At 40.0% G+C, this 62,255-nt stretch overlaps 1 protein-coding gene across 1 annotated transcript; it reads right to left on the bottom strand.

Moving 5' to 3' along the window:
- Positions 1 to 2,395: 2,395 nt before the first annotated feature.
- Positions 2,396 to 44,997, bottom strand: LOC124795192 (protein lin-37 homolog). Its single transcript, XM_047259100.1, has 6 exons — positions 44,842 to 44,997; positions 43,934 to 44,087; positions 19,941 to 20,141; positions 14,797 to 14,986; positions 6,849 to 6,997; positions 2,396 to 3,104 (listed from the first exon to the last, which is right to left on the bottom strand). The coding sequence occupies exons 1-6, from the start codon at positions 44,861 to 44,863 to the stop codon at positions 3,089 to 3,091; spliced, it is 732 nt and encodes a 243-aa protein (XP_047115056.1). The 5' UTR covers positions 44,864 to 44,997; the 3' UTR covers positions 2,396 to 3,088.
- Positions 44,998 to 62,255: the final 17,258 nt, after the last annotated feature.

Here is a 62,255-nt window from a genome sequence, read left to right as displayed (position 1 = left end):
AATTGGTTTTTCAGCGATGAAGCCCATTTTCACTTGACTGGATGTGTCAACAAACAAAACATGAGCTACTGGACCGACAGCAACCCTTGAGAATTGCATTAAAATGTGGTGTGCAATTTCCTTAGCTGGGATTGTTGGTCCTTGGTTTTTTGAAGAAAATGACGCCCAGCAACAGTTTACAACTTGATGAATTGGACTTGCAACATCCAGGCAGAAATTGTCATCATATACACTGCTATGCTCATAAGGGTAATGAGAAACATCAGAAATTTGCTTATTGACGGTATGGATAATGTGGGGGACCACTTGTCTGATAGTTTTCAAAACTATGTCAAACAAAATGTAAGATATGTAACTATATTATCAAAACTATAATAAATCCTTATTCATAAAATGGATTTTATTGTGTTTTGAAACTAGGAAGTTAATGTTGCTGCACCCTGTAGTTTGACTACATAATAAACAACAATTTTTTGTAGTCCTAACAACACACTTATAGAAATGTCTTTAGTGGTCATAATTCCTTACAGAATTACTGCTTTAAAACCGAATATTACACCAAAGGCAGGGTATACTCATTAGTGTCATATTAATAAATGAAGCATACATGAGGGACAAAGTATATCTTTATAATGTAAATGGACAGATACAAAATCTGCTCACCAAGCAGCATCAGGGGAACATATACATGAAAGGATTTAAGTTTTACAAGCTTTTGGAGCCAGTGGCTCCTTCATCTGGCAGAAGAGTTGGAGGGGAAGGAAGAGGGGTGAAGGTAAAGGAGTGGAGAGTTTGAGGGAAAGGCGTACACTTCAGAAAAGTCACCCAGAATCCTGGGTCAGGGGACTCTCTCCTTCACATCCCGTCCGCTAAGTCTCCCCTGACCCGGGATTCTGGGTGACCTTTCTGAACTGTACCCCTTTCCGTAAACTTCTCCAGTCCTTTTCCTTCACCCGTCTTCCTTCCTCTTCAACTCTTCTCCCAGAAGAAGGAGCCACTGACTCCAAAAGTTAGTAAAAGTTGAATTCTTTTGTGTGTTGTGTGTTTCCTTGCCACTGCTTGGTGAGTAGATTTTTTCATCTATCCATTTACATTATATTAACAAAATTATATCTTTAGGAAGATATAGAACTGAAAGAATTCCACATGGTTGGTTCAGTCTTCAGCAGGTATCAGTGGTGGTCTCCAAAAAGTAAATAGACAGCTATAAGGTAAATAGCTCACCAAACAGTGCCATCCAGCCTTCACACTTTCTGTGGCATTTCCATTTGAGTAAAGCAAACTTGCGATTCCTATTTCAATAGCCATCCAGCTGTGAGGATGAAGACCTAACATTTCTGGAGCACTGAGCTGTTTTACATGGTGTTAGTGTTGCCATTGGTTTGTGTGTAAGTAATCTGCAGCTACGTCACAGCACAAGGTCACAATGGCTCACTGGCTGTTTTCAGCGTGCTTCTCAGAACTGTGCTTGCAATTTTATTTCCTCACAATGAGCACTTCTGCAGTTGAACACTGAATTTAAGAATGATATCTTTGACCAAAACCACTTCCCCTACCAGCCCTGTTCAGTTCTTTCTGGCACAAAGTATGCAAGAAAAGAAGGAGGCACTACGAGTATCTCTGCACTACCATAAAGAAGTAGATGAAATGACATGTCCACGCAGCCCAGGAATTTGTCACTTCCAATTTAAGACATCTGTGCAATTGTCTAATTTTAGGTACCAGAAGATTTGTTCTCACCACAGTGCATATTCTCCCATTTTAACCCAAAGACAAAATTTTAAAATTATAATCTACACCAAGGTATGTACAATCACTGTTGTACATCAGTTTATGATAAACCAACAGTGCATCAAACTATAAAATAATGGTCTCTTGTTCAAATTGCATGATGACTGTAACTTCGCTGGAGCAATACAGGGTGACTTGTAAAAATGATACATTGACCTGTGTATAGATTCTATGTTCACTGTCATGAAAGGTCAAGTGAGCCAGCTATTAGGCCAGAGGAAGACTAGACATAAAACCACCTAAGTCTGTGCCTGGTAAAGCACTGTAATGTTCAAACCATTTGTTTCATTCTGAGAACTGCTCTATTATTTTACACTGACAATTACTTTAATATCAGCTGTTTGTGCAATGTATTCCTACGTTCATAATTTGCGATGGAGTTACTTGAGTGAGGTTATATTTCTGGTTAAAAATAAAGAGTCAAACATGCACCAATCTTCTGAGCTTCCTTAATTTCTAATCATTTTACTGAATCGACCATAACAGAACGTTACCGAAATTACTTGTTACTAGTGTTGTCTTCTTATTTTAGCTGCAATTTTCTTGGCCCAATCACCAAAACAACTGTAAATTGTAAGGCATAAAAGAAAAAAAATGATGTAAAAACTTTTAAAATTTCAAATATATTTATACCATCTGAACAAAATTTTGAGTTCTATCTGAACACAATTAACATCTTAGCTGTTACTGTCTGGCAGTCACTCAAATTTTTGACAGTATTCTACATTCTAGTTTCATCACACACAGTAAGGTACACACATATACAACAATTACTATTAAATTGCATATTTTACACAGTCCACTGATGATATAAATTCTACAAAAATTTAATCTTCTGAGGGAAATAATTTAGAGGTGTGTCAGTTTTAGCTGTATTAAATATTTGGAGATCAAAGAATTGGTATTTCACCAGTGGAGAAAGAACAATCCTCAAAGAAATATGTTCATAAGTTGTTGAAAAAAGTAGAATGGAATATAGTATTGATATGAGTAATGATCACTATTCAGTGAGTACAAGAGATGCTAAACATCACAAAGGCACAAAAAATGATGAGTTCTGAAAATGGACTGCCTGAAGTTTACTTAGCAACTATGGATGCTTACTGTGTGTGTATTCCTTAACCACAGTTTTTTTATATATATGCAAAGCATACACAACGATAGGGTAACAGTTCTATGTGCACCATGTTGCTTTAAATGCATCCTTTGTTCCTTCATACAAAAATCAGGATGACTGGTACTTAAGGTTGCACATCAACATATTTTTCTTTGTACAGTCCATGTCCTCCCTTTCATCTCAGAGATTCTGGGCCCTAAAATGAGAGGAAAAAAAAATTATTACTAATGAATCATTTTTGAACTGCAGTTCACAACTTAACAATAAAGTAAACCATAACTATACACAGCACTACTGGTGCTCAACATGAGTTGGGATCCATCCAGTTTCTATAACCGTAGAATATGATAATTAAAAATAGTGAATAATACCAAACATGAAAATCTAAAAAAAAAACATATAATAGGAAAACATGTAAAACGACTTGGAGAGGCATGTACTGCCATTTAAGGAACAATACAGCTTGGCAGACTGTCATTTGTTGTGTATATCAAAAAGCGCTCTATCACAGAACGTTGTTGTTTCTTGATACGCATCTCCACTATGTAGGATGGCAATTCTTCAGTTGATGGAAGCAGACAGCACCAATCATCAATCCTCTGCAGGTCTTCCTGCATTTTGTTACAGTCTTTTGGTATTGCAGCCTTCTTATAGATAACAGCATCATCTATGAACTGCCTGAGCCTCATAGAGCTACCAATGCTCTAGTTAGGGATTATTTCATTCTTTTGCAGTTATTCAGAATTTACACACTTTTTAACTTTGTCAAGTGATTTCCCAACTACATTTTCACTGTGAAGAATTGAAAACTTTTAATTCCAATGGTAACAGCTGGTGCATGGAGTCAAGTATGCCAACCAATCAAAATCTGGAAAATCTGGGGTGCTGTGGCAGCAGAATGACTCTATCTATATAGCCGAGAAAGAAAGTTCTACATAAATCTTCTGAAAAAATGCAGTTGTCTTTTCTTTCTACATTTTTGTTGCTGAAAGCAATAACTTCCTTTTGGATCTTGTTCACAATTTAGCTACTTTCACAAAGGTTCCATAACAGAGGAAGCTGTCGTGGAATAAGATTAGTGTGTACAATCTGTTCTGTAGAACTCATATTTTACAGTATTGTCAGGAGTATGAAGTTCCGGTTACCATTGCTGGCTGGCACGCTGGGGATCACCAGTTCAAAACTAATCATGTGCATGTATTTGTTACTCAGTATTTGTCAGTTTTAGAAAGCTCCAGACTTCTTATGTTTATAATTTTTACATACTCTAGAGCATTTGATGTTTCTGTAAATAGGAGCACCCTCCATCCAGAAGGCAGTTCTGTTCTGTCTGTATTTGGTGTCAGTAATTGTGGTATAGTCAATGCCCACATGGTGGCGCCTGCAGCTGCGTGGCCACGGTCTTTACGTCATACAGCCAACGGCCAGCACACCCCGCTTATGTGCAGCTCTACACAGCTGTACAGCGCAGGCACGGGCCTCACACACTGAGTGCCTCCGCACTGTCATGGCAACCTTGGCCGGCGTCCTACCGAGAGATAATTACGTGAGGCCGCGCCGCCAATCATAACAAGACACGACAAGCGGACTCGGGTACAGTGGGCATATTCCTCCGCCACTCGCCCTATATAGCCAGCCGCATACACCGCCATGCCCGGCAGTCTCGTGTTGGGCTACCTACGTGCTACGTCGACGTCGCACTCCGGAACGACGCTACACTACGACTGTTTACCATACCGCACTTGGACTCTGCAGCCCAGTCGCTGCTCTTGATCAAGCACCAAGTTGTGTTGTTATTGTGGAACTGTTGGCAATAAACAGAATTTGGAACTCATGCCAATCGTTATTTGTTGTTTCTCCAATTACAGATACAATAGTAATAAAAATGCTTTCAGTGTCCTAAGTGTTCTACTTCACTGCAGAACCTGCACTCAGAGATCAACTCTATCCTGGTTGTGACACGACATTTGGCAAGATGCTTGGTACTGATCCTGCTACCTCTCACACTGGTAACTGATTATGTTGAAAAGGTGCATCGATCTTCAGCACCAATCTACATCATCTTTCAAATGCACCTGAGACAGAACTTTACACCGACACTAGTAGTTCTAGTCCAAATTCAGGAAGGTGACAGTGCTTCCAGAGATCTCAAAACCCAAGACATACCACTTCAGAACAAAGAATGTGTGCCTTGCAGTTGATTGGGCCATCAATCTTATTTTGCAAATTACCATCACTGTGATGCACACTGTTCTCTACGCGGGTTGAATGGCCTGAAGGAAGCTTCAGGAGTATGACATCACAGTGGCATAAAAAGTGGACGCAAACATGAGCTGACAGCTTTTAAGGGAATCCTTTGACATAACTGAGCAGTGTGGGTGAAATCTCAGTCATCACTGCTGCACTGAATGACACTCTGCTGAACAGAGTGGAGCTCCAGCATTGCTGAGAGCCACAGACGCCTTGAAGTAGGAGAAGTCGATCAAAGGAGAATTCCAATTAGTAACACTAAGAGGAGCTATGATCAATTACGATGTAAATGGTTCTCATCATCCCAGCTCTTCTACAGCTAGCTATCCTGAAAGTGCTTCCATGCCACTCCAACATGTGGTCACCTGGGATTCATGAATACTCTAAACAAAATCAGATGCACATATTACTGGACAGGTCCCTTGCAGTTTGTTAAGACTCTATGTGAGCCATCAACTTAAGCACTTGCCTTGACTACCTCCGGGACACATGATACGAAATCCAGCTGCAAAACTGCCATTCAACCAGACTGGAATCGATGTCTTGAAGTTGACAAATGGGAATCTATGGATAATAGTCTGCACTGATGGTCTCACTTTCTATGCTGTCATCAAAGCTCTATCAAATGCTGAAGCTCCAGAAATAGCAAAGTTCATTGTAGAAGGCATCATTTTGAAAGTTTTCCAGTCGAGACTAATATCAGAGGTAATTTCACATTGTTACATCACCTACACGATGATAAGTGCCTATCCTCAGCTAATGAAAGGCCTAACAGAAGGCTATTAGACGTCTGCATACACCATAGTGAAGCAAAACACTATAGGTTTTACACTGTCCTTTCTGCTCTGAAGTTGTGAGGCTGAAACGACAATGGATACACGAAGTATAAAACTGGCTCAAATATGAACTCTGAACTCCTATAAGGACAAAGACAGCTAGAATGACAAACATCAACCAGTGGGATACAGCCCAAGAGGATTTTTATGCCTGTGGGGATAATGGGACTACTGGAAAAGTTACTAAAATGGTACTTTGGGCAGTACCATTTCCTTTGTTGCTAATCAATGTCACATATGAAGTCAGGATTATGATCCATTGCCAAGCAGACAAAAGTGTAGAGATTTCATCCAAGTTCTCCATACAAAGTCCCAGAACATTAAGGTGCAAGCTGATTCTGAGGGCTTTTCTTTCAAAGAAACAGAAGACAGACTCAAAGACTGTGAATCTTAGATCTGAGACGCTACCTTCAAACATGACCTGAATGCAAGAATCCTCAAGCAAGGCCATAAAGAGGCACACTGAAAATGTCTAGATCTGGGATAGAGTACTTGGCTCCAATAAAAAATAATAAAACCCAGGTCGCTGTTTCTGCAGGAGAGGGAGCAATGCCACAAGCTGAGCTGCATGCAGTTAGGAGCAACAGTTATCACCACTAGCTGGCATGCTGCACACCACTAGTTCAAATCTGATTGTGAGCAAATATTCTTAGTGTTTGTCATTTCCAGATGGTTCTCAAAATTTCTTATGTTTGTAATGTCAGTAATGCATGTGGTTTTGGTGCCAAGTGCTGTACTTTACTGATGACCCTGTATTCAAATTTGGACTTGATTCTGGTTACAGTGTGACAATATTTATTTTAACAGAAGTACTACAGCAATAGAATCAAAATTCTGTGAAAATCTCTCCATACCTTTTGAATATTGCTCTGAGAATATTGCCACTATCACCATATCGACTTTCATTATATTGAGCAGCTGCAATCCATTTTTTTCTTACAGCTGCCCAGCGAGTTAGATGTTCTTGCAATAGCATCTCCTTTGGCACAGCAGGCTGTATGTCCTATGTCAAAAGAAAGTCAAATGTTAGGTCTGTCATAACAATGGACTTAAAATCTATATTTGTAAAATATGTCGCATCTACAGTACATACAGATGTACTTCACACATGGATATTTATTACGATACTCAATTTACTGCACATTACTGGTTATTATCATAAGCTTAAGACAATAAGCAGCTGCTGAGTCCAATCATTTATTCTATGCATCACATGAAAGTGAAACTTTCTTAAGGTGAAATAGCTTAGAACAGGAAAAGTAAAATGAAGCCAGGTTCACACACAACTAATGTGATGCCATTACTTGGGGCATTTCGTAGCGGCACTGTGAACTACCGTTTACACAGGACATCACAAATTCTACGAGTTGCACAGCTTTCAATATGGCATCAACTGAAATCATAATATGTGAGGGTATTAACATTATAGTGCAGGTTACGGCATTACAGCTGTGGTAAGAGTTAAATACGAGGAAGACAAAACGCAAATGTTGGCTCCAAAAATACATTTTGCACAGGGATAAATAAGGGGCCATTCCATATGAAATCATGCAACATAATCTTATTTTCAAATGTTTTCCTAATCAAAAACAGCAATGACACTTAGATCAAATGTTGTCAACTCTGGTGCTGGAAAAGAACTGAAGTAAGTGATTTCCAATTTAAGTTCTGATAAATATGTGCACCCAGAAAGTTTGAACAAACTGTTTAAAGTATTTCCTTTCCCCATTCATACTGCTAAGGATATATCCCACCTTGTACAGAACTGAATGAATTGTATTTTTTGTAAGTTCAATGATAGACCATTTACTGAGAACCAATCAACAATACTTCTGAATATATCTTTTATTGTTCCTCATGCTTCCACAGCTCTGCTCAGCTTGGTTATGATGCTTGCATCAGCAGCTAAGAGCACAATGTGCACTCTATCAGAATAAGATGGTAGGTCATTTATATAGTGGAAGAGGAATACACAGAATTGAATCCTGTGACATGCCAGTAGTAGTTTGTCCCGTAATTTTGAGAGCTGCAAGCGCTCCCTAGCATGGTCCTTTGCTTCCTAACAGTTAAAAATGAAGTGAACCACTTAGTCATTGAACCTCTAAAGCCATTAACTTCAACTCTCTCCAAAAGTATGTTGTGATGTCTCAGAAAGATCTGAAAAAATTGTGGTATGTGAAACCTTATAATACATTTACACACATCAAAAACAGCTTTGCATCACTCCGGTTCCCAGAACTCGAGAAGACAGACGTTGACTGTGACTGTGGATATTGTATCATAGACACAGTCCCTTTGACTGTCAGAGATGTCACTAAACCAGCCCAAGATGTAAACAACCATGCACGAGGAGCGCCTATAAGACGGAGGGGGTCCAACAGCCAATCAGTTCTAGTCATTCCACCAGGAAGGAGGTATATGGCTTGTGTTGTCTGTAGTTCAACCATGCCTAGACAGTCAATACCGCAGTCCGCATTGTTACTTTGTGCCAGGAAGAGATCTCAACAAGGGAAGTGTCCAGGCATCTCAGACTGAACCAAAGCGATGTCGTCAGACATGGAGGAGATACAGAGAGACAGGAACCGCCCAAGACTACTACTGCAGTGGATAACTGCTACCTATGGATTATGGCTTGGAGGAACCCTGACAGCAAAGTCACCATGCTGAATAACGCTGTTCGTGCAGCCACAGACGTCATGTTATGACTCAAATTGTGCACAGGCTGCATGATGCGCAACTTCACTCCCAACGTCAATGGCGAGGACCATCTTTGCTATCACGACACCATGCAGCAAGGTACAGATGGGCCTAACAACATGCCGAATGGACCGTTCAGGATTGGCATCATGTTCTCTTCACCAATGAGTGTCACGTAGGCCTTCAACCAGAGGCAATCCGGTCAGGCTTACACACAGTCCAGCAAGGAGGAGGTTCCCTGCTGTTTTGGGGTGGCATTATGTGGGACCGACATATGCCGCTGGTGGTCATGGAAGGCGCTGTAATGGCTGTATGTTACGTGAATGCCATCCTCCAACCGACAGTGCAACAGTATCGGCAGCATATTGGCGGGGCATTCATCTTCATGGACGAAAATTCGAGCCCCATTGTACACATCTTGTGAATGACTTCCTTCACAATAGCGACACCACTTGACTAGAGTGAGCAGCATGTTCTCCAGACATGAACCCTATCAACCATGTCTGGGATAGATTGAAAAGGGCTGTTTATGGACGACATGACCCACCAATCACATGCCAAATTGCCGTTGAGGAGTGGGACAATCTTGACCAACAGTGCCTTGATGAACTAGTGGATTGTATGCCACAATGAATACAGGCAAGCATCAATGCAAGAGGACGTGCTACTGGGCATTAGAGGCACCAATATGTACAGCAATCTGGACCACCATGTCTGAAGGTCTCGCTGTATGGTGGTACAACATGCAATGTGTGGTTTTCATGAGCAATAAAAAGGGCACAAATGATGTTTATGTTGACCTCTATTCCAATTTTCTGTACAGGTTCCAAAACTCTCAGAACCGAGGTGACGCAAAACTTTTTTTGATGTGTGTATTTTAATACGTTGTCAGCGAAATAGCAGGTGGCATGTCAGTGTTTCTGGAAACCAAATTGCTACCGATTCAACTGCTGGGGCTGAAAACTTGATGCCCCAGGTATATGGCATTCTCCATACATCTACGTCTATGTCTATACTCGGCAAACCACTGTGAGGTGCATGGCAGAGTTTACGTCCCATTATACTAGTTACTAGGGTTTCTTTCTGTTCCATTCACGCATGGAATGTGGGAAGAATGATAATATGAATGCCTCTGAGTGTCCAGTACTTATTCTAATCTTATCCTCACTATCCCTATGAGAGTGATACATAGGGGGTTGTAGTATATTCCTAGAGTCATCATTTGAAGCCATTTCTTGAAACGTTCTTAATACACTTTCCCAGTATAGTCTATGCCTATCTTCAAGATTCTTACAGTTCAGTTGCTTCAGTGTCTCTGTGACACTCTTCCATGGATTAAACAAACATGTGACCATTCTTGCTGCCATTCTCTGTACACGTTCAATATCCCCCGTTAGTCCTATCTGGTATGGGTCCCACACAACTGAGCAATGTTCTAGAGCTGGTCACACAAGTGATTTGTAAGCAATATCCTTTGTAGACTGATTGCACTTCCCCAGTATACTACCAATTAAGTGAAGTCTACCACCTGCCTTACCCATGACTGAACCTATGTGATCATTCCATTTCATATCCCTACAAAGTATTAAACCAATATATTTGTATGGGTTGGCTGATTCCATCAGTGACTCACTGATACGAAAGTCAAAGGATACTACGTTTTTTTCGTTTTTTGATGTGCAAAATTTTACCTTTCTGAACATTTAGAGGAAGTTGCCAATCTCTGCACCACATTGAAATATTATCAAGATCTAACTGAATATTTATGAAGCTTCTTTCAGATAGTACTTCATTATATATAATTACATCATCTGCAAAAAGCCTGATTTTACTATTAATTTTGTCTGCAAGGTCAATAATACATAATATGAATAGCCAGGGTCCCAACACATTTCCCTGGGGCACACCCAATGTTATGTAGAATGTGAGAAGCTTCTGGAATATTCTGCATCTGCTGCCATTGTTTATTGGCAGTCTAACTTCCCTTTCTACATCCAGTACTTACCAACATGCTGTGCCTTGTAAATAACCATAATATCTGTTTTTTACGCTAAGTGAAATTTCAGTCTTCTTTGTCGTCACTAGAGCTGAAGGCTGCAGGTGACAGAAGGATAGTGGAGAGTGCAAAGGGGGTGGCAATGGGTACGCGTACCACTACAAGTGGAGGTCCATACCCGGAAAAATGTCGTCACCAACCCTGCCATCCGACTGGCCAGATGCCAGACGACCATGACAGTGATTTCATGATAGTGTGTGGATGTAACTGATTCGCATTGCGGGTCATATGCTCCCTATCCACATCCACCACAAACAACTGGCAACCTTTGTGGTCCACCATAACACATGGCAGCCAAAGGATCGGCCTTAACAGCAGCTCTGGGAGGAAATTGTGGTGGGCTGCAGCAGTCCATGGCATGCAACTAAGGGTGCAACAAATCCGGGAGACCTTGCGGCTGGTGTTCACGCGAACGTTCCACCAGGCTGCACCTGTGGACCACTGTCACCTAAACAATGCATCATTATGAGGAGAAGCAGACACTGACTTCTTCATTTGGTTCTTAAAGGTACAAACAAAACAGTTCACCTCCAAGTTAGAAGCATGGTAAAACAGGGCGGTAGTCAGATGCTGGATATCATTGTGAATGCAGAAGTCTTCAAACTCCCATGACACAAACTGCCTACCATTATCGGACATGAGGATCGAGCTTCTTCAATGGCTAAAATAACGGACAATGTGCAAACAGTGGCAGTCATCGATGTGGAGGAGATCTTGGTTAAGTACAGGAAATTGAACAGTATCTCGACCAGTAACAACCATGTGCTGACCAAAAAAGGACCTGTGCAATATATGAGCGCACTGTCCCAACGGTGCCCCAGGACTGCCCAAGGAATGAACTAGCACCGTAGTACAGACTGATTTTGTGCATAGGCCCCACAGGTCTCCACCAAAAGTACTGTGTCACAATCCATCATTGGCCAGTAGACACGATGTCGCACCAACGACATAATAGAGTCATATCCATTGCAATACATACAGTACCTGGAGTATGCAAGGGCACCACACCACTGGTATGACCTTTCAACAGCACAGCTCCTCCGTGGCAAGTAGGAGGACTCTCTGGACAACATTGAGCTGATCACATTAGAGGAGAAACATATGCCATGTCCAATCCGCTCCCAAAGAGAGGCACTACAGCTGACCCATCTGGGACGCCAAAATGATTTTCCATAGAAGCAGTCAGCACCCACGGCTGTTGTGACCTCTCGTGCTGTCAACAGAAACTCCAACAATGTGTGCTGCAAGGCACCATCCATCGTGAACATGAGAGTCTCCTGCTGATTGAACTGTAGCTGCGACAGCACATCAGCATTGGCATGCTAGGCGGTGGTGTGGTAATGAATGTCTTAACAATAGTTAATGAGAAAGAGGGTCCACCATTGCCATCAGTGGCCAGTCCTATCATGCAGTTTGGAACAAAGGTCAAATAAAGAAACCAGCAGCTTGAGGTCAGTGATGAGGAGGAACGATGCTCCATATAAGAAAATGTGAAACTTTTTAACACTGAAAATAATAGCTAGCAGCTCCTTTTACAACTGTGAATAATTACGCATGGCAGCAGAAAGCATCTTCGATGCGTAAGTGATGGGCTATTTGGTGCCATCCCAGTTCTGATGGGACACGACTGCACCAATGCCATACTGGGATGTGTTACAGGCCAGGATTAAAGGATTACCCAGTGTGAAAGAAACCACACAGGGCACGGAACACAAACACTGCTTGAGAGACTGAAAAGCCACCTGAAAATCTGTAGAAAAGTTAAAGTTTAACACCCTTCTGGCGAAAAAGGAAACAGGATGACAGATGTGCATGGTCAGGGAAAAGAACTGAGCATATCTCAAAATCTTACTCAAAATAGACCGGAGCTGCACTGGCAAGCTGATGATGGCAGTGATGTCGTTGTCCATGGGAACGAGGACATCTTTGGTAGGCACATGTCCAAAAAAATGCCTCTTTGGAGAGAAAAACTGCACTTTTCCAGCTTGCAATAAAGAACATTTTCCAGGAGGTGCTGGAAAACTGATTGCAGGTTTCGTAAATGCTCCTCTACGGTAGGGCCCTTCACCCAGATGTCATCAAGGTAATTGATGCAATGGGAAATGCCCTAAATCAACTGCCCCAAATAATGTTGATAAATTCCTGGTATACATGAGACTCTGAAAATCAAGTGATTAATTCCAAAAGGTAAGTGATTAAACTGGTAAAGCCCAAACAGGGTGTTGAGGACCAAGAAAGTCCAAGAGGCTGCGTTCAGCAGTAACCATAGGCTGCACGAGTTTATGTGTGAAAAATATTGGCCCTCCAACAACTTTGCCAACACCTTTACCTTGCACACTGACCACCTGTTTAAAATCACTGGACTAGCACACGGCACTGTTGAGTTTTTGAATTACTACCAAAAGGGTAGTCAACTATCTCAATGGAGTAAGAGAGATTGAGCACTGATCCTGCCAACACTGCAACTCAGCCTTTATCTTCTTGTCGTGCATGGCAAAGGGAATGGGGCCAGCAGCTTAACAGAAACAGCCCACAGTTTTCTCCAATAGTGGGCAGTATGACCACAGTAAGGAGTCCAAATCATGATAATGTACCTCGTTAACAATTTGGAAGCCAAAAACAGAAAAAGCACAAGCCCAAACATTTTGTGCCAATGATGAATTGACCACTAACGATATAAGTCGCTGTTCCCCATTCTCATAAAGTGCGGAGACAGAGAATTCCCCCCACAAAAGAATGCACTATTTACTATAAGACACATCCAAATGTAGCACCCATTGCAACTATGGGCACTCCAAGAGCCTGCACGTATCTTAATTAATGAGGCTGACCATCACTCCCATTTCACCTGGAAATTCAACCAGCCACCTCCCCACAAATGTTAACAAAATACACTGGGATGAACGTGTGAAGGCTGCCCCATGAGCCCAGTGAAATCACAGGGTCATGCAATATCTGACTTGCACTTGGTGACTGTCACAAACAGCTGCCAAATGGCCTATGTGACAGCATACCCCATACAAGGCTTCTACATACAGTCAGTCTCGCTGAACCTGCAACAAATGACAACAGGAAGAGGACTGCTAGCTCACCAAACAAGCAGAAGAAGAATGATGCTGAGGATCTGAAAACCGCCAATAGCAGGAAGCATGATGCTGTGACTGTCGCGCATTCGCCGAGTTTGGTGTGGGTGAAGGCAGGTAGTGAAGCAAGGCCACTGTGCTGAAGTTGACAGTGTCAACACAATGTAATTTGGCGGTGGTGGGGCCACCTGAGGTTACCACTTGGGGCCATTTTCCGTGCACAGGTAACTGAGCCACCTCCCAATTACAAGAAAGGATGTCCGCTGCCGTCGCCATCAGCTCATGAGTCTCAAATCTGGGCAACATTGGCTAAAAAAGGGTCAGACAGGGTCTTAACCTCAAGATGCTAAGCAGGCTAGTGAGTCTGCATAAGAGGTAGCACATTTAGAACACAAAATGACACTTGCAAGAGAGAGCCTGCAAATCAGTGATCCAGGCTGCAAACAACTGTCCAGATCACTTGTGGGGCAGGGTTAAGTGCAACCATTCTGTCACCACACGGGTTTCATGTCCAAAATACTGTATCAGCAAGTGACAAACCTCATCAAAGGGGAGTTTCTCGACCTCAGTGTCAGGCTCAATTTTGATTACTTCTTATAAACCCACTCTGATGGACTACAGCAAGGCTGCCTTATATACTGGATCATTGATATTCCTTGCCTGGCAGTGCACCAAGAATGGGCGCAAGTAATTCTCCCACCTTTCTGTAGACTCACTGAAACCAGCAAGCAATGTCAAGGCCAATGAGGATGGAGTTACATTCAAGTTAAGCATGTTCAAACACACAGACACAATGATTTTAGAGTTTTATTATTAATATAGATCTTATTTAAATTGTGTAAAGCTCAGTTTGTGCTTCATAGTTTGTACAAAGTAGTATGAAATATTACTTCTCTCAAGGTAAAATAAAATATTACACAACATGTCAATGCTACAATAGTAATATGTACTGCAATTAACACTCACATAATCAAGAATAATATCCTCTGTACATTCCCTGGGTAACGGTGACGGTATTCGAATGTTGACTTGATAGTTCTTTTGGTCTAACTGCAGGGGTTCTGGAGGAGGCATCTTGTACATGTTGCGTACAGGATCCTTTGCATTTTGTTCCATTACATCCTCCGAAGGTGGTTCTGGCGTAGGTGTTCGCATCCTACAATGTAAATCACATCATCACTACAGCTGTCAGGGATTCTAACTTCTATTAGCTAGAAAGTTACCTGCTAAGTAGAGAGAGAAAAATCATTGCCACTCCTGCATAAATATGTTTGAACACAAACCATAAATATCATGCAAAAATTTATGTGTACTCAGTGCTCGCCAGTTATCATGCGCTAATGTACTAGGACACACTGTAAATATTGCACTAAAATTATGTCATTTCTTTTGGGAAGCAAGCCAGTAATTTCACTAAAATTATGCTATTTCCCATTGAGTGCAAGAAAGAAATCACACTAAAATTAAGAATTTCTCTTTGAAGGCATGCTGGAACACAAATAAAATGGATGAAAACATGTTCTGTTCTGTAGTGCTCTCTCCATGATGATTTGAAATCAGTGTCTACTGCTGAAATGATGGTCACCCTTGGTACACAGTGATGGGACACAGCTGCCTGTTTTTGATTGCGCGTGCTCTGATGTTATGTCATCCCTTCTAGCACTATGAGTGCTATGTTGCTCACAGCACCAGGTCAGTATTTTTCTTTGAAAGTGTTTGTGTAACATATCGTGTAAGAACAGAGTATGAGGAATTTTTGGGGAGCAGTTAACCTAACAGTGCCGTGTCCGAGTGATCAAGTACTCTTACTGGCAATTTGTTGGGTCAGGTTCAATTCTCGTTTTTACCATGATTTTTTTCATTTTATTTTATTCTTTGCCATGTTAATGATTAATTACAAAATTCAAATATATTTAAACTTAAATTTATTTATGTAAAAATAATATATCCAATTTACTCTCAATTAATACCCTTATAAGTCAAAAGGTTATAGGGCACTAAATTGTAGCACATTGGTAAAATTTTGCACAAGCCACCACTGTGTGTACTATTATGATTTTTCTACACTAAGAATGTGTTAATAGTCTGACCATGTTTATATACAAGAGCCGTTTGAAAAGTTCGTGCCAAAATAAAAACTACTAACGTGTTTGGGGGTAAACCTTTTTTATTTTTCAACATAGTCTCCTCTTAGACTTATACACTTTGTCCAACACTGTTCTAATTTGTTGATCCCTTCCGAATAATAGGAATTGTCCAAGTCTGCAAAATAGCTATTAGTTGCTGCAATCACCTCCTCCTTTGAATAAAATCTTTGTCCCGCCAGCCATTTCTTCAAATTGGGGAACAAATAGTGGTCCGAGGGAGCCAAGTCTGGAGAATAGGGGGGGATGTGAAATGAGTCGGAATCCTATTTCCATTAATTTTGTGACCACAACTGCTCAGATGTGTGCTGGTGCACTGTCGTGATGGAAAAGGAAATTTTTGCGGTCTAACTGCCGGCGGTTTTCTTGTAGCTTGGTTTTCAAATGTTCCAACAACGATGAATAATATACACCTGTAATAGTTTTACCATTTTCCAGATAGTCGACGAGGATTATCCCTTGCGAATCTCAGAAGAAAGTCACCATAACCTTTCTGGCCGAAGGAATGGTCTTTGCCTTTTTTGGTGCAGATTCTCCCTTGGTAACCCATTGTTTAGATTGTTGTTTGGTCTCAGGAGTATAGTAATGTATCCATGTTTCATCCACAGTGACGAAACAATGCTTAAAGTCCTGCGGATTCTTCCTGAACAGCTGCAAACCATTCTTGCAACACTTCACACGATTCCATTTTTTGTCAAGTGTGAGTAATCGCGGAACCCATCTTGCAGATAGCTTTCTCATGTCCAAATGTTTATGAAAAATATTATGTAGCCGTTCATTCGATATGCCCACAGCACTAGCAATCTCACGCACCTTAACTCTTCTGTCATCCATCACCATATCATGGATTTTACCAATGATTTCTGGAGTCGTAACCGCCACAGGGTGTCCAGAACGTTCAGCATCACTTGTGCCCATATGGCCACTCCGAAAATTTTGAAACCACTTATAAACTGTTCTAATCGAAAGTGCAGATTCACCGTAATCTTTATCAAGCTTCTCTTTAGTCTCCTGAGCATTTTGCCTTTCATAAAGTAGTGTTTAATCACCACACAAAATTCTTTTTCGTCCGTTTTTTGACAATCACTCGACTTCTTTGATTCACACGAATGCCAAATCAAAGAAATAGACCACTATGGCTGAAACTTGGTGTGCATTCTTTCCAAAGATGCTACTAACTAAACATGACCTCGATACGCGCCGGAGGTGCCACCTCTCGGACTTTGCACATACTTTTCAAACGCCCTTAGTATTAGCAACATTAATTCGACATTAATGGAATAGTTACCTTCTACAGGTGACCTCATGAGCCAAAAACTGATTCATTAAATAAATTAATACTGGAGAACATCGAAAATTTGTGTTTTTCATTTATAAACAACTCAGTTATCTCTATCTATAGGATTAAGGTTATCTTGAATGAAGACAAAGTTCAGTTTTGCATTGCCAATGTTTTTCAGAACCCAAGCTGATTTGCAAATTGGGGCTGAGGTATTCTGTCCACTCCTTCTCTTGTGTGTTATCAAATATTATGCACTTAAATGGACTGTTCTTTCAGATACCTCAAGTGTGGCAACCAACAAATTTTTTGATTAGGCATAAGGCCAATGGCATCTTCAGTTTCATTTCTGGAAATGTAAAAACAAGACACACACAGAGAAAAAGTACACAGATTTCTTTTCAGTGTAAAATCTAGTACCAGTATTGTCTGCCCATTTCTCCAGCTTCTTAACGATCAGTTGTAAATTCTGAGAGATAACTGAGGTTTGAAGAAGAGAAGAAGATTGCAACATCAACCACAAATAAGGAACACTAATAGGAACTCCTTATTATTGATGTTACACTACCAATGGCTTTAAAAAAAAGTTTCATATTTTCTTTGCCACTGTCAAAGTGAGGCGGTTGTGGCAGAAGGTAAGTTATTGGAGGGGTTTGCAGATTCCCTTGGGTGGACTTCAAATGTAATATTTTCTTTTCATTATTGAGTTCTTTGGTACAACATTCTCCTTCAATGGTGATCATCATTGTTTAGTTGTAATGAAGACGGCTTAACTTTGCTCCATGTCTGCAGAGATGAATTTGTGGTTTCAGGGATATCCTGTGAGTATTGACGTTGGTTTGGGGAGCAGGGTGGGTGATGGGTGAGACCACTGCCTTTACAGCAACTTCAAAATGCTTTTGCACATGCAAGTTTTTGCAGCAATTTAAGTTGGTAAAGTATGTATTGAGGAATCCTTTTACAAATTTCTGTTTAGTTACTGAAGAACGATATTAGAAAGCTTAGTGCTTTCTGAGAATACAAAAAAAGGTAAAGTTTTACTTCCCAATGAGGCATTCTTCTTGTGACTTAATTCCTCAAATTTTTTTTCATTAATATATAATCGACAGTAAAGATTCCAAACAGCAGAATTGTTTTTGCAGTTCAAACAAAATGGAGAACCTGAGCAAGAGTGTCCATCATCACGTACTGTTTGACCACATTTTCCACGTCACACATCCATTGCTTGCTGTGGTGGTGTCTCATTTGAAATAGTGCATTGGGTTAGTGATACATGATGTTGCTACCAGGTGAATGAACTCAGGTAACTGAAATGTGTGAATAAATGTTTCACAGTGACCAATCTCAATATGTTTTGGACTTTCAATCACATCAACAACTTCCTCACTAAAACTGAGTGTGTTGTCTTATTCATTACAGTCCAGGCATTTTTCATGCACTTTTTCTGGGGACTATATCTCTTTAGACTGGAGTGATTTAACTATAGGACTATTCAAAAAGAAGGAACAGATTACAAACATTCATTGCTTCCAAACTACAAAAGATAGAAACACAATTCGAATGTTCATGGAAAGAGAAAAGTTCAAATCATTAAGCATTCAATACCAGCACCATGTATTTATTGACAAATATCATACTGGTGGCTCATTTCCTGCCACACACAAAGCAGGGATCTGTCATCATCAAATTTACAGCTTCAACTATGCAATGCTGCAGACATAGGGGAGATAAAAGTGCTGTCTTTTATGTAATCTCACAGATAAAAGTCACAAGATGTGAGGTCTGGAGACTTGGAAGGCCATCAGCAATGAAGTTCATCCTCTGCTTCTCCTCTTCCAATCCAACGTCCTGGAATGGTGTCATTTAGGTAACGTCAGATGAACTTACAGAATTTCTCTAAGCATGTTCACTGTGTCAGGCATAGAGGGGGATAAAAACACAGTCTTTCACATAACTTCACAGATAAAATGCACTAGGTGTGGGGTCTGGAGGCCACTGGTGATGAAGTTCATCTTCTGCTCCTCCTCTTTCAATCCAATGTCCTGAAATTGTATCATTCAGGTAATATCAGATGAGCTTACAGAATTTCTCCAAGCACGTCCGGCATTACCTGAGTTGATCCAAACAGAGCCCCACTTATCTGAACAAGACTTATTGAACAGGGTGTAGCAAGTGCCTCAGAAGTTGCCAACTAACAAATGTTTCATTTGAACTGCCTCCCTCCCATTCTCATAAAGCACGTAATTTTTAATAAAATTTTGTACAGTCCTCTCACAATAGAGGCACGTTAGTCAAGACACTAATCCCCGAGACTCATGAAATTGCACCACCATCCAGTACAGTAGCACCCAAGGCACACATGTGGCTTACTTAATAAAATAGAATATTTTAGAATAGAACCTAACAAGCATTACTCTCCCATTTCACTTCAAATCAATGGCTGATACTGGCTAAATATTATGCAAAATATGACAATGGATGGCACTCAACCACTTCTAATAATACCACATTATTTAAAGTTGCAATCATAAATTGGGTTAGATGTTATTATTACACAAATTTCTTTGAAAATGCACCAGACCCAAATTGTTATCAGAGCTTTATAACTATAACTGTAAAATAACCTGTGGAGATCTTTATCTTGCCTTATAGCGAGGTACCTGTTAGTAAACATACCAGGTACTCACTTTGGTACAAGGTTTGTGTTATGTGGCTGATTAGCCATCCAGGCACGGCACACTGGGTACAATGGAGCATCCTCCTTGAACTGGGCCAGGTCAACGCTTCTATCAAACAGCTTCATCACATAAGTGTGATGGAAATCCCCTTCTTTAATGGTTTCACGTCGACGTCGCTTGCGCTGTGTCCGAGATCTGTTAATGGTTTCCCTGTGTACAAGAGAAACATTTATCTGTGCAAATAAGCTTATGCAAGGAAAAAATACCTTGTTTAACATTTTCAGAGGCACTATCTGCAAAGCACACTTATAAGTATCAGTCCTACGAATTAGCATTACATAACACAAAGACAGCACACGTAGTTTCAGTCTGCAAGTCTAAAAGAGTCCTAAAACAGTGATCTACCTTGGTAACATTGTTAACTGGCTTTTTGTAATGGTTTATCTGTATTATCCAGACATAGATAACAAATATGCAATTAAAAAAGGAATAAAGGAAACAATTCACTGAAAGGCAGAAGCGCTGTGTCATCGACAGGTACACAAACGAAAGGTACAGAGCTTGGCTAGCTTTCGGAATGCACTTCCTTTTTCTAGCTGTAGGAAAAACATGCCTGTCTCCCTAAACTGTGTTTACACAACTGCCAGCTCTTTACTAGCCCACGGTGGGCCCACTGCAGTGTGTGTGTGTGTGTGTGTGTGTGTGTGTGTGTGTGTGTGTGTGTGTGTCTCTCTCTCTCTCTCTCTCTCTCTCTCTCTGTGTGTGTGTGTGTGTGTGTGTGTGTGTGTGTGTGTGGAATGGGGTGAATACAGCCTTGCCACCCGTGGTAGATGCATCTGCAGACAGGCAATACCCTCCACACTTGAATCACAAGCAGATTTCCAGTTTCATATCAACCCCCCCCCCCCCCCCCCCTCTCTCTCTCTCTCTCTCTCTCTCTCTCTCTCTCTCTCTCTCTCTCTCTCTCACACACACACACACACACACACACACACACACATCTGATCCTCATATCCATAACAAGAACCAACCACAAAAAAGCAACCCCCTTGTCACTCAATACCGCCCCGAACTGGAATGACTGGACAATGTCCTTCATCAGCGCTTTAATTATCTATCATCATGTCCTGAAAAGAGGGACATCCTACTCAAGATACTTCCAACCCCTCCAAAACTAGTGTTCCACCATCCACCCACCCTCCACAACATCCTAGTCCATCCATATGCCACTCCAACCCCTGATCCCCTGCCACGGAGGACCAATCTGTGAAAAAGCCAGATGCAAGACCTGCCCAATCCACCCACCCAGCACCATTTACCCCAGTCCTGTCATGGACTTATCCTACCCCATTACAGGCCGAGCCACCTGTGAAAGCAGCCATGTCATATACCAGCTCTACTGCAGCCACTGCACCTCCCCACAGTACACTCACCAAGGGCCAGTAAAGACCTGGCAGTCAAGTGAGCATAATGTAGGGAGACAGGCGCATGCATGAGAGTAAGTGTATGGGTGTTTGTGTGCACGTTTTTCCTACAGCTAGAAAAAGGAAATACATTCCAAAAGCTAGCAAAGCTCTGCCCCATTTGTTTGTGTGCCTATTGATGACACAGTGCTTCTGTCTTTTGGTGAGTCACCTCCTTTATTCCTAAATAATTCGTAATTTTCAACCAGAACTTTCTGTGCAATTAAGAAAGTGTTGTCATCAACAGAAAGGCTAGATGGAGTGTTCCCTTACTACTACCAATACTACTACTTCATTGGTGCATGCCCATATTTAATAGCAAAAAACTCTTTTGAGAGCTGAGTAGAGAGGTCTTAATTACTGCCTAATGAGGATTAAGGAAACCAGCCAGATGAGTCCCCAATGTCCAGTTCAGATGTTCACACCATACAACTAGTAAGTCAATTACATGGTCTGTAGACAATTAGAACAATTCTTTTATCAAAATGATGTGGGACAAGTCAGTTTACAGGATATGTGTAAGTAATTAGTGTTGACATGAGTGAAATTGTTTTAGCTCTAGTCATGAAACTACATTTAAAAATTATTTTTTCTGGCTACCAGTTTTAAATAAAAATTCATCCATGAAATTGAAGGGGTTGTCCATGAGAAACAGTTTTAGGCTGGATTTAAAACATGACTACTACTCATGCATCTTTTTTACTGGACACAAATACAACAGACTGCCCACCAATTCACACCATAGACAGCGTGATGAGAAAGATACTGTAACCTCAACAATAAATTATATCTTTTAGGTACGTTACTGTATGGTTATCTTTCTAGGGTTAATACAGAATGTTAGATGTTTATTCAAAACACGAAAATTAATTAAACTTATTAAAAACAACAAAAATAAATGTTTATAAAGAAATTAGACACACAGTTTTGTATATTTTCTTAAAATTTCTACAATACTGCAACCTTACTCATGAAATACCAAACAAGTTACACAGGACAATCTTTATTTAAAAATATTTGGTAACTGTCATCTGACAAACATTTTTCTTCTTCATTGCTGCTACATTATGAATTCGATTTAATTGTAGCATATTCATGGTATCCCGCACTGTTTTCTGAACCGTTTGAAAGCCATTTCCAGACCTTGAAATGCTTTCACGTGAGGTGGTCCTGCATCATTTTCCACATCCACATTTTCTTATGTTTCATCTTTTTGCATTTCCTGCCGTTCGTTTGCGTGCAATATGTTTTCAACAATTTTGTCATTCAACATTATCTGAAAACCTTGATCATTACTGTCACAAGTGAGCCACTTTATCCTATCATCAGAGCCATGTTCCTGGCATATTTTGTGTTTGTCCCTAGTTCACTTAAATCCTCCACACAGAATCATCCAAACCAGTTACTGAATTTTCATCCCTCTGTTTCAGTATTCTGATCCGAATTTTGTTCAAAGTCTTCCTTTCAATCAAAACCAATACAAGGACAACCAAGTAACAGTTGACTCCTTTAATTCATTTGCTTGATAAAAAAAATGACTTATGTTACCTTCAACACCAGATAACAATGTACATACAAGTTGTTTTCCATAAAGTTGTTTTAATATTTCAGTAACACTTTGATCCATTGCTTATAGTAGGGATTACATTAGAAGGCCCCCACCAATGAACCATGGACCTTGCCGTTGGTGGGGAGGCTTGTGTGCCTCAACGATACAGACAGCCGTACCGTAGGTGCAACCACAACGGAGGGGTATCTGTTGAGAGGCCAGACAAACGTGTGGTTCCTGAAGAGGAGCAGCAACCTTTTCAGTAGTTGCAGGGGCAACAATCTGAATGACTGACTGATCTGGCCTTGTAACACTAACCAAAATGGCCTTGCTGTTCTGGTACTGCAAACGGCTGAAAGCAAGGGGAAACTACAGCCGTAATTTTTCCCGAGGGCATACAGCTTTACTGTATGATTAAATAATGATGGCGTCCTCTTGGGTAAAATATTCCGAAGGTAAAATAGTCCCCCATTAGGATCTCCAGGCGGGGACTACTCAAGAGGATGTCGTTATCAGGAGAAAGAAAACTAGTGTTCTACGGATCGGAGCATGGAATGTCAGATCCCTTAATCGAGCAGGTGGGTTATAAAATTTAAAAAGGGAAACGGATAGGTTAAAGTTAGATACAGTGGGAATTAGTGAAGTTCGGTGGCAGGAGGAACAAAGACTTTTGGTCAGGTGAATACAGGGTTATAAATACAAAATCAAATAAGGGTAATGCAGGAGTAGGTTTAATAATGAATAAAAAAATAGGAGTATGGGTAAGCTACTACAAACACCATAGTGAACATATTATTGTGGCCAAGATAGACACAATGCCCACGTCTACTACAGTAGTACAAGTTTATATGCCAACTAGCTCTGCAGACGACGAAGAAATTGATGAAATGTATGATGAGATAAAATAAATTATTCAGGTAGTGAAGGGAGATGAAAATTTAATAGTCATGGGTGACTGGAATTCGAGAGTAGGAAAAGGGAGAGCAGGAAACATAGTAGGTGAATATGAATTGAGGGTAAGAAATGAAAGAGGAAGCCACCTGGTAGAATTTTACGCGGAGCATAATTTAATCATAGCTAACACTTGGTTCAAGAATCATGAAAGAAGGTTGTATACATGGAAGAACCCTGGAGATACTAAAAGGTATCAGATAGATTATACACTCCTGGAAATGGAAAAAAGAACACATTGACACCGGTGTGTCAGACCCACCATACTTGCTCCGGACACTGCGAGAGGGCTGTACAAGCAATGATCACACGCACAGCACAGCGGACACACCAGGAACCGCGGTGTTGGCCGTCGAATGGCGCTAGCTGCGCAGCATTTGTGCACCGCCGCTGTCAGTGTCAGCCAGTTTGCCGTGGCATACGGAGCTCCATCGCAGTCTTTAACACTGGTAGCATGCCGCGACAGCGTGGATGTGAACCATATGTGCAGTTGACGAACTTTGAGCGAGGGCGTATAGTGGGCATGCGGGAGGCCGGGTGGACGTACCGCAGAATTGCTCAACACGTGGGGCGTGAGGTCTCCACAGTACATCGATGTTGTCGCCAGTGGTCGGCGGAAGGTGCACGTGCCCGTCGACCTGGGACCGGACCGCAGCGACGCACGGATGCATGCCAAGACCGTAGGATCCTACGCAGTGCCGTAGGGGACCGCACCGCCACTTCCCAGCAAATTAGGGACACTGTTGCTCCTGGGGTATCGGCGAGGACCATTCGCAACCGTCTCCATGAAGCTGGGCTACGGTCCCGCACACCGTTAGGCCGTCTTCCGCTCACGCCCCAACATCGTGCAGCCCGCCTCCAGTGGTGTCGCGACAGGCGTGAATGGAGGGACGAATGGAGACGTGTCGTCTTCAGCGATGAGAGTCGCTTCTGCCTTGGTGCCAATGATGGTCGTATGTGTGTTTGGCGCCGTGCAGGTGAGCGCCACAATCAGGACTGCATACGATCGAGGCACACAGGGCCAACACCCGGCATTATGGTGTGGGGAGCGATCTCCTACACTGGCCGTACACCACTGGTGATCGCCGAGGGGACACTGAATAGTGCACGGTACATCCAAACCGTCATCGAACCCATCGTTCTACCATTCCTAGACCGGCAAGGGAACTTGCTGTTCCAACAGGACACTGCACGTTCGCACGTATCCCGTGCCACCCAACGTGCTCTAGAAGGTGTAAGTCAACTACCCTGGCCAGCAAGATCTCCGGATCTGTCCCCCATTGAGCATGTTTGGGACTGAATGAAGCGTCGTCTCACGCGGCCTGCACGTCCAGCACGAACGCTGGTCCAACTGAGGCGCCAGGTGGAAATGGCATGGCAAGCCGTTCCACAGGACTACATCCAGCATCTCTACGATCGTCTCCATGGGAGAATAGCAGCCTGCATTGCTGCGAAAGATGGATATACACTGTACTAGTGCCGACATTGTGCATGCTCTGTTGCCTGTGTCTATGTGCCTGTGGTTCTGTCAGTGTGATCATGTGATGTATCTGACCCCAGGAATGTGTCAATAAAGTTTCCCCTTCCTGGGACAATGAATTCACGGTGTTCTTATTTCAATTTCCAGGAGTGTATAATGGTAAGACAGAGATTTAGGAACCAGGTTTTAAATTTTAAGACATTTCCAGGGGCAGATGTGGACTCTGACCACAATCTATTGGTTATGAGCTGTAGATTAAAACTGAAGAAACTACAAAAAGGTGCTAATTTAAGGAGATGGGACCTGGATAAACTGACTAAACCAGAGATTGTACAGAGTTTCAGGGAGAGCATAAGGGAACAATTGACAGGAATGGGGGAAAGAAATGCAATAGAAGAAGAATGGGTAGCTCTGAGGGATGAAGTAGTGAAGGCAGCAGACGATCAAGTAGGTAAAAAGACGAGGGCTAATAGAAATCCTTGGGTAACAGAAGAAATATTGAATTTAATTGATGAAAGGAGAAAATATAAAAATGCAGTAAATGAGGCAGGCAAAAAGGAATTCAAACGTCTCAAAAATGAGATCGACAGGAAGTGCAAAATGGCTAAGAAGGGATGGCTGGAGGACAAATGTAGGGATGTAGAGGCTTATCTCACTAGGGGTAAGATAGATACTGCCTACAGGAAAATTAGAGAGACCTTTGGAGACAAGAGAACCACTTGTATGAACATCAAGAGCTCAGATGGAAACCCAGTTCTAAGCAAAGAAGGGAAGGCAGAAAGGTGGAAGGAGTATATAGAGAGTTTATACAAGGGCGATGTACTTGAGGACAATATTATGGAAATGGAAGAGGATGTAGATGAAGATGAAGATGAAATGGGAGATATGATACTGTGTGAAGAGTTTAACAGAACACTGAAAGACCTGAATCAAAACAAGGCCCCCGGAGTAGACAACATTCCATTAGAACTACTGACGGCCTTGGGAGAGACAGTCCTGACAAAACTCTACCATCTGGTGAGCAAGATGTATGAGACAGGTGAAATTCCCTCAGACTTCAAGAAGAATATAATAATTCCAATCCCACAGAAAGCAGGTGTCGACAGATGTGAAAATTACCGAACTATCAGGTTAATAAGTCACAGCTGCAAAATACTAACGCAAATTCTTTACAGACAAATGGAAAAATTGATAGAAGCTGACCTCGGGGAAGATCAGTTTGGATTCTGTAGAAATGTTGGAACACATGAGGCAATATTGACCCTACGACTTATCTTAGAAGAAAGATTAAGGAAAGGCAAACCTACGTTCCTAGCATTTGTAGACTTAGAGAAACCTTTTGACAATGTTGACTTGAGTACTCTCTTTCAAATTCTGAAGGTGGCAGGGGTAAAATACAGGGAGTGAAAGGCTATTTACAATTTGTACAGAAACCAGATGGCAGTTATAAGAGCCGAGGGACATGAAAGGGAAGCAGTGGTTGGGAAGGGAGTGAGACAGGGTTGTAGCCTATCCCCGATGTTATTCAATCTGTATGTTGAGCAAGCAGTAAAGGAAATGAAAGAAAAGTTCGGAGTAGGTATTAAAATCCATGGAGAAGAAATAAAAACTTTGAGGTTCACCGATGACATTGTAATTCTGTCAGAGACAGCAAAGGACTTGGAAGAGCAGTTGAACGGAATGGACAGTGTCTTGAAAGGAGGGTATAAGATGAACATCAACAAAAGCATAACGAGGATAATGGAATGTAGTCGAATTAAGTCGGGTGATGCTGAGGGAATTAGATTAGGAAATGAGATACTTAAAGTAGTAAAGGAGTTTTGCTATTTGGGGAGCAAAATAACTGATGATGGTCGAAGTAGAGAGGATATAAAATGTAGATTGGCAATGGCAAGGAAAGTGTTTCTGAAGAAGAAAAATTTGTTAACATTGAGTATAGATTTAAATGTCAGGAAGCCGTTTCTGAAACTATTTGTATGGGGTGTAGCCATGTATGGAGTGTAGCCATGTATGGAAGTGAAACGTGGATGATAAATAGTTTAGACAAGAAGAGAATAGAAGCTTTTGAAATGTGGTGCTACAGAAGAATGCTGAAGATTAGATGGGTAGATCACATAGGTAATGAGGAGGTATTGAATAGAATTGGGGAGAAGAGGAGCTTGTGGCACAACGTGACTAGAAGGAATCGGTTGGTAGGGCATGTTCTGAGACATTGAGGGATCACCAATTTAGTATTGGAGGGCAGCGTGGAGGGTAAAAATCGTAAAGGGAAAGAGATGAATACACTACACAGATTAAGAGGGATGTAGGCTGCAGTAGGTACTGGGAGATGAAGAAGCTTGCACAGGATAGAGTAGCATGGAGAGCTGCATCATACCAGTCTCAGGACTGAAGACCACCACAACAACAACAACAACAACATTAGAAGGCAAAAATTTTACTGTAAATATACAATTTCCTCTCTAACAGTTCAGTCATAAAATGGGTTGGTGCATTATCCAGTAAAAGTTTTCTCTGTTTACCAATTTCATTTATTTATTTTATTTTAATTTTTTACTTCATAGATACAAACGTTGTCATACCAGTCAATGAATATTTCGGCAGTCATCCATGCACTTTTATATATATATATATATATATATATATATATATATATATGAATTAAGGGAACTCTGTTACTTCTGAAGCATCTAGGGTTTTTAGGTTTTCCAATGAAGAGCAAAGGCATTTTATGGGTCCTGGTAGCATTTGACAAAACTAATACCGTTACTTGCTCTTTACTAGTTTTACATATCCTGGAGCAGAACTCTCTCACCAAGAGTCTAAAGATTTTGATGGTAACAATTTACGATTTCATCCAGTTTCATCAGCGTAATAAACAAAGTCCCCAAGCCATACTCATTTTTGTTCAATTCTTTTTTAAAACCATTTCTAAAAGAATTTTCTTGCATCTACATTAGCTGCATTTCCAATTTGTGAATTTTATGAGATTTAAATCTCTGTATAATCATCTACTGCTTGTCTCAAATGATTAATTACAAGCTATTATTTCATTTAAATGTAATGCCTTTTCACCATGCCCTGTGGACAGTTTTTGTAAAAAGCAACAAAACAAAGTAATGTCTCTTCATTTCTCGATTTCTTCATGACTTTTCGTTGTTAACCTCTCTCTTCACTATCCAGTTTGCAGGTGTACTTATTGTAGAAGTACCTTCACCATACTTATCAGCTAACTTACGACCCTCTCCTTTTGTTATTGAATCAATAATTTTTATTTTATCTTTATGCAATAACACAACTCTCTTGCACTTTGACATTCTTAAACACAGCAGTGGAGTGAATGGCAACTGTCTGAATCAAGGGCAGGTACAGACTGGACTATAAACATATATGCTCATGGTTGACAATCCACATAATTTCTGAGTCAATATGACCGAGGTCCAGATAATTAAGTATTCACTGTGCATAAAATAGTGGACTGATGCATGGAGCACACAATAGAAAACGACATTCGCCTTGTAACTGTTTTTCCAGCAACAGTACACACATTCACACACTCAACCGCCCAGACACCCAAATGCACACTTCCGTGGTTACAGGAGTGAGTCTTTGGGAGTCTGTGTGATTGTGTGTGTGAATGTATATATTATTGCTATAAAAAGAGTTAGTGCTTGAAAGCTAGCGTGAATGCTGTATACTGTTTCCGATACTTGTTATTTAGGAACAATAAATTGCACAACTTCAGGATCTGGAGATTGGTTAGTGAAGCTGGATGATGAGTTAAATATTACCAAGTGGGATTTAGTACGGCTACCAGAATTTTTCCAGACCAGAATTAAAATTACTGCATATGTTTTGCTACAAAGCAGTAGACCAAGGGGAAGGGGAAGGGGAAGGGGGATTCAGGTATTGTCATTATTGTAAATAAGAAAATTAAAACAATATTAAAGGTACTGATGGACTCACAGGCAATTAGTGAGATTTCTTTTGAAAATAAACAAAAGATATTCAACAGAAATTTTCTTAGAAGTCTTCATGCCAGTGGTAATACATTATTCAAAAAATCTATTACAGTCATCATGGCACACATGAAGTCTTGTATCAAATATGGAATTCAATAGAAATAACTATGACATAAATCGAGGGAACAGTAGTTGTTATAACTAAAAAGAGGGAGAAACATAACTGGAAGAAGATTACAACATTTACTTTACTGTTAGGCCGAAAGAAATGGCCATTTGTATTAATTTATTAGGGAAAGAATATAAGGCTGACAAATGAAACTGCTTCAGCTTCTTTTTAAATGCAACAGGGCAGATTTCACTTTACACGTAGAGTACGTGGTAGCATTTTCCATAATTGGGCAGCAGCAACATAGGAGTTTGCAAATGTTCTTGTTTTTGGATGTGCACTTCTCGGAGAGATTGCGTATGATTATAAAGATATAACAGGTACTTGATCTCTCCTGAGGTATCCCGTGGCACACATAAACAAAGCATTTGGTAGTCATGCAAAATCTATGATCTACATCGTCATAGATAGGCAAATGACACACTGACACTGTCAAATATACAGATGTTGAAGATGTAGCCCACACAGGTACTAGGGTTAGTTTTAACTGCCTAGAATTTTTATTGCTTGTGCTGTGTTGTATTACATCACGGCAGTGTAGGTTTGCCAGAATAAGATACTGCAGAAGTTTATGTTTCTAACCCAGCAGAAATATGTTCCAAAACCTCTAAAGAGTACAGAGGTAAGCCAGAGTCTTTCTGCATGTGGTGACAGTATTTTCTGCCCAGTTGAGATTATCATCCAAAAATATACCTAAATTCTTCATAGTTTTCTGATATAGTATTGGGATACCATCAAGAACAGAAGACTTTTTTTGTGAAATTCAGAATTAATTAATTTTTAATATGATACTAAAATTACTTGGAACTCTCACATTTTCTTTAAGTCCTAGGTTGTGCACCAATCAGATCATTATTTGAGAGAGAGAGAGAGAGAGAGAGAGAGAGAGAGAGAGAGAGAGAGAGAGAGTTATTCTTTTGGGCAATGGTTGTCCTGATTTCTTCAGGTCTGGCACCTAAGTTGGGTTGGGTTGATTTGATGGAAGAGACCAAACAGCGAGGTCATCAGTCTCATCTGGCTAGGGAAGGAGGGGGAAGGAACACGGCCATTTCCTTTCAAAGGAACCATCCCGGCATTTGCCAAAAGCAATTTAGGAAAATCATGGAAAACCCAACTCTGGTTGGCCGGACACGGGATTGAACTGTCATCCTCCCAAACGTGGGTCCAGTGTGCTAACCACTGCGCCACCTCGTTCGGTGGCACCTAAGTAAAGCTGGAGGCTGTTGACACAGAAATGTGTGAAGAGAACAGAACTGCTGAGTCTAGTAGCATCTAGTGGCCTCATGGGGACTATGGCATGTCTGAGGCAATAAATTACCTTAATTAGTGGCATGTGTGTGTTACTGTGTTTATGAAAAGCAGAATGTTGTTAGCCATATATGTTGAGCTTACATTCAGTCAACTGATTGTGAACACTATATTCCAGGACTTTAAACTCAGCAAATAAAATATTAATTGGCCTTAATCACAATGTGAGTGTGGGTTTTTGTTCTTAGGGATAAGTCAGTATGCTTCTTTTCAGTCATGAAAGAAAAAATGAAATATGTCTGTCAAGCCTGGTACTAATATAACTTAACTGGATTGATAAAAAAAAAAACGACTTACCAATCAGTGGCAGAAGAATACACATATAAAAGTACTGAAATGTACAAACTTCCTGAGCCGCTGGCTCCTTCCTCCGGCCTCTTCTTTCCCATTCAACACTTCTCCAAAAGCTTGCAAATTTCAATACCTTTATACACGTGCTCTCCTGCCACTGCTTGGTGAGTAGATTCTCTATCTGTCCAATTACATTATATTTTCAAAAATTACTTTTCACATTGCTACTAGGTTATCTGTTACATTCTTGATCAGAGTCATACCAATACTGTTGTTATCAACCATTTCAGAACAGATTCTCATTACTGTTTTTCTTTCTGTGTTTATTGTAGTATGTAGTCTGAGTGTTCTTACAGGCGATACTTCCTTTCTGCATCAAGGTTGACTGGTGTTGACAAAAATTAATTCAGTTCATCAGCTGAGACCTGAGAGTGTGTTTCTGGTTTTGTCTTTCTGATACCCAAGCCATGGAGATTCTTCCACAGATTCACAAGTTCATGTAGTTGCACAGAATGAAATGAGAGTAACTGAGTTTGTGAACATATTACTTGAACCTGTTTCAAAGCTTTCTATATTCTGATAGTCTGTCAGTAGATGATATGAAATTTCTGTAGCTTTATAACAAGATATGTTATCAAGACAATGTTCCTCCAAGCCATGTGATGTTAACTTATACTTTGGTGGCCGTGATAAGTATATCAAGAAATTATTTACGTAATAAACAAAATGTACAGGATGAGATGGACCTAAACCAATTTTGAATTACAAATAATCTTTAATGTATATGATGTAAAGTAACTGCTGGCTTGAAAGAAAATTGTTGTTGTATTCTATCCAAAGATTGGTTTGATGCAGCTCTCCATGGTACTTTATCCGGTGCAACTATCAAATTACCTCTGATTAACTACGGCAACCCACATCCATTTCAAGCTGCTCATTGTCTTTACCCTGTGATCTCCCTCTAGTATCTCCCCAACCCCTCTCAGCACACACATTTTCCCCATTACCAAATGAATGATTCCTTGATATCAGGTTGTGTCCTAACAACTGATCCTTTCTTTTAGTCAAGTTGCGTTATAATTCCTTCCCCCCCCCCCCCCCCCCTCCCCAACCTCAAATCAGTTCAGTAGCTACTCTTAAAGTTACTCCATCTCCCTCTTTAACCTTCAGCATTCTCCTGTAGCAACTATTTAAAAAGCTTCTCTTCTTGTCTGAATTAATCTTCCTCATCTCACTTCCACACAAAGCTACACTCTGACCACATACATTCCAAAACGGCTACCTGACACTAAAATTTATATTAGAAGTTGACAAATTCCTCCTCTTCCTTTTTCCTGGTGTTTATCCCATACTGGATGCCCTTCTTGTCACCCCACCACCCTTTCAGCCTCACCACCAAGGAATGTGTGTACCCCACGTGTCTGTGTCTAGCGTTATCCCACATGAAAGTGTGTGTTTTATGTTTGCTTGATGCAGGACGTGGGTACCAAACCAGTGTACACCTGGCTGGGTGTGGGAGACTGCCTAAAAACTACAACCAGGTTAGCTGGCACTACAGCCCACATCATCAATCAGCCAGATGGAGTCAATACAAGGCCAGCATGGGTGGCTCACTGGGTGGATTACAGTGACGAATTTCAATGTTTCAGAAATGATTTTATTACTACAGTCAGCCTGCATTTTACATCCTCTCTATCTTGCCCATCATCAGTTATTTTGCTGCCCAAATTGCAACACTGGTCTACTACTTCTAGAGGCTCATTTTCAAATTTTATTCTCTCAGCACTGTCTGATCTAACTCTACTACATTCCATTACCTTTGTATTACTTTTGCTGATGGTAATCTAAGAACCTCTTTTCAAAGCACTTTCCATTCTGTTCACCTCATCTTCCAAGTTCTTTGTCATTTCTGACAAAATATAATCAATAACAAACTGCAAAGTTTTTATTTCTTTTCCCTGCACTTTAATAACCTCTCCAAATTTTTCCTTATTTCCTTTACTGCTTGCTCGATACACAGATTGAATAAAATTGGTGTAGGCTACAAATCTGTTTCCTCCCTTCTCAAACACTGTTTCCCTTTCATGTCCTCCCACTCACATAACTGCCAAATAGTTTCTGTATGAGTTCTAAATATTCTTTGCTACCTGTATTTTATTACTGCTACCTTCAGGATTTTGAAAGGCGTATTCCAGATTTACAGACATCTACATCTGTTATAAATCTAATAATGTGCGGAAACTTCTAGTTAAGAATTGTGATGTACTTCGGAATGAAGGAGACAACTCACTGAAAGGCAGAACTGCTGCATCATCGATAGATACACAACCAAAAGGTATAAAGCTTGGATAGCTTTCAGAATGCACTTCCTTTTTCAAACTTGTAGCAAATACACACACACACACACACACACACACACACACACACACACACACGTTTGTCTCCCTATATTGTGATCGGTCGACTGACAGCTCTTTCCTGGCCCACGGTGAGTGTACTGGGGTGAAGTGGGGATATGGGGTGGGGTGAGGGAAGGTTGGTGAGAGGCAGGAAGCAGGGAGGGTGTTGGGGAGGAAGTGTCTATTTACTCATGGGAGAGGGGGGAGCCATCAGTGGGCTAGCTAGGGGTGTAGGTAGATGGGGCAGGTGGCAGATGGCTGGATATGCGATTTCATAGACTAGGGCATGAGACAACAGCACAAAACTAGCTGATGATGAGTATGATGATTTGAGATGAGGGGCACTTGACATCATTGTCATCAGCACCCTAATCTCATGGGTGTCCCCACATGCGGAGCAGTTTATAATGTATTAAAGTCTATCTCCCTTCCCCACCAATTTAGGGACGAGACGTGACAGTTCACAAAATTTCACCACCTATTGAACACTGGAATCAGTATCTGCGAGGATGGTGGGCAGATCTTCAGTGAGACTGAGGGCTGCTCAAATATCAGTATACAGAATATGCTGAACTGAAAGTGGCATGCCACAAACTTCACAGTGTGGTGCATCCTCTTGCTGGTGGAGGTAGCCATGTGTTAAAGGGCTATGTCCGATGTGCAGTCTGGTAAGCAGAACCTGCTTCCAGCAGTGAGGCTGACATGAAGTCCACCCTGCCTTTGTGGTCGATTTGAGTCGCCGCAGTTTGTTTTCTGACACCTGCAACCATTCAGTCCCCCACTGACACACGCTGCATCTGTCAGAAAATGAAATGATGGCATGCAACAGGATGGAACATTGCTGGACAGCACCAACCCGACATACTTCCTTGGCCACTTTGTCGTCCATGTTGTTGCCCCGTATCCCGATGTGGCCAGGTACCCCGCAACTCCTTGCCAAGGTGTTGGAGCCGCTATATGGATGAGCTGAATCAGCCCATCTACTGGATATATTTAGTGAAGTGCTCACAGTGCGCTAAGCGAGTCAGAACAGACGAGAAACCTTGTACAGTGATGTCTGTGAACCCTCTGCAGTGCCATCAGAATGCCATATAATTCCGTAGTATAATTTATAAATTGTTCTGGAAGACACACTTTAAATACCCTATTAGGGAAAATAGCAGAACAACCGAGGACATTCTCTTGCTGGGATCCATCTGTATAAACAATGTTAACATTGTGGTATGTACTTAAAATTGACGAAAACAAAGTTGTAAAAATATAATCTGGAATAAAAGTTTTCTTGTTGTATGAAAGAGGTTTAAAATAATTTTTCATTAACCTACAATGAGGAAGACATTTTGAGACGAGAGTCATTTTCAAATACTGACATCAGTAGGAAAGATGGGTTAACAGTTGATAAACACTATAACTGATTTATTTATGAATCAGTTTTGTTCAGTGAGGTGTCATTGGAAAGATAAAAGGATTGAATGTCATTTCTCCAATTTTTTTGCCAAAATCACAAGTTTTACCATCTTTATTTTTGACACAAAAGTTTTCTGAGTATTGTATTGTGTCACAACATAAAAAACTATACTGGAGAAACAACCATTTCAGCCATGGTTAGTGGCCTTCTGGTTCTACTCAGCCCAGAAGAGAAGGCCACTGTAATTGTTGCCAAAACGTGGTTTCTCCAGTATAGTTTTTTACATTATTACACAGTACAATACTTAGAAAACTTTTATGTCAAATGCCTCTGGCTGTGGAAGCCTATGCAACTGTCTTTATTTTTGTTTCACATAATGCCTATTATCATATCTTTCAACATAAAAGAATTTACAAAGTTAGTGACTTAAAACTGAAAGAACATAAATAAAAATACATTCATTTGATTTTGTGACTCAAAATAGTGCACAACAAAAGATCTTCAGTTCACATAAAATACATTCATAGCATTGTAAAAAGTGTTCATTCTTTTAAGCAAGTCATCAATGAAGAATACTGTGTCTGATAGGAAAGTATATAAGTAATCTATGCTTGTGCTGGGAGCAGGAAAAAAAATCATTGAAACGTTTTCATAAGGGATCCAGCAAACATCTGCATGAAGTGGCTATGAATAAATTGAGGAAGGTCCACTTGGTGTCATGAATTTGACCTTAGTGTCTTTATGTCCTTCAATGATTTCCAGAATTTTTTCAAGCCACCACTAGTACTGTAGATTGGTGCAATGAACATATATTCTTTAACCGTGATAGAGGCCGTGTTTTCAAACCCAAGATCAACTTGTATGAATTCAGAAGGTGACAATACACGCTTTATCAGTGACCTACTTTCATACAACAGTTGAAAAAATGACTAACTCTTGTCCCAGGAATGGTAGAACCAGTCTCATACCATTTCCGTAACATGTTTGAGAATTTTGTTATCTCCTCTGTCACAACATACAATGTTTTTATTCTTGGAACATGAGTGTTGGAGAATGTAAACAGATTTTAAAGTTTTTATATTGTGCAGAACTGAGATCACTGAAGTAAATACAATGTTGGATTTGCGGTATTAGTTCCAAGTAGGGACTATATAGGTTAGAGCTGTTTTCTAGGAAACATAGAATGTGTTTTTATAATGCTGCATACAATCACTTATACAACACAATGACACAGACTTAATGCAATTACTTAATGCAATCCTCCATTTTATAATACACAACAAAGGATGAAGGGTTACCTGAATGTTCTACCAGTGAAAGCTTTGTGCAGCATTCTGGAGCAAACATGTATAGCTTTTTTTTCTTTTTTTCAAAATCCATAGTAATTATGCACGGAGTATCAGGGAGTGTTTTGTTGCTTGATTTTAAGTAGTGACTGTGAGTTTCTGATACGTAATTATGTTGTGTCAAGTTCGGAAGTTTATGGGTGAGATACACAACAAATTCATTGCCTGTTTTCATTAATGTGTCCGGTGTTGGATCCACTGGTTAAAAACAACTTTTTCATCATATTGTAAGGATTCCAGCTCCAACAAAAAAGTAAGCAGGTCATATTCTTCAAGACACAAACAGTAATGCGGCATGCACTCCTCATTTTCCAGACGGCAAAGTTTTTTTTTAAAAGCTCAGTGTATGGTCCCTTTATGTGTGCGGCAAGCATCAATGGTTTTACATCTTGGTGATAAATGTACAGAAATGTTCTGAATCCCATGACTGTTTACAGTACCATGTTCCTTTGGACGAAGTTCCAAAAGCTTTGTAAAACCAATTTTATCAAACAGATTTTTTTTAGCTAAGTACAAATCTTTTGGATTAAGCAAGTGAGTATTTTTGTCTTGTGCACACTTTTGCCACTTTCAGTCTTTTTTAGTTCTGGAGAATTGACCTATATCACTGTCATAGTAAACTATAAAATGCGGAAGGTAAAAATGTCCTTATGGCATAGTATGCAAAGCTTAGTATCTGAGATAAATATAAGAATTTTATCCATCCTTACCATGATTTAGGAAACAACTTCACAGATTTCTTACGTAAAAGTGCATGTATGGTGTCAGCTGCTTTTGTATTGGGTGCTGCAGGTGGTGACTGATTGCGTGGTGAAGATGGGAAGTGCACAAAGCAAATAATGAGTTTGATGATTACATAAAGCGGTGAAACCAATGAGGAAATAGCATTCCATAAATGTACAAAACTGCATGGTTCCATAGTGGAATACATTATGCAGAATGTTATATAAAACAAAAAACTCCTTAAAACTGAAATACTCTTAGGATCCTGCATAGCAACCATCTCAGAAATTTGGACATTTGGAAAATATCCACAATGTTTTCAAAACAATCACTGGTCTACATTACAAATCAGTCTGTTGCCACAGCCAATTTTCCCCCACTCACAATTGTTGGCTTCGCCAACTCACAACCAAACTGCTACACTTCAACCTAACCTAGACTTTGGGCTTCTCTACAGATCGGTCTGTTACTACAGCAAGATTTCCTTCTGTCACATTCATTGGCATTATCAATTCACAAACAAACTATAAGTTAACATTATAATACTAAACAATATCCCAAGAAAACCTGTCATACTCTGGAAGCATATAATACAAGAAATACGTTCAAAACCAGTAACTAACTTTATAATCCAGAATAGCCAAATCAATAATAGTCAATCTCACACAATCTACATCGAAAACAAATCATCAATTCATGTTTTCTGCCAAAACAAGTCATTAGATTCAGCGATTCTCACTGGATACTCTATACTCTAACCAGCCTGGCTGTCACCAAGGAAAATGCACTCCCAACATTAGTTTGCAATGGTCGAGCATAAATGCACTCGATTTCTTAAGACTTTATGCCACGCCTATTAAAAAGGTCACAGCAAGTTGTCTTCAAATGTTCCCAAATAGAGACTTTGATGAGAAGAATAAACAGTCAATATTTTCACAGGTACTTCTTAGCTTCAGAAACTGAATATTCAGCTTGATTCAGACTTGATGTGTATATTAAGTCAATTTTTTTTTTTACAAATGTCTGCTTGTGTCTGTGTACGTGCGGATGGATATGTGTGTGTGCGCGCGAGTGTATACCTGTCCTTTTTCCCCCCTAAGGTAAGTCTTTCCGCTCCCGGGATTGGAATGACCCCTTACCCTCTCCCTTAAAACCCACATCCTTTCGTCTTTCCCTCTTTCCTGATGAAGCAACTGTTGGTAGCGAAAGCTTGAATTTTGTGTGTGTGTTTGTGTTTGCTTGTGTGTCTATCAACATGCCAGCACTTTCGTTTGGTAAGTTACATCATCTTTGTTTTTAGATATATTTTTCCAACGTGGAATGTTTCCCTCTATATATACGAAAGCGTTGGTGCGTTGATAGAAACAATAACAAACACACATGCAAATTTCAAGCTTTTGCAACCACAGTTGCTTCATCAGGAAAGAGGGAAGGAGAGGGAAAGACGAAAGGATGTGGGTTTTAAGGGAGAGGATAAGGAGTCATTCCAATCCCGGGAGCGGGAAGACTTACCTTGGGGGGAAAAAGGGACAGGTATGCGCGCGCGCGCGGCGGCGCGCGCGCGCGCTCACACACACACACACACACACACACACACACACACACACACACACACACACACACACAGATCTAATACAATTCGTAATTTTTTATATAGAACACTGTGGATTGCTGTGCTATAAAGGTCATGTCCAGAAGAGGATGGGCATCAGGCTGAGGAAACAAAGTTTGAGAGACAAGAAACTTTCTGATGGTATCGTAAAGAGGCAGGCTGACAGACAAAATGATTGATGAGCTACAGCAGTATTATGGGATGGCAATTAGAAATAATGCTGAGGATTTGTTGAAAATGAAGCAGGCAGAATGGGCTACCTTCTTCCACAGACTGTCAACTGATGAAAAACCTTTACACCACCTTTGTTCTCCTGGACCTGATTCATGGTGCAGTTACCGCAATGCCCAGTACTCAAACAGTTCATACAGTCATAAACATTCCATCCCAGCAGCAGTCATGGATATGATAAAACCTATTTACAGAGACCTGGCAAATCCTGAATTACTGGAGAAGTGTCTGCATGGTCTACTCAAAATCCCAAAGAGCCGTTCAATAATCTTATATGGGCTTGCTTACCAAAAAATGTTTTTGTTGGAATGAAGACACTAAAGTTGGGGTCAGTGATGATGTTCTTGCTTTAATGATGGCAACATTAGTAGGTTGAAAGCGCTACAGCATATGGAAATTAATCCTGGAGCAAACTGCATCAAAGAACTTGAATGGATGGACAAAGTTCCCATTGATAAAGCAGAGTATGCAGCACAACTGACCACTAAGGAGTCCAGAAAGAAGAAAAAACTTTGAAAAAGATCAGAGGATAATATACAGTATGGTGCACGGTGCTTCTGAGTGACTAAAAATAAAATAAAAATAAGCATATATCAAGTGAGTTACAGTCTTTTGAAACTTTAGAAGCTGTTCCTCAAAATTTATGTTTTCTGTTTCATTTTCCCCTAAATCTTAGAAACCACTTCGAGTAGAGTATTCAAATTTTCAGGGAGTAATAACATACATATCCTGAGTCTGCTGAACTAAAAGAAGAACATAATGTTACGTACAGGGTGTTCAAAAAGCCTCTCCGCAGTGCCGTATGATTGTTAGCCGCGTGTGCCATATGCTGCGGTGAATATATCGAAATGAATCTCAGTGAAATACAAGTTATTACTTTATTGAATATTCATTTTTACTTACAAATTTTCACATTAAATGTTGAAAGTGTCGCCCCTGTTTCGAATATACAATTCAATTCGTCTAATCATATTTCCAAACACAAGCGGTAACATTTCTTCAGTAACAGAAGCAGTGAGAGTAGATATTGCAGTTTTCAATTCATCGATGGATTTTGGACGGTTTTTATAGACAGTTGCTTTCGCTGCACTCCAGAAGAAAAAGTCAGGTGGTGTTAGGTCAGACGATCGTGGAGGCCAAAGTTCCTGTGAAATTATGCGATCACCAAAAACATCAGCAAGCAATGATATTGAAATGTGAGCTGTATGCGCGGTTGCACCATCTTGTTGAAAATAACCATTCAGTATTTCACATAACACAAGTTCTCCTATGAATGGGTACAGAATGTCACTGCAGTATCATTGTGTATTTATTATTTTGTTGAAAAATATGGGACCCACAATCTGACGTCTAGAAATTGCAATCCAAACTCCTATTTTCACAGAATGAAGTGGTTCCTCATGAATACACAATGGATTTGCAGTACTCCACATATGAGAATTTTGTGAGCACATGTACCCAGATAAATGAAACCACACCTCATCAGTGAAAAATGTCTCGTTAAGAATATCTCTTCCGTTTTGTTGAACTAAATTTTTGAACCATTGACAATAATGCAGTCTCTTGCCATGATCAGTATTTTTCAGTTCTTGTACGACTGTCACTTTGTATGGGAGAAGTTCTAATTTTTTCCTTACAGCTGTGTGGGCCATTCCAACACTAATATCAATTTCCTGGGCGAGTTTTCTTACTGACTTGTTCGGACCTCATGGACATTATATCAGAAATATCGAGTAGTTTATACTCAGACAAAACGCTAGGATGACCACTTCTTGGTCCACCTGTCACTGAACCCATACTTCGAAATTTGTTAATTAAATCTTGCACAGTATCACGATGTGGGAGTGTTGTCTCTGGGAAAACTGAATTAAATGTTTGACAAACTGAAACTGTGTTTACAGCCAGCTTTGAAAAATTGTTCGACTAAAAACACACATTCTTCAATGGTTACCATTTTAACAATGACAAAAACGAAACAAACGAACAGAGGAGCTAATCTTAAACATTCACATCAACATGTAAAGACACACACCAATGATATTACTGACGTTGGCTGAGATAAACGAAACAGTGGAATGTTAGGAGACTCCACTTGAAGGGAAGTAAGCCAGGGAGGCAAACTATCATATGGCACGTGCAGCTAACAATCATATGGCACTGTAGAGAGACTTTCTGAACACCCTGTACAATTAAAATTATTTACAATAACGAACAAAAAAGTACACAAACTTTTAACCATGTAATTAAAAAATCGTATTTCCGAAAACAGTGGTTGAAATGCAATTATCACAGTTCAGTCGACTCAAATCATAATACAGTTAAATGTCCTGTAAAAGTTTCATGTCGATGGCTACAGTGGTTCTTGAAACACAGGGAAGCTAAGTCACTAAATTTAACACTGTCGGGCTAGGGCATTCCAACTTCCCTTAAATAGTAACATCACATGTTTCCAGATTTCTTTTAGTAATACATATCAGTTTAACTTCAGTGGTGAATTAAATACAAAGTTTACAAGCTCAGTCTCACCATATTACAGTAACCATAAATGAATGTTAATGAGTACAGAAATAATGTGCACTACAGAGGTGGTGGAGACAATGTCAGAGCATGCAATGGCCAGGAAATGTTCTAGTTTATTTCATACACGATTCTCTGCATAGCAGATGTTAAATTACTGATATAAAAGTGTTGCGAATACCAATGTTAGCAAAGCTAGTATAGTGTAATCCTGATTCTGAGAGCTAAGAGAATGGATCACAAAACAAAAAGTGGAGATATTTTAAACTACTTCTCCAAAACACCTCGACTACGAGAAACTCTGTCCTCTCAGGCCAGGAAAATGGATGATCCACCCCTCTTCCCATCTCTGCAGTTCTCAAACACTAGAAGTATCATTGTTAATTCACAATCACCTTTGCCAGATCTTGAAGGAAAATCAACTTCTTTCACTGACACATCAAGCTTTGACACTCCATCACCAGGCAGTATGACATACATGATTAAATGCAATCAAATAACAAAAAAGATGAACACTGCATGAAGCTACAACATTTTCAAGGCCTTTTTGTGCCCAACACAATTTATAATTTTTCCCAAAATATTTTTGGCTAGTACTCTCTCCCAAAGAGGATGGGCCTTCTATAAGTACGGTGCGTTTTTCACTAAGATAAGTTCAAGTTAAGATAGTCATCAAAATGTTGGATCCCTGGTAACCTCTAAGTTTTCAAAGTGGAAGCATGCTATTAAATTTTCAACATCCATGGGAGCAACACTTACCGTAAGGCTGCTGTAACCAATGGTGACAATTTTGTTCACATGATGGTGAACAAGACAAAAGATAGCCTGGACCACGGCTTGGTGGAGCAGGTGGAAAAAAAATAGAAACTGCACAGTATCTATCATGGAGGTGGAGATTCTTTGTTGACATCACGAGATTACATTAAGGGGACACGGTGAATCTATTGAAGTTGAGAAACACGATGATGAGAACACGGGTAAGTTTCGCTCCATTCTAAAATGTCATGTGAAAGGTGATGAAAACGTACAAGCAAATTTGGAAGGAACTGGCAAATATGATAATGACATTTAGTGTCCCAATCCAACATAAGATCATCAGTTGCATCAAGAAACTGCTTCTGGGAAAGATTTTTCAGCACAATAATGATGTCAAAGGTTTCACGGTTCTTGCAGATGAAAGTAGTGACTTTACTGGAATAGACGAACTCTTTCCTTGTGCTCATTATATTCCCCTGGCTCTCGAGAGTGGGGCAAATTTCCTGCAAATTGTTCCAGTGGTTCATGTGACTGGCAGATTAGTTGGGGTCTATAACTGAAAGTTTTTGCTGCCCAAATCACGAAACTCATCTACTACATTAAATTTCTATTTCCTAATCTAATTCTCTCAGCATCACCTTGTTTAATTTGACTACATTTCCTTCTTTTGTTTTTGTTGATGTTCATCTAATATCCTCCTTCCATGATAGTGTCTATTCTGTTAAACTGCTCTTCCAGGTCCTTTGCTGTCTCTGAAAGATTTACAATGTCATGGGAAAGCCTCAAAGTCTTTATCTCTTCTCTCTGAACTCTAAATCCTTCTCCAAATTTTTCATAAACGTCATCAGTCTTCTAATTAAATGTAAACCCAGTAAAAAAAAAAGGCATCCCCCCCCCCCAAAAAAAAAGCACCAGAGAGAGAGAGAGAGAGAGAGAGAGAGAGAGAGAGAGAGAAAACTGTAAATATGCCACTGATTTCCGTCAACAACAGTATAAAAGTAGTATATAGTTCTTTGCATCCAAACCTACTTGCATCAGGAACTACTAAAAAAAACAAAACAGCAAGTAATATTTTAGCAAATGATACTGCAGAATTTGTAACTACATACTACCCTCTAAATATGTTTTCTCATCAAATTTCTGAGAAGATGATGACATCATTGCTGAAAAACCATTTGTAATTTCATTATAGTTCATTATTTCTTACTTATCATATCCCTCAGAAAAGCAAACTTTAATGTACTCTCAACTTTAGTGTATAAGAACTGACAATATCTATGTGTAAAGATACAACACGTATCAACTGTATTGCATCAAAATGGCTACCGAAAATAATAATAATAATAATAATAATAATAATAATAATAATAGCACACCATGTAATTTTTCAAGATTACTGAATGATTTTATAGTCATTACACAGAAATGACTATGTATTTTTTTTTAGATAGGCCAATGACCAAGAAATGTACAAGAACGTGCAATTATTGGATAAAGACCATGACATTATTACAGTACTACACTGTAAACATACGTATTTGTTTCATTACAAAGATCAAGAAAAACACAGACTTCCTGAAACTAATTCATTTCATTGACAAGTTCTTTTTCTCTAAATCATAAACTGTAATGTGTGGTGCAGTACAACTCTGCATTATAACTGAAAATATGATGGCCTATTTGTATTAAAATATATTTCTATATGTTTTTAGTCTGTAAATGTAACATAACATGAGGAGCAGATACTTTACCTTGTATACTGCTCCATGGCTTACTTGGGAGAATCAGTTAGCCTCTTACGTCTGATTGTGTAGACTGCTTTTACATGTTTACTCACACTGTTGGTTTCTTGACTGGGACACTGACTCGAGCAAAGGAGTCTGACTGAATTCCTTCATCCTGGCTTGATACTGAAGACTCGTCACTATGTTCTAAAACTTCCTGCAGGGCTCCCTTGAGACGATCTCGTGCATTTAGCACATCTTCACCACCTATAAAATATAAAACGCAAGTGTTAAGCACTTTAGAGAAATCAATATACCACCAAAGTTGTGATTATTCAAATAAGGTGTTGATAAAAACAAGAACATCAGTATGGAAGATAAGAAAATATTTGTAAATACAAATTTTAAATTTATTTCATCAGTTATAATTTTAAAATTGGACACTGGAGGGGAATGTAAACAAAAAATCGTCAGACAACACTGAACTGAAAAAATAATAAATCACATCACTTAACAACAATAGTTGAACTCAAGTTTCAATTCTTTACAATAACTGGGAAATATATAAGGCGGAGGCACTGGATTTCCTTATTGGGAAGTTCCCATAATAGGCTTTCTGCAAACTGAATCGTCCCTCTCTCCAAATATTTAGTTGAAGATTCTGTCCTGAGCATTCAAACACTACATGTATAGCAATGCACATGCAGCACAATATATCACAAATTGTATTTTTAAATAACTTTCTCTTTGATACATTTTCGCAAACATCGTCAAGCGAACATACACTTGAAGGCAATAACTAAATGATTAAGTTATTAGAAACTAAGGACAGGCGGATTTTTTGTAGAATTACCGCGCGCTTGGTCTGCATAGCACCAATCACACGGATAAGTCCCGATATTTTGCTTATATCAAGCATGCTACAACAGCTTATCGTACTAAACTATTACGGAAGATTTCAAACTACACAAATGTTTTCGTAGATACATCGACGATATTATTGCACTATCAAATAACGTACCAACACGCACTCGTCGCTTCATTATAACACTATTTCCACCTCGCTTCGGGTTGCGGCAGCTCTACTTTCGCCGTCAATATTTTGAATTTGCAACAGAGCCCTCTGCTGGTTTGCTGCGATTATTATTCTTTTATTTATAAACATCTGCACACCGTGTGTTTTGAACGTGTCTCTATTTTGAATTTGCAACAGAGCCCTCTGGTGGTTAGCTGCGTATATTACCGTTTAAAAACACATGCACACCGCGTGTTTTGAACGTGTCTCTCAGTGTATGAGAACGAACAACAAAGGTTGATGCCTGAGGAGAAAGTAAATCCAAATTTCAAAATAAAATATTCACAAACAAGAATATTATAGTGCCTCCATAATTTGTTTTGTGAGATGTATCACTGACTGCCGATTCTTGGCAGCCTTATGCCAGGCGAGACGTGCGAATTGTTGTGCTCTTGTATTAGGTTACTACAAATTACTCTTTAATATGTGTATTAATGCGTTTTTAAACTTACTATTAAATGTGTGACTTTACGTTACGTATTATCGTTAGTTGCTGCGGAAATTGAAGCTGCATGTAATATTGTTTGGGTAAGACTCAGTATCAAGGAACGGCAAAACAGTGTAATACAGGCCTCATGTCTATCAACAGACTCATCTCCTAGGGTAACGGAAAACTTAAAAGGAAACCTCAGTTCGCTCGTACATAAATTCCCTAACGATATTGTAACCATGAGAGGAGACTTTAATCATCCACGATTCACTCGGGGTAACGGTTCAAATGGCTCTGAGCACTATGGGACTTAACTACTGAGGTCATCAGTCCCCTAGAACTTAGAACTACTTAAACCCAACTAACCTAAGGACATCACACACATCCATGCCCGAGGCAGGATTCGAACCTGCGACCGTAGCGGTCACGCGGTTCCTTACTGACGCGCTTAGAACCGGCCGGCTCGGGGTAATGTGTCGTGGGTGTGACAAGACAAGCTGTGAAACATTACTAAATGCCTTCTTTGGAATCTATCTAGACTAGATAGTTCAGAACCCCACTCGTGATGGAAATATATGAGATGTAATGGCAACAAACACACCTGATCTGTTCGAGGACGTCCCCATCGGAACTGGGATCAGTGAGCAGAGGCAGTGATAGCGACAATAAATACCAAAACACAAAGGGCAACTACAACAAACAGAAAGGTTTTTATGTTCAGCAAAACAGACAGAGAAACATTAATGTCATATCTCACTGAGGCACTTGAAACTCGTAACTCAGGACAGGAGCAAGTAGAGCAACTATGGCTCAAGTTTAAAAGAATATTTGACCGTGCACTGGATGGATATGTACCCAGTAAGCCATTTCGTAATAGGATAGATCCTCCATGATATAGTCAGTGTAAAAATTTTTATAAAGATATGGAGACCACTGCATAACTAAGGTATAAACCGAAGTAAAGGGTTATGGATAGATACTGAATGAAACATATTTGACAGTCAAGAGAGCAATGCATGTAGCCTTCAGTGACTATCGTAGCAGAATGCTGTCAAACGATGTTTCGCAGAACCCAAAGAAATTCTGGTCATATGTTAAGGTTGTTAGGGACAACAAACTTAGCGACCAGTCACTCATGAATGAGGCAGGAACTGAAATTGAGAGTAGCAAAGTAAAATCAAAAATGCTTTTCAAATGTTCCTTTACAAAGGAAAACAGGTCGCACATGTCTATAAGAAGGGTAGCAAAAGTGATCCACTAAACTGCTACCCAATACCCTTGACTAGACTTGGCCACTGTTTCTATGTTTCGATACAGTGTATCGATACGTGGAACTGTTTCAGTGTTTCGGAACGGCTGTGGTTCACTGTTTCGAAACAGTGGTGTTTCATTCTGCTCCTGTTTCGGATAACCGCACCAGATTCGATCTCGAGCCAGACACAGAAACTGTATCGTTGTTTCAAAATAAGGCTGTTTCAGTCCACCTGCGCTTGGAACGGACTAATTGTATCGAAACAGTGATGTTTCATTCCGCTCTGTGTCGTACGAGATTGGGGCTCGGCACAGATACTGAAACACAACATAACACTTCATGAAACACTTTCAAGAGTGTCGAATTCTTTTTGACAAGCAATAGAATGAAGCTTAAGATATCCGAAAATAAAGCTTCGTTTCTAGCTGACTGTCCTATTACGAAATGGCGTAACATCTGCTTTATAAACACTAACCAAACAATGAAACAACGCATACTATTCCCATTCAAAATAGTAAATATGTGAAAATCATTCGATTAAATTACACTTTCTTTTATAACATACGCCTCTCTTTTCATGTACAGTAATCGTATTAAGAAACGCAAGTAAACCTACAACATTTTGAATAAAAAAAGGCTTAGAGTGACAGTTATTAGACATATACATAAATTTGATCTAGGTATAGTTGCAAGCAATCTGTTTGACACATCACTGATTGTGTAATGGTGAACGGGAAGGGCTGGGAAGCATAGTGACTTTATAGTAAAGTTTCGAAACACCTTGAAAGACAAAATTTTTTCTGTTATATTTTGTTATTTATACGAATTATTTGGCGTTATTTGTGAGTCTATAGTCACTGTGCCTATTATCCACAATGATTCCCTTTGTGTGCATGGAAATTAGCAGGATGGGTATATTACCCATACTAACGGAATGAGGGAATCCCAGTAGCATATCCGTTGTTTCTGCAGTTTGCTCCTACACACAAGATGGCGCCGAATGAAAAGTGTAACGACACGTCTGTCTCTACAAAAAAGGAAAAAATCAGCGGTTCTACATGTAAGCAATGCAGAAAACGTGTGATAAAAGGAATCTTATGCGTAAAGTGCAATTTTTGGCTTCATGAGAAGTGCGCAAAAGTGAACCTGAAATTCATTAGTGACGAAGTTCCGTGGACATCACCGACTGTTTGCAGTGGGAAACATCAGAACTTGTAAGTACCATAAAGTCAAAAGAAGAAATAATTAAAGTGTTACAAAGTGATATCGGAACTCTCAAAAAAGAGATTCAGTCTCTGAAAGAAGAAAACGCAAAGCTAAAAAGTGAATCGGCAAGCTGCGTATGTGGAAACCCATTACAGAACAAAACAAACAAATGTGAGGACTCTTTTGTGCAAACTCCGTTCGCGAGCAAAAAACAAAATCTTGAAAACTTACATGTGCATAGTCCCGCAAAAACAATGACAGAAAGCGAAACATGTGGAAATTCAATAAACTCGCGCGTGCAAACTCCGTTATTGGGAAGTAAACAAACCTGTGTTAACTCGCATATGCAAATCCCTGTGAAAACAGTGGCGGAAAACGATTCGTGCGGTAAATCTGTAAGCAAATATAAGTGGAAAACTGTGACGTATAAGAAAAAAGATAAATGTGAAGGAAATCCAGCAAAACAGATCGACAAAAGTGATTTCTTTGTTATCGGCGATTCCATGTTAAAAAATGTAGTGGTTCAGAACTGTAAAGTCGATGTTCGCCCTGGAATCCGACCACAGCAGATTGTGAAACATTTCAACAACATTAGGAACACGGGAAAATCCAACCAAAACAACAATGATTCCAACACAAATTTTAAAGGCGTGATAATTCACGTAGGGACAAACTCTATTAGAAGCAGCAGACAAGAAGAAATCATAAATGATATTCGTAATGTAATTCGGTCAGCCAAAGGTTTGTTTACAAGCTCCAGAATTGTTATCAACGGAATTCTACAAAGAAGATCGGTGAGTAACGCGTATACAAACAAAATAAACACCGGCATTAGGGAACAGTGCGACGAACTTGGTGTTGTGTTTGTTGACCCAAATAAATTTCTCGACGACAAATGTCTGGGTAGGGATGGCCCGCACCTAAACAGACTAGGTGCAATGACTTTCAGTAAAATGCTCCTGGATTTATGTAAAATTATAAAAAATAAGGGAAACTAATACGGTCTGCAGGGGGTGACTATCCAAGAATAACATATGCAAACAAAAAACGTGAGTGTAATCGTAATAAGGAAGCAGTTGAACCAAAACAGAACGACATTAAAACGAAAAAAAGTGGGAATGCAAATAGCGGTGGAAAAAATTACTTAACAGTTGTTCACCAAAATATATGTTCCCTAGCAAATAAGACCCAACAGCTAGAAGTGGAGCTGGAGTCTACAGAGTGCTCAGTTGTTTGTCTCACTGAGCATTGGTGCAATGAGGCTGAAATTAATCAGTTAGTCTTGCAGTCTTATAATTTAGCCTGTGCATACTGTAGGACTTCTATGAAGTGTGGAGGGTGTTGTATTTATGTAAAACAAAATTATCAGTATAAGACCAGAAGCGATTTATGTGTAATCAGTGAAGAGCAACATTTTGAACTGGCAGCAGTTGAAATCAGGGACCAATACAGGTGTAGGAATTTGATTATCTTATGTATATACAGATCTCCAAGTGGAGACTTCAATATCTTTTTCTCCAAATTTAATCATGTTCTTGACAAGATATCCACTCCAAAGAACCACATTCTCATATGTGGAGACCTAAATGTGGATAAACTGAATCCTGATTCTACATGGGACTCATTACAAAGTCTTGCTCAAAGTTTCAATTTAGTTCCAATGGTTAACAGTGCAACCAGAATAACAAAATACTCAAAGACAGCTGTTGATCAGGTATTAACAGATTTAGGCAAAGAAAACTGTGAGGTGGTGGTAGCAGAGCTAGGATTATCTGATCACTCAGGTCAAATCATTAATATAAAAGCGGCTCCAGAAGAAACAAAGAAAATGCATATTTACAGACGAATTTTTTCTAAAAAAAATAGACATGAGTTTGCCAAACAGATAGAAGGACAAACATGGGACTCTGTATACTCAGAGGTAGATGCAAATGAAAAATTCAAAAATTTCATGACATTGTTTAAATTAAATTTTGAAGAAACATTTCCTAAAGTATTATGTCCATTACCAACAGCTGGAAAAAGCAAGTGGGTCACAAAAGGAATCAAAAAATCATCTGAAACACTAAAGTACCTGAGCTCCATTAAACACAGCCAAACTAATCCTGCTTTCTCACTCTTTTATAAAAGATATAGGAAAACATATAGGAAAATATTGTTTGCAGCAAAGAGAGCTCATAACTCCAAAATAGTGCACTCTGCTGAAAACAAAAATAAGGCAGTATGGAAGATTGTGAAGCAGGAAACTGGTACCAGGAAAATGAATCTGTCAAACTTGAAAATCAAAGAGGAAGGGACTTTAATAAAAGACCCAATATATTTGGCAAACTATATAAATGATTATTTTAGTAGCATAGGAATAAAATTACAGGAAAATTTTCTAACAGCCCCTCAGGTCAAAAAGCCAAATAATGGTGTATCACACTCAATGGTGTTATTTCCTACAACACAGGAAGAAGTCTATAAAGCAGTCAGCAAACTGAAAAACAAAAACTCAGCTGGTCTGGATGAAGTCCCCATTTTTATAATTAAGGACTGTATCAAGAGCCTACTTCCACTTTTAGTTGATATTATAAATCAATCTTTCAAGCAGAGCTACTTTCCAGACTATTTAAAATATGCGAAATTACTACCTCTCTTCAAAAAAGGTGATGCAGGAATAATTGAAAATTATAGGCCAATTTCCCTACTATCATGCTTTGCAAAAATATTAGAAACTATTATGAAAGATAGGCTAATCAATTATTTAAATAAATACAACTTACTGTCTGTTGACCAGTTTGGATTTCGATCAGGGAAAAGCACAGAATCAGCAACAGCACACCTCACAAAACACATTCTAGAAGCATTAGATAAAGGGAACTACACAACAGGTATATTTCTTGATCTAACTAAAGCGTTTGATACAGTAGACCACAACATATTGTTAAATAAGTTAGATGAACTTGGAATTAGGGGACTTGTGAAAAAGTGGTTCCAGTCATATCTAAAAAATAGAAGACAGATAACTGAAATCTCACATATTTCAAGTTGCTCAAACTATATTGTAAAGTATACTTCAGACCCAAATTATGTAAATATAGGTGTCCCACAGGGTAGTGTCCTTGGCCCAGTACTATTCCTCATTTACATAAACGACTTCCCACAGAGCATCAAGCATGGACAAACAATATTGTTTGCAGATGACTCAAATGTTCTAATCAGTGACAAATCACCAGATGCACTAAAAGAAAAAGCCGAACAAACACTAAACAGTGTACGTGAGTGGGCATCCAATAATAAACTAACACAAAATCTTAAAAAAACAAATGCTGTTAACTTCTATGTCTGCAAAAAACCACACTTTAACAACTTTAAGTTAAACAATGAAACTATAGAATGTGTAGGCTACACAAAATTTCTTGGTATGCATGTTGACAGTCAGTTAAAGTGGGAAGAACACATTAAAATACTTAGTAACAGAATCGCTACAGCATGCTATGCTCTGAGAATTCTGACTGTAGTTTGTGATACTACATGTGTCAGATCTGTATATTTTTCTTATATCCACTCTGTTATTACCTATGGAATAATATTTTGGGGAGTCAACAGTAAAAATATTCAAATAGTTTTCAAATTACAAAAAAGAGCAACATCGTATAATAACCAAGAGTGGCAGTAGGGCTCACTGCCTTGAACATTTCCAAAAGCTGGAAATCCTAACTGTCCCCTGTGAATACATTTTTCAAAGTGTTATGTATGTAAAAAAAAATATTGACTGTTATATGAAAAATTCATTAGTACACAGCTATGAAACTAGAAACCAATTCAATCTGCATCTAGAGAGGAAAAATAAAGTTAAAACTCAGCAGAGCTTGTTGTACAATGCTGTTAAATTATATAAGAAATTACCCCAAAAAATAAGAGATATTGACACAATCGGACAGTTCAAAACAAAACTAAAATTTTTTTTATTAAATAAAAGTTATTACGCAGTAACGGACTATCTGAATTAAAACATGTAGAGTAATTAAAGTAGCCTGCATTGTAATACATGAGGAAATAATTATGACATGTAATCAAAAATTGTACAGTACTATAAGAAAATTACAAATTACACAAGGATATAAAACTAATTTAAAATACCTCAAAAATGTGTGTAAATACTAATTTTATGTGTATAATTGTAGGTATATTGTATTGTATATGATTTTGCTGACGAAATCCACACAATGTAAATTGTTACATGGATTAATAAAGAAATCAATCAATCAATCAAAACCTCCAGTTCCGTTCGTGGTGGTTCTATCCTCAGCCAATTGAAAAGTATGAAAGTCACACAACACGAAAGCAGCGCATTTGCTGCAGGAAATACGAAACTGCCAAGACGCCCAGGTGATAGTTTCATATTTTCTGCGAAATGATTAGCGCTCTCGCACCTCATTTGTGTTTATATGGACATACTTATACAGTAGACATTCAAGATGACTAAATGTGTACGTATATTAGATTTCAAAACACAAACTGTTTCACTGTTTCGAAACAGCTTATCGAAACATTACATTGTGTTGTTTCATTTGTTTCGAAACAGTTAAGTGTTTCAGTTTGCCCATCTCTACCCTTGACATCGATTTGTTGTAGTCAGGTATGGATAAAGCTTCAAAATGGTGCAATGATTACGAACTTGCTTTAAATGTTCAAAAATGCAAAACTGTGAACTTCACAAAATGAAGTACTGTAGTATTCTATGAATCTAATCTTACTGAGTCACATTTGAAACGTGTAAACTCATACAAATTCTTACAAGGGAACCTCCCCATCACACCCCCCCTCAGATTTAGTTATAAGTTGGCACAGTGGATAGGCCTTGAAAATCTGAACACAGGTCAATGGAGAAAACAGGAAGAAGTTATGTGGAACTATGAAAAAAATTAGTAAAATATACAGACTGAGTAGTCCATGCGCAAGATATGAAGCATCAAGGAAGCCTTGCGGTCAGCGGCACCGTGGTCCTGTGATTAGCGTGAGCAGCTACGGTGTGAAAGATCCTTGGTTCAAGTCTCCCCAAGACTATAAATTTTACTTCTTTTATTTTCGCAAAGTTATGATCTGTCCGTTCGTTCATTGACGTCTCTGTTCACTGTAATAAGTTTAGTGTCTGTGTTTTCCGACCGCACCGCAAAACCGTGCGATTAGTAGACGAAAGGACGCGCCTCTCCAATCGGAACCGAAAACATTTGATCGCAAGGTCATAGGTCAACCGATTCCTCCACAGGAAAACACGTCTGATATATTCTATACGACACTGGTGACGGCATGTGCGTCGTATGACGGGAAAATGTTGTCGACCCACCTAACTTGTACAATTAGCGAATGGGTAAAAAGATTCTTCTGCCTTGCCCGATTTAGGTTTTCTTGTGGATGTGATAATCACTCCCAAAAAAGTGATGAAAACATAAGAGTTTGTCACATATACTGAAAATAAAAAATTAAACTGTTCACTCGAGGGAAGACTTGAACCTGGGACCTCTCGTTCCGTAGCTGCTCTCGCTAATCACGGGACCACGGCGCTCCCAGAGTCCCGTTGTCCTTGATGTTGCCTATCTTCGCGTGGAATACTCAGTTTGTATATTTTACTAATTTTTTTTATAGTTCCACACAACTTCTTCCTCTTTTCTCGATTGATCTGTGTTCAGTTTTTCAAGGCCTATCCACTGTACCAACTTATAACTAAATCTGAGGGGGGTGCGATGGGGAGGTTCCCTTGTTAGTAGTGCTATGAAGTAGAACGATCACAGTCTCAGTCGTGGGTAAATCAGGTAACAGACTTCGGTTTATAGGTACCATACATAATAGGGAAATATAATTAGTCTCCAAAGGAGATTACTTACAAGTTACTCATGCGACCCATGTTAGAAATTGCTCAAGTATGTAGGGCCCATACCAAAAAAGCTTTGCCGGGGAATTACACGTATACAGAGAAGGGCAGCACGAATGGTCATCGGTTTGTTTGAGCTACAGAAGAGCGTCACTGAGATGTTGAAACAATGGAGCTGGCATACTCTTTAAATGACTCTAGGAATATACTACAACCCTTATATATCGCTCTAATAGGGATGGTGAAGATAACAGCAGATTAATCAAAGTATATACAGATGCATTTAAACAATCTGTTTTTGCTGTGCTCCAATGTGAATGGAACGGAAAAAGCCCTAATAACTGTTACAGCCTTACATACCGTCTGCCATGCACTTCTCAATGATTCTCCGAGTATAGGAGCAGATGTAGATAGATGTTGGCAGAAGAAGTGCTTTATTTGGTGCTGCACATTTTGCGATTTTGACTGAGATAAACTAACGCTGCAGTGGTCATCCTCGGCACCTTAGTGTAGAAGTTGTGAAGGAATCAGCTAAGTAAACGTCCGTGCCATGTGCATGTTTATTTACATGTAAAAACCAACTTCGGAATTTTTCTGTTTATGGGATTACATGTGATACATTCGTGCGTCGATTTGAAATTTTAGATTATTTTACTGTTCGTGTCGCTTCTGCATAATATTTCATTGATTGTATCGATACTTGTTTGTATTGTGAAATTTCGAATATCTGCGATGAAGCACTGTGCTGCTACGTTCCCACCCTCCCCGCTTCGGTCAACCGTACAAGTCAGCGAATATCAAGGAGTTACCACCTCGGCCGCTGTAGCGCTAGTAGTGTGCAGTAAACCCATAGTGAACCCGAACGGGACAAATATCAGAAACAACAATACAAATGGAGCGAACTTTGTGCTTAGTCGTTTCTGTCTCTTAGATTTGCGAGAGTATATTTTGAGGTGTGATAACGGAATTACGGTGGATTCATATCATTATAAGGAGGTATGTAACCATAATAATTTATTATGCTGCACCACTACAAAGCTTGCGTAAATCGGATGTACAGTCCACGCACGATACTGTGGCCGATGCGCAGTGGCAGTGACCAATTTTCGTCCAAAGCACGGGCGAATTCATTTGTTTGATCAGAAGGGGAGGTCGCCGACAAGTGTTTGCCACATTTCGGCCGGTTGGATAGAGGCGAGCGCTTTGCAGTTTTTCTCAAAAGGACTTACAGAAACTGTTCGGTAAAAAATATCATTTTTGCTTTATTTGTAGCTTTATATGTCAGGTTCATAATGGTGTGTCCACCATTTGGTTAGTGGTTATAGTTATCGTGATATTTATGTGGAAGTAAGACACTGCGTGAAATTCAGAAAAGTTAGCATTGAAAAATAGAGGGCTCTATGATTTTGCGTTTGATGCATATTACATAATATGTTGCTGCGTATGAAATTTAGCTAACATGTTGAATTTTTGAAACTTTCCTGGCAGATTGAAACTGTGTGCCGCACCGAGACTCGAACTCGGGACCTTTACCTTTGGCGGGCAAGTGCTCTACCAACTGAGCTACCCAAGCACACGACTCACGGCCAGTTTCATATCAACACACACTCCGATGCAGAGTGAAAATCTCATACTGGAAACATCTCCCAGGCTGTGGCTAAGCCTTGTCTCCGCAGTATCCTTTCTTTCAGGAGTGCTAGTCCTGCAAGGTTCTCAGGAGAGCTTCTGTAAAGTTTGGAAGACAGGAGATGAGGTACGGGCGGAAGTAAAGCTGTGAGGACGGGGTGTGAGTTGTGCATGGCAAGGTGCATGGTGCCGGCAAGGTAGCTCAGCATGTTCGGTCAGAGGGTTGCGCGCTCTCTGTAATTAAAAAAAAAAAAAAAAAACTGAGTCAAAGAATCAACGATCAACTTGAACGAATGTCTTGTGACGTCCACCCAGACCAAACTCAACGAGCAATATTAAAAAAAAAAAAAAAAAAAGAAGTTGGTAGAGCACTTGCCCGTGAAAGGCAAAGGTCACGGTCTGGTACACAGTTTTAATTTGACAGGAAAGTTTCATATCAGCGCACACTCCGCTGCACAGTCAAAATCTCATTCTGGATGTTGAATTTTTCTTTAGACTTGGGAAGAGATGTCACCAATCTCGAGAAAATAGATCGCTGTGCCAGCGATAAAGCCAGAGTGAAACATCAACAACATCTCTCGTATTTCATACACTGTTTCAGATATCAAAATGAGATTTTGGCAAAGAGGCGTGCGAATAAAGAGGAGAGTATTTTGAAATATCGTTATTATGCAAAACTTCATTATCTACCGTGTTATTCCACTAACTACAGACTTTTTCGATGAAAGAACGTAATTTTTAAGGGCCATCGTTTGGTGGTGAAACGAGAAATGCTATGGGTTTTGGAACAATGTAAGTTAGGACATTAAACGTTTTTTAGTACAGAGGATGTGCATTTTCATAAACAGAATTCTCTCGCAGTTGTGTTTGCACAACATGTTAGTGAGGCGAGACTATGAAAATTCCGCTGTGTTTTAGAAAAGAAGCAAATCTTAATACGGCAACCAGAGAAATGTCTAGATTTTACTCAAAATTCGTCGCACATGACGCTTCTCTGAAAGTTACAAATGGTTAACAAGCCAGGAGAAAACAAATCGCTGCATTTTCAGCAGAATTCTTTCTAGATACTAAACAAAGCAGAGATTACAGGCTATTTTGAATAGTCACCATACAAGTGTGGGCGTCGAGGGGTCCCACTTAATATTTACAAAAAAATATGACCATAGGCTTCAGTTTAGAACGGCACTTCTCCTCCAGCACTCCGCATTTCCCCTACAACGCTTCCCCATAACCCTCACCACTACCGCTTTCCCCTTGCGTGACTTGCCATCTATGCATCTATCAGCCACGGTATTCTGTGCGGACTCTACGTTTCGTGTTTCACATGCCATCTCTAGTTTGTCACTCCTTCGGGATACTTGTTCAAATTAGTTATTTCTTATGATCTTACCATACATTACATTAACACAGTAATGTCTCGTTACAGGTGTCACCTTACTGACAGCATTGGTGTACTCCTGTGTGGCCTTTTGCACAGGCCAAAGTGGTAATGTGACCTCAGAGGACAATTGATTAAAGCAATATCAAAAGCAGATTTCACACCTAACTTAAACTCTAGATCTTATGTGGCATGTAGCCTTCATTTCCGAGAATCTGACCATCGACTCAGATTAAAAATTAAGAAATTGCAGGATGTTGTTGTTCCAAAGTTTTTCCCTTTGTATCCAGCTTATAAAGTCGGACAAGTTAAACAAGAATGGGAGCCTACTACCACACATTCATTGAATGTGACATACAAAAAATGAAAATATGAAAGCACTGAGCAAATCAATGATGAAAGCATTACCTCGGGGGTCTCCCTGCATGAATGTCACGACAGTAATAATTGCCACTCCATTCTTCCAGTCACTTCCAGTGTGACATTTTAGACGAAAAGATGATCAAAATAGAGCAAAATAAATTGCATCTGAAACTTTTATGCTTGAAAAGAAACTCAGTGAAACCACTCATGGTTGGAGTCTTACAACAGCAATTATCACAAAACTTTCTCACATACAATTAAAACAGTAGACCAAGATCCATCTAACGCAAAATCTTTCTTTCTTCTTGAGCAACAACAGATTTCAAGCAGTCCTCTCCCATACCCACAGAAGATACCATAAAACATTGTATATTGTGGAAAGCAGTATCACCCGAAGCACACAGATATGTTAGAAAGATATCTTGCATTTGCCTCATACGAGCACACTATCTCACTATTTAGATGACAATTCATGTGAAGCGGGAGTACAAACCTTGTAAAAGAGAGATTAATCTTAGAAGCTAAACGTTTGAATGAGACTGAAAGATTTTTTGTTCTTTGATAGTGAATGAAATGACAATAAAACAACAATTACGATATGGCAGAAAGCTGGATACCTTAATTGATAATAAAACGACATCTGTTAACAAGAGCTATCAAAATGCTAGAGGTAATTCATATGAAGTTAAGAATGACAAGCATGTGAGCTAATGTGAAATTCTCATCAACAACTTACTATGTTCCTTAATAGTGGGCTTACACACTAAGTATAGGCTGCCTGCTGCATACTTCTTCATCAAAGAAATCTCAGGCAAGGAACTGCATAATTTGACACTGTCTGACATCAAAGACATTGAGGAGTGAAGTTTTCTTATAGTACGTGTAGTTACTAGTCATAAGACCAATGTAAAGATGATGAGATACCTTTCCATTGCTAGTGTTTGGAAGTCACTCAGCCAATGATCCAAACCAGCCACTATTTCTTGTGTTTGATCAATGCTGCCTTTAAAAAAATGTACAAATATACCAACCAACCTTTCCTTCGAGCAGCAAATAAATTGGCACTTTGCATCAATGGCATGGTCATGTTATCTATTAAACTCACTCCTGGTGAACTGTTCATGCGGTCCTTCCACATGGCCAGCATCGAATACTTAGTACTTGGAAATGATTTCTTGATTCACTTTGGCCTGTTGCCTGATTCCTGTCATTTGCTTTATTTTGCGATGCTTCGGGTACACAAATTGTGTGTTCAGTCCCTCTCTCAGCTTCCCCTCCCCTCAGACCCCTGATAATGCTGACACAACTCTCATCAAGAGCTCTTCTCTGGTGAACTGCCTCATTGCTTCCATCGCTCAGCTTCAATCAAGCGCCCTGCAGTAGGTGATTTTCACACTCGCAATTCAGAATTGAATATCACCTTCTTGGCAGCTAGGCAGGCCCTTGCTGATGCAAGATGCCTCATACGCCACCCGTATATGCTGCCGTACTTCAACACCAGCAATGTGCCTCTTACAATTCCCGTGTGCCTGGCTTCGTCCGCCCGATGGTATCTGATTAATGACTCTTGTGTGCTACCAATTCCTTCTTGGGACATCCCTCTGTCATGTTCATCGCTTCAAATGAAAGCTAATAGGAATGGAATGGCACCTTAAATTGTTATGACAGGCAGCCCACCAGAGCATCATAAAGCATGCTGACCCCCTCCACACAAACTACACCTTGCTAAGACCGCAGTGGATGAACTTCTGTGGGCAGGCATTGTTTGCCCGTCAGACAGTAATTGGTCTTTTCTCACAAACTTAGTCCCGAAGAATAATGGCACATTGCACCTCTGTGGTGACTATCATCATCTCAATGAATGTACCATAACAGACAATTATCGTATCTCACACATGCAAGACTTCACCCAGCTACTTAGCAGAGCACACATTTTCGGTGTTTAGCAAGGCATATTTATAAATACTTATGGAACATTGTGATGTACCAAAAAGAGCCTTGATTACCCTCTTTGGCCTTTATGAATTTTGTTACATGCCTTATGGCCTCAAAAACATTGCTCAAACTTGGCAACATTTCATAGATTCACCTGTCTTTAACTGCTCCTACTGCTACGCTTACCTAGATGATGTTTTCTCATTTTCTCCTCCTCTGACGAAGAACATGAGCTATACCTTACCATGGTACAAGACTTGCTGGCGTGTAATGGAGTTGAGATTAATAATGGTAAATCACAACTTTGACACACTTCTGTTACGTTTTTTGGGTGCATCGTCTTCTGTGAGGGTATGTGTCCTCCAAAAGGTTGGGTTGACTGCATCTATAATCTAACATTCCCAGCGACTTTTCACAAACTGCACTGGTTTTTGGGGACCATCAATTTTACTTACACAATCTGCCAATTGCGACAGCTATTCAAATCCCTGACACTTTAGCCAGCAAACAAACTTCCTGTAATTGCTGGGTACAGTGGTTTGACAAAGTGATGTAAGCTTTGGAGGATCTCAAGAAAGCTTTAGAATGTGCCATAACTCTTGCCCACCCCTTGTCATACACTTGCATCTCTACTAAAGCAGATTCAAGTGATTTCAAAATAGGTGCAGTTCTTCAACAGCATGATGGTAACACAGCTTAGCCACTCCACTTTTTTCCCACAAAACTATCTTCGGCTCAACATAAGTGATTGGCTTTCAACAGGGAACTTGTTGTGGTGTATGAGGCCATGAAATATTTCTGCAAAGATACTGAAGGAAGGAACATAACAATTTTCATGGATTCCCTTGTGGACTTATTCGCAACCCTGCCATTGACGTTCCTCCATGCAGATTTCAGTTGATGGATCTCATTTGTCAGTACATGATGGATGTCTGACATATCCATGGCTCAGAAAATGTGGTGGTTGATTATCTGTCATGTGTAAATGCTATTTCATCTCCTATTAATTTTGATGAACTGACCCACTTACAGGACAGTGATATCGAATCTATGTCAGATCTCTTCCACATCCCTACTGACAGTGCCTTGCACCCCGCCAGGATTGGTCAGGCTGTTATGGTGCAATATGTCCGTGGGCATCATTCAGTCTATTGTCCCGGCTGCTGTATGTTGCCAAGTTTTTTCTGCTTTTCATAATCCTTCACATCCTGGTGCTAAGGCTACTATGCATCTCATCACGAGACTTTTTATGTGGCCAGGCATGAAGAAGGACTGCTTTGTGTGGGCTTGCACATGTGTGCTGTTTCAGTGCAGCAAAGTCAGCAGACATACACAGCCCCTTCTGGGGAAATTTGACATTGCAAGAGGCTGTTTCTGACATATGCACCCTAGGCCTCACCACACCATTATTCACATCAGATGGATTCAGATATATCTTGTCCAACATCAACTACATTGCATAGTGGGTGGAGGCAGTCCCTCTTGCAGACATTATGGCTGATTCTGTAGCATGAGCATTGGTATCTTTCTGGATAGCTAAATTCGGGTGCCCTACATCCATCACCAGTGATGGGGTTAGGCAGTTTGGAAAATAAAATAAATAAACACTATTGTTTAGAAAACTCTGTATACTGTGTGGTGTGGATAAATTTCACACTGCAGTGTACCACCCTCAGAGCAATGAGAGTGTCAAGCATTGGCACAGGAATCTGAGAGTGGCCCTCATGTGCCACGATAGTGAGCAGTTCAACGCCCCTCCCTGGGTCATGTTAGGAATCTGTACAGCTTATAAGACAAACCTCCAGGGGTCACTGCATAGCAAGACATTAGTCCTCCCATCTTAATTCATCAATGGTGCTGCTACCGTCTACCTATCTGACCTCTCCACTCTTGTCAAGTGTGTGTGGTTGCACATAGCTGCTATTCATAAGCCTTCTCAATGACCAGATACCCATCTCCTGGTTTTCTTGCGTTCGGCTCTGGACTCATGAGAGTTTATTATGTTACTGGATCAGACGGTCAAACTGACACTACAGCTGCCTTACTCTGGCTTGCATTGGGTATTGCCATGCATGGTAGTACTATGGACATCCTTGTCAATGGCCAAATCAGACAGTTTCACTTCAGCTGGTTAAACCAGCTTAGATGAACGAGGAATCTATCACACAGGCTCTTTAGTTAAGTTCTCCACTATCACACAGTGGCCCTAAACCCACATATACCACCACTCTGTCTTTGAGCTAACCAGATCTTGCGTACATTGAGCCTATGCCCATTAGTTGCTAAATGGTTGTGTGTGATAATCTCCCTCCCTTGCCTCACTCAGACTCTGTGTGTAATGATCCGCTGCCTGAACCATACATTGCATTTGACATTACATCATTGCAAGTATTATCATCTGCTGTTCCCCCAGTGTGTTCTAGTGTGTCTCCCGAGCTACAATATTCCCCTTCCTCCCCTTCCTCTACATTACCCCCTATGACTACCATTGATGGTTATTTGCTTTTCTATCAACACTTATGGGTGCCCACATGATGAGATTTCCTTGCAGCTCCAAGATGGTTCACTCTTCATCCTTCATGTAAGGGACACTTTGCAGGAGGTCACACCCACTTCACATGTTCGACCTATACTTGAGTATTGCTCATCAATATGGGATCCGTACCAAGTCGGGTTGACAGGGGAGATAGAAAAGATCCAAAGAAGAGCGGCACGTTTCATCACAGGGTTATTTGGTAAGCGTGATAGTGTTGCAGAGATGTTTAGCAAACTCAAGTGACAGACTCTGCAAGAGAGGTGCTCTGCATTGCGGTGTAGCTTGCTGTCCAGGTTTCGAGAGGGTGCGTTTCTGGATGAAGTATTGAATATATTGCTTCCCCCTACTTATACCTACTGAGGAGATCACGAATGTAAAATTAGAGAGATTCGAGCATGCACGGGGGCTTTCCGGCAGTTGTTCTTCCCACGAACCATATGCGACTGGAACAGGAAAGGGAGGTAATGACAGTGGTATGTAAAGTGCCCTCCGCCACACACTGTTGGGTGGCTTGTGGAGTATAAATGTAGATGTAGATGTAACCATCTTGTGCACAGTCCCCATTCCAGATGGGATGGATGTGGCTGGAATAACAGTGACATTTGGCACCAACAGGATGCTCAAGATACATGTCCCCCTCTTCGCCACTCCGACGCCACATCCTCCTGTGCTGGTCCATTTCACATGTCCAGGTTGACTGGTCAGTCCTCCCTACTGGATGGTGCATTATACCTTCTCCAGTCCACCCTGCATGGACCTTCTTGATTCCACGAGAAA

The sequence above is a fragment of the Schistocerca piceifrons genome, chromosome 1 (genome assembly GCF_021461385.2).
Source record: "Schistocerca piceifrons isolate TAMUIC-IGC-003096 chromosome 1, iqSchPice1.1, whole genome shotgun sequence".
NCBI lineage: Eukaryota > Metazoa > Arthropoda > Insecta > Orthoptera > Acrididae > Schistocerca > Schistocerca piceifrons.
The sequence above is the reverse complement of the archived record's forward strand: the minus strand, read 5'-3'. Positions and strand labels throughout refer to the sequence as shown.

What these genes read in the sequence shown, in the direction of transcription:
- LOC124795192 (XM_047259100.1), bottom strand. Translation starts at nt 44,863, where the DNA reads ATGAAGCGACGAGTGCGTGTTG. An exon ending in CCAGTCAAGAAACCAACAGT is followed by an intron (nt 20,142 to 43,933) that starts GTGAGTAAACAT and finishes TCTTGTACACAG; the next exon opens with GGAAACCATTAACAGATCTC. An exon ending in AACACAAACCTTGTACCAAA is followed by an intron (nt 14,987 to 19,940) that starts GTGAGTACCTGG and finishes TTTACATTGTAG; the next exon opens with GATGCGAACACCTACGCCAG.